Genomic DNA, 72,089 nt, shown 5'->3' with positions numbered 1-72,089 from the left:
AGCCTGTGATTATGAGTGTCAATAACTGATCCTGCCAAAAAGGATGTGCAAACTCTGCTGAATGAATTTCCCTCTTTGTTTAATGGACTTGGAAAACTAAAGGACTTTCAAGTACATCTTATGTGGATGAAAACGTTCGCCCCGTGGCGCAATCCCACAGGCGCATTCCATTTCATCTGAGAAAAAAGTGGAAAAGGAACTCCAGTCTTTAGAAGACGATGATATTGTTGAAACTGTCACTGGTCCCACTCCATGGGTTTCTCCAATTGTTGTGGTTCCAAAACCCAAAAATCCTGACTAGGTGAGACTTTGTGTTGACATGCGGCTGCCAAATGCTGCTATCCAGAGGGAAAGACACCTCTCTCCCACAATGAATGACATTATTCATTTACTGAATGGAGCAACTTTTTTTTTTCCAAACTGGACCTTAATAAAGGTTACCATCAGCTAGAACTGGCTCCAGAATCCAGATACTTAACAACGTTTTCGACACATGTAGGCCTAAGACGATACAAACATTTGACATTTAGGGTATGTTCAGCCGCAGAAATTTTTCAAGATGCCAAAAGAAGTGTAATCCAACATATCCCCAATGCTTTCAAGCTGAACACAATTGTGCGTTACATGATGTCTTAGCATCTAGGGGAATCACTCTAAACAAAGAGAAGTGTCACAATACCCTTTCTATTTTCTAGAGACCAATGGCTGGGAACAGTGAGTCTAGCAATAGTAATATACAAATAGACTTACTGTCCGTTCTGTGGAAGGCAGGGAGGCTTGGCCGGAAGCAGTGGTCCTATACTCAGCAGGAGGGCTTGCTGGAGGCTGTAGTTCCACGGCTCCTTTGGACCGGGTGGGTAGCAAAGTCCTTGTAGCAGGAGGGCTTGCTGGGATCAGCAGTTCCACGGCTCCTTTAGACCAGGTGGATAGCAAAGTCTTAGTAGCAGGAGGACTTGCTGGGGTCAGTAGTTCCACGGCTCCTGTGGACCGGGTGGATAGCAAGTCTTAGGTAGCAGGAGGACTTGCTGGGGGTAGTGGTTCTAGGTAGCAACCAACTTGCAGGTAATTCACCAACTTGGAACAGTCAGTTTGAGCTTGAGGTCCTTGCAGAAGACAGGCTTCTGAAAACAATACTCAGACAACTGGGTAATCAGAACACACATGCTAAATAATGAAGAATCAGGAAATCAGGGTAAGTCACAGGCAGGAAACACAAAAACTCCATCTTGACTGATGGCAAAAAAGAGTTCAACAAAACAAGATCCTGACATTACTCCCACCTCAGGAGCGGCCTCCGGACGATCCCAGACCAGGCTTCTCAGGATATTTATCATGAAATTGTTTAATCAATCGAGAGGCATTGATGTTATCCAGAGGTTCCCAGGAATTCTCTTCTGGAGGATAGCCTTGCCATTTGATAAGATATTGTAACTTGCCCCTGAAAATCCTGGAATCCAGAATCTTCTCCACAACAAAATGTTCTTGATCATCTACCAAGACAGGACCAGGAGGAGGAGATGACCGTCCCGGAAAAGGATTGGAAATTGTAGGTTTCAGCAAAGAGACATGGAAAACAGGATGAATCTTCATGGTCTTTGGAAGATTCAATCGACAGGTTACTGAGTTTACCAGACCACTAATCTTAAAGGGACCAATGTACTTTTGTCCCAATTTACGTGACGGCACCCTTAATTTCAGGTTCTTGGTAGATAACCAAACTGCGTCTCCTACCTTGAATGTTGGTGCTGGTTTACGACACCTATCAGCTGTATTCTTAAATCTCTCTTGAGCTGTGCGCAATGTCTGTTTTAACAAATTCAGATCTTGTTGTAAAGAGGCAATTCTTTCTGTAACTGCTGGCACAGGAGCATCCACGGGAAATCTGGGAAAGATCTTTGGGTGATAGCCTTGGTTAGCATAGAATGGTGTTACTTTTGTAGAAGCACTTTGTGAATTGTTGTAGGAGAATTCTGCCATGGGAAGCAAATCAACCCAATCATCCTGTAGATGGCAGACATAGCATCGTAGATATTGTTCCAGAGTCTGGTTAGTACGTTCTGTCTGTCCATTTGATTGTGGATGGAAAGCGGAGGACAAACAGACATCTATGTCCAGTGCCGCACAGAACCCTCGCCAGAATCTTGCAGTAAATTGAACACCTCGGTCAGACACAACCTCATCTGGAACTCCATGTAGGCGAAAGATATTTTGAATAATTAAGTCAACAGTGTCTTTAGCTGAAGGTAGACCTGCACAGGGTATGAAGTGAGCAGCTTTCGTCAGACGATCAACCACCACTAAAATTGTATTTTTTCCCTTGGAGGTTGGCAGTTCTACAATGAAGTCCATGGAGATTGACCCCCAGGGGCGAGTTGGGATAGGAAGAGGCTGCAGTAGTCCTGTTGGTGCAGAACGTGGTGTCTTACATCTGGCACAGACATCACATGAGCGAACATAATTACTGACATCTTCTCGAAAACTTGGCCACCAGAAAAAACGAGAAAGAGAATCTTGGGTCTTCTGTATTCCCCTGTGACCTGCCATCTTGGAATCGTGCATCAGCTTCAAAATCTTTACTCTCACCGCTTCAGGAACATAAAGGCTTTGCCCTTGAACCCACACTCCGTTCCTTAGAGTTAAACGTACATCCCTTGTGGGTTGTGAAAGAAATGGATCTGAATTATAAGCCTCCTTAATGTCACTCAACAAATCTTGATTGTGAATTACCCCTACAAAATTGGAATTTGACAGTATTGTCTTGGGTAAAGAACCCGGAATAGGGTCAGCAACGTACATTCTGGATAAGGCATCAGCTTTACCGTTACGAGAACCTGGCCTAAAAGAAATCACAAAATTAAATTGATTGAGGAATAAACTCCAGCGAGCCTGTCGGGGAGACAAACATTTAGCAGATCTGATAAACTCCAAGTTACGATGATCAGTGAGGACAACAATCTGTTGTGATGCTCCCTGGAGATGATGCCTCCATTCCTTAAAGGCAGCGATGATGGCCAATAATTCTTTATTCCCTACATCATAATTTCTTTCTGCGGGTGACAAACGTTGAGAAAAGAAAGCACATGGATGTAATAAATTCTTCTCTCCTGTTCTCTGAGAGAGAATAGCTCCAATAGCACTGTCCGACGCGTCTACCTCAACAATGAAGGCCCATTCAGGATCAGGATGAATTAAGACTGGGGCTGTGGTAAATTTTTCCTTTAAACGGTCAAAGGCTTCCTGTGCTTCAGTGGTCCAAATAAACGTTGTTGACTTTCTTGTTAGTTGGGTAATAGGGGAGACGATCCCTGAAAAGTTCTTAATGAAGCGTCGATAGAAATTAGCAAAACCAATGAAACGTTGAACTTGCTTAACGTTCTTGGGAACAGGCCAATCAAGGATTGCTTGTATCTTACTTGAATCCATGCTCAATCCTTGAGGGGTGATTATGTACCCCAAAAACTGCACTTCAGTTCTATGGAACTCACATTTCTCAAGTTTGATGTAGAGATGATTTTCCCTCAGGCGTCCTAAGACGGTCTTTACATGCTGTTGATGTTCCTCGAGAGAATTTGAAAAAAATCAAGATGTCATCCAGATATATGACCACGAAGAGATCTAGAAGGTCCCTGAAAATGTCATTCACAAGGTGTTGGAAGGTGGCTGGAGCGTTACAAAGTCTGAACGGCATCACAAGATATTCAAAGTGCCCATACCGAGATCTGAAAGCGGTCTTCCATTCATCCCCGGTCCTGATGCGGACTAGATTATATGCACCACGAAGGTCTAATTTTGTAAATATCTTGGCCTGTTGTACTCTCTCCAATAATTCTGGAATTAATGGCAAAGGATAGCGATTCCTAACTGTAACTTTATTTAATTCCCGATAGTCTATGCAAGGTCGGAGAGAGCCATCTTTCTTCTTGACAAAGAATATGGGAGCTCCAGCTGGAGATGAAGAGGGACGAATAAAGCCTTTAGCCAAATTTTCATCAATGTACAACTTCAGAGCTTCCAGTTCTGGCCCTGCTAGTGGATAAATGCTCCCAAAAGGTATAGATGCACCGGGTCGGAGATCTATCGGGCAATCATATGGACGATGTTGCGGAAGTAGATCGGCTTTCTTCTTGTCACAAACATTGGAGAATATCTCATAACAAGATGGTAAACTCAGCATTTGAGCTGAATCTTGAATCTTCATGCTGGTAAGTGGTACATTTGGAGCTGGAGCCGGATCTTGGATATTCATGCTGTTAAAGGGTACATTTGGGGCTGGAACTGGATTCCGTATATGCATGCTAGCGGGGAGATCCTTTTCCGGAAAACGTATCTCACTAGTTTCCCAGTTGATATCAGGGTTCTGGGTCTGCAACCATGGAAAACCCAAAATAACAGGAAAGTGTGGTGAGGAAATCAGCATGAAGGTAAGGGTCTCTTGGTGATCAGGTTTCAGCTGGATCTTCAAGGGTACTGTCTCATGATCTACTGGCCCTGAGACTAGTGGAGATCCATCCACTGTCTCCAGTACCACCGGTGAAGCCCTTTTCCGGAACTTGATTCCATGCTCCTTGGCAAACAATAGATCTATGAAATTTCCACTAGCTCCTGAGTCAATCATGGCCGTACTAGTAACCCACTGAGAGTTGATCAATATCTGAATTGGAAGGAGGCAGTGTGATCCTCTTTCCTTTTCTTTAGGGTGCAGAGTCACAGGAGCTATGACAGCATTCAAAAGCAAAGCTGACTCAGAATCAGAAAAGTCAGATTCTGCAATTGCTGCAGCCGTTCTAAGTGGACGATTAGGACAATTCATAAGGAAGTGACCCGAACCACCACAGTACAGGCATAAGCCCTCCCAAAGCCTATGTTCTTTACGGTCCTGACTTTGACGTCTCTGTAGAGAATCTATTTGCATAGGTTCAACCCCTGCATCCCGGGGAGGTTTACTCAGTGGATCCTTCACGGATGAAGAGGGGAAAAAATTACTACTCCGATTCAGGGCGAGCCATCTCTCTTTCTCCTGCCTCCGTTCAGTAATACGCGTGTCAATACGGATACAATGATTAATGAAATCATCCAAGCTGGAAGGAGCCTCTGCTCGGGATAATTCATCCTTAATAATACTGGATAGGCCCTTACGAAAAAGAGGAAGCTGTGCCTGACTGTTCCAGGTTGTATCCACAGCCCATCTTCGGAATTCCATCGCGTAGTCAGTAACGGAGCGCCTGCCCTGACGTAAAGTTAGAATGGCAGCTTCAGCTGTAGCACATCGATTGGGGTCATCAAACATTAGATTCATAGCGGTAAGGAAATCGTCCAATTTGTCCAAGATGGGATCTTCAGTCTCAATGAAAGGGTTGGCCCAAGCTATGGCTTTATGAGTCAGGAGCATGATAATACACAGCACTTTGGAACGATCGGTTGGAAACTGGCTAGCATTGGCATCAAAATATAAACGGCACTGGTTTATGAAGCCACGGTACTTGTCACGTTCACCGCCGAATCTAAAAGGTGGTAACTTAGGAATGGGAGTGGGAATGGGAACTGGTGCCTGTGCCTCCAATTGTGCAGTGCGGTTACGTAGTTCCTGAATTGCTTGCCCAAACACCTGGGTATTATGGTTAGATTGTCCCTCCATTGCATCAATCTTTGCTTTTAGAGCCTGCATCTCAACATGCATAGAGGTAGTCAAATTGTATAGTTTCTTAAAACGTACCTCCAAACTCTCTGAACCAGCGGTCTCCGTCATCATGGCCTGAGTATTCTGTCACAATACCCTTTCTATTTTCTAGAGACCAATGGCTGGGAACAGTGAGTCTAGCAATAGTAATATACAAATAGACTTACAGTCCGTTCTGTGGAAGGCAGGGAGGCTTGGCCGGAAGCAGTGGTCCTATACTCAGCAGGAGGGCTTGCTGGAGGCTGTAGTTCCACGGCTCCTTTGGACCGGGTGGGTAGCAAAGTCTTTGTAGCAGGAGGGCTTGCTGGGATCAGCAGTTCCACGGCTCCTTTAGACCAGGTGGATAGCAAAGTCTTAGTAGCAGGAGGACTTGCTGGGGTCAGTAGTTCCACGGCTCCTGTGGACCGGGTGGATAGCAAGTCTTAGGTAGCAGGAGGACTTGCTGGGGGTAGTGGTTCTAGGTAGCAATCAACTTGCAGGTAATTCACCAACTTGGAACAGTCAGTTTGAGCTTGAGGTCCTTGCAGAAGACAGGCTTCTGAAAACAATACTCAGGCAACTGGGTAATCAGAACACACATGCTAAATAATGAAGAATCAGGAAATCAGGGTAAGTCACAGGCAGGAAACACAAAAAACTCCATTTTGACTGATGGCAAAAAAGAGTTCAACAAAACAAGATCCTGACAAGAAGTGTGAATTCAACAAAACTTCGTTGGAATTTTATGGTCACATTTTTTCAGCCGCGGGAGTACATCCTGATCCAAAAAAGGTACATGCAATAAAAATGGCCTCTGTTCCTCAGAATGTCAGTGAAGTTCACTCTTTTCTTGGAATGTCCAGTTACTGTGCAAGATATATCCAGAATTTTTCCACTATTAGCTCACCACTGAGGGACCTCACCAAACAAGGCTGTCAATTCAGATGGACTCCAGAGTGTCAAAGCTCGTTTGATGCCATTAAAAATGAACTCTGTTCAACAACAACCATGGCTTACTTTGATCCTACTCTACATACTGAATTGATTGTGGATGCAAGTCCGGTGGGGCTGGGAGCCATTCTGACGCAATACCTACCCAACAATCCGGACCCCTCTATCCTTGCTTATGCCAGCAGGGCATTAACAAATACAGAAAAAAAAAACTTTCAACCTGAAAAAGAGAGCCTGGCAGTTGTCTGGGGTTGTGAGTACTTTCATCTTTTTCTCTATAGAGCTCCTTTAACTATAGTCACTGATCATCAAGCGCTCCTCTGCATATTTGGAAACCCAAGAGCCAAGATGCCAGCAAGAATTGAACGGTGGGGTCTGCACCTTCAAGATTACAATTACAAAATTGTTCATCAGCCTGGAAAATACAGTAATCCAGCTGACTACATTTCTAGACATCCCTCAGAAGAAGACCAAGGTATGCACCACGCAACTGAACAGTACATCAACTTTGTGGCAAGTCATGCGGTACAGCTGATCAATTTTTGACAGCAACAGCAAATGACAAGACACTCGGTGCTTTAATGCACATTATCTGGAATGGAAAATGGCATGAAATTCAGAGAACCAAATTTCCAGATCTTGAAATCGACCTTAAGGAGCTAAAGTCATTCTCCAGTGTCAGAAATGAACTATTAGTCGCTGAGGAGCACCTCATTCTCAGAGGTACCAAATTGGTGGTTCCAAAGGTATTACGTAACAAAGTCATACAGATTGCTCATGAAGGTCATCTGGGAATTGTAGTTACTAAAAAAACTTCTTCGAGAAAATATGTGGTTCCCAAATATGGATCATTTGGTGGAACACATGATAAAACATTGCAATACATGCCAGGTAATCACTCCTGCATCACATCCTGAGCCCTTACAAATGTCTCCTCTACCAACGGCCATCTGGGAGGAAGTAGCAATGGATATCTATGGTCCACTACCTAATGGGCAATACATCCTGGTGACTATTGATGAATATTCAAGATATCCTGCAATTGCACCCCCTCCAATGGACCCCCTTCAATTTGCCTATCGCCCAGGCATTGGGGTGGATGATGGCATCATCCACCTTCTTCACAGAACTCTTTTTCACCTGGAGAAACCAGGGAACACTGTGAGAATAATGTTCTTTGATTTCTCCAGTGCTTTTGACACCATTCAGCCAGGGCTACTGAGAGACAAGCTGGATCTTTCTGGAGTTGACCATCACCTGTCCAACTGGATCCTAGACTATCTCACAAACCGACCTCAGTATGTGAGAGCCCGGGGCTGTGTGTCAGATACTGTGATCAGGGACATCACAAGGTACAGTTTTGGTCCCTTTCCTCTTCACACTGTACACTGTTGACTTTATGTGCAACTCATCTAGCTGTTACTGGCGAAAGTACTCTGATGACTCCACAATAGTAGGCCTCATTACAGACAGAGAATACAGAGACTTAAACCGGGACTTTGTAGAATGGTTCCAGTGTAACCATCTCAAGAGTAATGCTTGGAAGACCAAGGAGATGGTGGTGGACTTTAGTAAGCAGAGAAGTGCCCTGACTCCAGTGGACATCCAGGGGATGGGCATTGAGATACTCAAGACCTATAAGTACCTGGGTGTGCTCCTCAACAATATGCTGGTTTGGGATGATCACCTGGATGCTCTGCACAGAAATGGTCACAGCAGGCTGTACCTGCTCAGAAGACTGAGCGCCTTTGGATTCCAGGGGGCACTTCTTAGGGCCTTTTTCAAATCTCTGGTAGCATCAGCCATATTCTTTGGAGTGGACTGCTGGGAGAGTAGCATACCAGCCAGGGATAGAAATAGACATGACAAGCTGTTTAGAAGGGCCAGTTCTATCCTGGGGAACCTCCTGGACCCAGTACAGGTGGTGGGTGACAGAAGGACACTGTCCGTGGTGAGCTCCATACTGGAGAACAACTCCCTTCCCATGCATGAGACTGTGATAGCACTGGGCAGTACTGTCAGTGACCAACTTCTTTACAACAAGAATGAGAAGGAGCGCTATAGGAGGTCCTTCCTCCCAACCATGGTCAGGCTACATAATCTACAACAGGCTAAGCGAAGATCACTCCGCGCAGAGAACTACCTGATCCTGAGTCCTTCTTTTTCTTCTTAGTTGCTATGACTTCTAGTATCTTTTCTATCTGCTATTCTGAGCTTGTATGTGCTTGTATGTGTCCCATGGTGGGACTATTAAAGGATTATCTTCAGTTACTTTCACGATCATGTCACCTACATCTCAAAAACATCTCCAGAATCCACCCCATTTCTCACTGTGGAAACATCATAAACCCTCATTGTTGCTCGGATTCACTCTTCTTCTTCTCTCGGATTCACTCTACTAATTGGTCTTCCACTTACTAAGCTCTCCTCTCTACAATCTGTCCAGAATGCAGCAGCCAAACTCATCTTTCTGTAAAGCTGGTACACATCTACCTTGTTCCAGTCACTAACTGAATACCAATCTATTATAGGATTCAATTTAAAGTTATCACACTCACCCACAATTCCCTCTATAGTGCTGCACCTCCCTACATCTCCTCCCTCATTTCTGTCTACCACCCTAACCGTCTGCTTCATTCTGCCAATGACCTTAAACTTGCATTTGCTGTTATCTGAACATCTCACTCCCGTTTCCCAGACTTTTCTTGACCTGCATTAGTGCACTGGAATGGGCTACCCTGGACAATTAGATTAATACCTAATTACAGCAGCTTCAAATATGACCTAAATCACATTTTGTAGGCAGACTTAACACACAACCTGCTGATACTGTTCTACATTTCCTCACACAAGTCTAACAATTGTTATCCTAAGCTTTCTGTTCTACTTTGTTCCTCAGAATCTGACCCCTCTCTTTGGAAGTTACTCTGCACTTCATGCACTTGGTATCAGTATGTAATGTCCCGGTACTGCTAGTCCAATTCGCTCTACTGCAGACCGAGATAGCATGGACATTTTCATATAAGGTAAATATTTTCCTCCCCCTTCATTCCTTCTATATATTTCTATTCTTCCAGACCCAGCACACAGGGGGTCTATTAATGCGCCATCTTGTGGATGTTTTTGTGAACTGCACCTGCCTATATTTTGCCATTGTAATTTGAGTTGTTACTGTAAAGGGAGTGTCCATTATGATTAGCTGACCTCCAGGACCAATCAGGCTCCCTTGACTGGCCTGGAGGGAGAGTTGAGTGACCACCCCTCTAGAGGGGGTTGGGGACGTTTTTGGCGGATTTCTTTTGTGTGGGGCTACAAGTCTAAGACATGAGACAGCTAGCAGACTGAGCACATGGAGCACGGATGATGGCTGCCCACTATCAGGGTACACCAAGCAGAGATGCCTTCTCCTCTGTCCTCAAGGCCCTTCCCAGAGAGTGTTTTCCTCTGAAGCTCTAATCTTACAAGCGCTGAAGTTGATGGACTTGTCTTATCCGTACATCTGGGACCTCACACGTATATCTCTATCCAAGTAAGTCCTTGGGACAAATCTATATTTAAAGGAGCCCATAGCTAGTTCGACGGAAATTGAGGGTCCCCCACCGTCGATAACTTGTATCTCCTCTTCTATATACGTGTACCCAGTTTGTTGAGGCCTAACCCCCTGGATACAGGCCATCTTTACAAGTATATACAAGTTAACTGCCAAGCAACTACTATCCAAAGCATTCTGCCCCATCCTCTGCTAATTGGACACTACCTACAAAGATCGCTGTATTGTATGTGAAGAAGTCCTCCATATGTACATTTGTATTACTTTGTCCTGCTAGTAAAAAGAAAAGCAACGATTACCCCCGAAGCCTGGTTGTCTGTTGTCATTGTCAGATATCACGCAGGGGAGGGTAGTCGGGGACATCAAAAGGGAGATTGGGTGCACATTCGGGACCCAGGGACTCCCTGCAAGCCGGCCACATCGGATATATTACCGTGATACCAGCCCTGGCCCCTCCTGAGTGTTGCAAGTATATTCACAGACACCAGCTTGTGCTCATACAGCTTCAGTTATATGACCTTATTTATTAAAAGATGGCTGGACCCTGGTACCAAACAAGCCCTCTTACCCCTTGTGCCACCCCTATTTCCTAGATTGTAAGCTCTTGCAGGCAGGATGCTCACTCCTACTGTTTGATATGTTACTGTCATGTTAGTGTCTATGCCCAAACCACAGAAGACGGAATGCAGCATGCACCTCTAAGGAAATAGGGGTAAGAAACTGGCACTACGGCGGCTGACTAGGCCCTGCCTGAGGGTGTTGGTCGACTGTTCCCAAGCTAGTCCTGGCCCTGACAACTTCTGGCTCTCTAAACAAGAAGACCTAATGGATAGGTAGGGAGAGAGCTGCAAGATGCTAGGGACTGGGATACTAAAGGTGGGCACCTCTAACGAAACAAAGGTGCAGCTGCATACTGAAACAAACAGGATGGGACGTGCTGGGAAACAAACACGCAGCACAAGATAAACACACAACAGGATAATGAGGAGAGGAATAGTGAGGAAAGGGTTACACAGGACAGGGGCAAAATAAACTGAAACCCAAAACAAAACCTCACTAATACAAAGACAGTGTCAGCGAACCAGAAAGTGTAGGACAGGGGTTGAGTAGCAAAGTAGAGGGAAAACAGACTATCACAAGATGAACTCACACCACTTCCAAATAACTCCTCCTAGCTGAACCAAGGATTCTGGTTAGAAACAACCAATACCGGCGAAGACAGAAGCCAGCTCTCTGCCTTATACAGGCCCCGGAATAATCCGATAGGCTAATGAGAATGTCAAACAACTGAGGCTCAAGTCAAGAGACCTCAAGTGAACACCAAAGACAGATACCCAGCTCCCAAGTGAATAGCACAGTAGCAAGAAACCGCAAAAGACCGCAGAACACCAGCTCGAATCCCCAAGAAAACACACAAACTTTTACAAACGACTAAGGTCCTGACAGTTACACAGTAATGTCGGATAATGTATTTTCATGTTTCCTCTGATTTGTAAAGTGCTACAGAACGTGTTGGCGCTCTATAAATACAATTATTATTATAGAGATTTGCTAGTGATTATGATGTAGGAAACTCGCTGGTATGAGGGGGAAAGGTGCAGGCTGGAAATTAAGTTGCAAAGAAAGTTAAAAAACAAAACAAAAAAAAAACGCTCAAGGCTTCAAGTAGTGGGTGGCTGCAATAAAGTGCTGCGGGAAAATCTGTGGCGTAAATGCATTGTGGTTTTGCCTGCTGCACTTTTCACAGAAAGTCCACAGACTTTCTGCTTCAATTATAGCTATAAGGAAACTTCCATCATTTCTGTAGGTATAATTGACATGCTGTGATTTCCAAAACACAGCATGTCAATTATACCTAATGGAATCCCTTCCATTATGCTGGGACTGTAAAATGCTGCAATTTTTGGTGTGGAGTTTCTGCCGTGGTCAAGCTGCCACGTTTGAGCCACGCGGGGCCCCGGCCCAAAGAAGGATTTGGTGCACATAATACAATAAAAAAAATATGCACCAAAGCAAAATGTATGTTTAAATTGAAACTAAACAATATCAAATCAAAGACATAAAAATCTGACTTTGGAAAATCATGTGATGAATTTGCCCCTATGTGATCATATTTTGTATTCAGAAATAATAGGTTTACCTTAGCTGTCTTGTATAGTAATGTCCAACTTCTAGCGTGTCCTGACAGTCAGGATAGTCTTTAGTATAAAATAGCCTATTACAGCTCTAAGTATATTACCCAGAACATAACACCTTGCAAACTAATAGACACATACAACTAACAGAGACTCCAAGCCAGGGGTGGAGTCTGACAAACAGTATATGCCAAGAGTGCAGTCTACTTCATTCTTATACACACGTACAGTAGGACTGATGTCACATCTTCCAGCATCAACTATGTGGACTATTTTGGGAGTATTTGGATACTGAGCTAAGGTGCAGCGCTGTCTGGTGAGTCTTGAACTTGCACTGGGCACATTTACTTGTAATGATGAATATAGGGCACCTGTTGGCATCTCCCTGTTTCCTGAGAGAGTGTTTTGTGATACAAACAGGCAAGTGGTGGCGTTTTCTTGTAAAGTCTCTTGATATAAATGACACAGTAAAGCTATTTTACCAGCTAGCCACACTAAATCATAATGCAGGAAATATGCAGCTCTGGAGGAAAGGTGAGGTGTGGAGTTACCTCCATATGGAGGTAAAACCATCTGGGGGAAAAAAAAGTTCCCATCCTAATTCCCTTTTTGTGGCTTTCACAATATTCAAATGAGCAGTCTTGAGCACCAAAGGCGGTTCTAGTGTTTCAAAGTGCCCTGCTCTAATGCGACCTCCTTCTACTAACCCTTCTTTAATTGACAGGGTCAGGATGCTAAGCTGAAATTTTGCCTGTTCCTGTCTTCTCATGCTTGGACTGGCATATAAGTGGATTGTGGGTCCTAGAAGTTTGGAGCAATGGGACTACCCTTAGTACTCCAGACTGTATATGTGCATATTGTGAAATAAATGAATATCGACAATGGAGCCATGAATTTTCATGGGGAAAAGGCAACGCCTTAAGGCGAGTTTGACCAATCTGTCTTGCTCGATTATTAACCTTCACCTTGGTGACAGGTTTCTTTTAAACCAATTTTCTGGCAATCAACCATCAGAAAGGTATTATTAACTAGTATAAAGGCGAAGGCTACAAGTTGCATTAATTGTTAAAATGACACATTGGCACTGTTCCAGAATCCTATGGTGGCAGTGTGCTTTACACCACTCCATATGATGCTTGTCACTGTAACTGTTACTTGCAGCTGCTCAGCCATGGAATCTCATGCCATGAAGCTCCTGGCTGATCTTATTGTCAGAGGGGGTTTGGAACACTGCAGTTATTATATAAAGTCGACAAGCCTGTTCTGTAACTTTACATGGTCGGCCACTTCATGACTTGAAGTGTTGTTCCTTATTACTTCATATAATAGTACCATATGGGAATTTAGTTAGCTCTAGAAAAAAACAAAACAAAACAAAAAAAAAAAAAAACATTTCACAAAGGATTGTAAAAGACAGACTGCATGACTTGGTGCTGTGTTTTTTTTATATACCTGTGGCAATGGGACTGAATGAAACACCTTAATTCAGCGATTAAGAGTTATTTCCCAATACTTTTATCTGCATAGTGCGCATTGATACCTGCATATATACCTGTGGAGAGCATGTATCATATATATATATATATATATATATATATATATATATATATATATATATATATATACATTTTGTTAAATTCTATTTATGCAAATGTATTCATTTTTCTTCCACAGCTTATTCTACGGACTACACAGCTATGTTGAAACAACTTAAGCATTTCCGTTTCATACTCTGTTTTTTAGTTTTGGCAGTGCCAGTCTTTTTCATTAGAACTGTCTTAAAGAATAACAAGACCCAAAGATTGAAGTCCTTCTATTCTAATTATATTTTGCTAATCACAGAAAAAAATAATCACCAAATTTTAAGATCAGAAAATGTACCTTCCAACCATATAAGTCCAAATGATGTTCTTCAGAAAGGAAATGCTATTATATTTTTGGAAGTCACAGATAGGATGGATGAACCATCTTTGGTTTTGTGCTCAATTGAATCAGCAGCTCGAGTATATCCGGACAGGCCAGTGGTCTTCTTCATGAATGGATTAGATGACATTGTCAATGAGGATGATGAGAAGAAAGCCCGGGAACACTTTCCAACCCTCTCATCTTATAAAAACATCTACTTTTTACCTTTGCGATTGAAGACAGTATTTGCTGACACCCCATTTCTGTCTTGGTATGAGAAGGTAAGGATTAAAAGATGCATGAAGATTTGTATTTAAAGGGAGTCTGTCAGTAGAACAGTAACTATTGAACAATAAGCACACGTATAACTTGTGACAAGTTGCAATAGCAGTATTGCAGTCTATGATAAACTCAATCTGAGGTTTACAGGTTCAAGGCTCCTGGTGAAGGGCTAACAAAAAAAATAAAAATGCTAAATAAAATTATGATAAATTTCAAATGAGCAAAAAAGTAGGCATCCCTACAACTGATAATGGCTAAACTGCAAACATATAAAAATATTTTGTCCATAAGTGAACCCCCCAAAATACCTCCCAAAAATTATGAATAAAAATTGACCAGAACATCAAACATTTCCCAAAATGGGTTAAATAAAAAGAACATTAAGCTCCTCAGAAAAAGATTTACGTCTTATGTTTTTATTTTTCTTAAGTTGTTAAAACATGTCAAAAACTATATAAATTTGATATCACTGTAAATGTAATGACCTGCAAAATATAGGTAACATGTCATTTAGGATGCACAGTGAATGCTTTAAAAATAAAATGTATAATAAAATTATGCAAATGAAGTTTTTTTGCAGCTTCATAGCACATTGTACAGGATGCTAATTGGTACCTCTAAAAAGTACAAGCTGTCTCACAAAAAGTAAGCCCTCATGCAGCTCTGTGAATGGAAAAATCAAAAAGTAATGTATTTTTGAAAGCAGAGATTTTTTTAAAAAATGGGAACAAAAACAAAACAGAAATGGCTTCAGCGGTTAGGGGCTAAATTCGGGCAGTGACTGGAACAATTTTTTCAGGGTCACAATATGAGCAATATTCAAAAAAAATGAGTAGCCAAAACAAAAAAAAAAAAAATGAAAAAAAGGGAGTTTAAAAAAAAAATAAAAAATCACCCCCTTTCTCTAGATCGTAATTAAAAAAATAAAAATAAAATGGAATAGAATCAATAAAAACTAGAGAACAATAAACAAAAATAGTCAGCACTGTCAAACAATATGAATGGAGATGGGCAACCTCTCAAGGTTTGTTTCATTTTCAGTTTGGGTAGCTCGGGTCCTAGATTTCCTTTGGGTCGAACCGGTTTGGAACTACAATTAATTTGACTAAAACATGGTATATAACACTGTTAGGGCCCCTTCACACTACAGATACGCTGCCTGATTCTGAACGTTAAAACACGTTCATAATCAGCATGTATAAAGCAGATCCAATTCATTTCAATGGGAGCCGCCATACGAGCGCTCCCCATTGAAATGAATGGGCTGCTTTTTACTCTATGAGCGCTCCCATTGAAGTGAATGGGAAGCGCTCGCGTGTACGGCTCGCCGTGTGAAGGGGCCCGGCACTCGGCTCAGTCCGAGCCGTACACGCGAGCGCTTCCCATTCACTTCAATGGGAGCACTCGTAGAGTAAAAAGCAGCCCATTCACTTCAATGGGGAGCGCTCGTATGCCGGCTCCCATTGAAATGAATGAGATCTGCTTTATACGCGCTGATTCTGAACGTGTTTTAATGTTCAGAATCAGGCAGAGTATCCGTAGTGTGAAGGGGCCCTTAACCCCTTAGCGACCCTTGACGTAACTGTACGTCATGGGTCGCATGGGGATGTATAGAGCGAGCTCACACGCTGAGCTCGCTCCATACACGGCAGATGCCGGCTGTATAATACAGCCAGGACCTGCCAATAACAGCAGCGGTCGGTGCCCGAGCCGATCGCTGCTGTTAACCCTTTACACACTGCGGTCAAACGCGACCGCAGCGTGTAAACAGCGCAGGCGGCACGGGCGCCGCCATGTTTCCCCGATCGCCGCCCTCCTGAACGTCACATGAGGGCGGTGATCGGTTGCTATGACAGCCGGAAGCCTATTGAAGGCTTCCAGGCTTGTCTCTGCCCGAGATCTATTAGACGATGCCAGAGGCATCGTCTAATAGAAGTGCTGGGATTCTGCTATTCACTGCAGTACTGTAATATTGCAGTGAATAGTATGAGCGATCAGACCCCCTAGGTTTCAAGGTACCTAAGGGGTCTGATCATAAATGTAACAGAAGAAAAAAAAAAGTTTTTAAAAGTATTAAAAAAATAAAAAAAATATAAAAGTTCAAATCACCCCCCTTTCCCTAGATTAGCTATAAAAGTAATTAAAGAACATTAAACATAAACATATTAGGTATCCCCGCGCTCCAAAATGCCCGAACTATTAGAATATTAAAACATTTATCCCGTACTGCGAACGGCGTAGCGGCAAAAAAAATAAAAACAGCCAAAAAGCGTTTTTTTCAACACTTTGCCTCCTATAAAAAATTGAATAAAAAGTGATCAAACCATCAGATCTTTCCCCAAATGGTATCAATAGAAACGCCATCTTGTCCCGCATAAAAAGACACCACAACCAGCTCCATACATGGAAATATGAAAAAGTTACAGGTGTTAGAACATGATGACACAAAAAATTTTTTCTATTTTGCAAAGTTTATCATTTTTTTAAAAGTATCAAAACATTTCAAATACTATATAAATTTGGTATCACCGCGTTCGTACTGACACGTAGAACACAGGTAACATGTCATTTGTACCAAACAGTGAACGCTGTAAAAATTAAACCCATAAGAAAATGGCGCAAATGCATTTTTTCTCCAATTGCACCTCATTCTGAATTTTTTTCCAGCTTCCCAGTACATTGCACAGCATATTGAATGATGCCATTACAAAGTACAATTTGTCCCGCAAACAATAAGCCATCATGTGACTCTGTGAACTGAAAAATGAAAAAGTTATGGCTCTTGAAATGTGAGGAGGGAAAAACGAAAATGCGAAACCAAAAAATGGCCTGGTCCTTAAGGGGTTAAAGAGGACCTTTCATCAGATTGGGCACAGGCAGTTTTATATACTGCTGGAAAGCTGACAGTGTGCTGAATTTGTGCTCTAAGACTGGGGAGGAACGCCCCCTCCCCTCCTGATAATACTCGTCTATGGACGAGCTGTGTGAGCAGAGGGAGGGGGTGTTCCTCCCCGCTCCACAGTACAGCACTATAGGCGCTGCTGGGCAGAAGGGCGTCCCTGGCTAAGTGTCAGAAACGCCCTTCTGACTGTAAAGCCCTATGGTACCGGGACTGATAGTGCTTTACACCGGGCACAGATCGGGAAAGCCGATAGTGCGCTGAATTCAGCGCACTGTCAGCTTTCCAGCAGTATATAAAACTGCCTGTGCCCGATCTGATGAAAGGTCCTCTTTAATGCTACTAAGAACCTGTCTATCTAGTTTCTAGTTCTCAAAGGCAAACACAACCAAAGTTATGTCGAAGTGAAAGTGACATGTATGTCTATGGTAAGTAGTGGATACAAACTCTGAGTTTAACCATACAATGTGCTGACACTCGCTTTCACACATTTTTAACATTTAAAACATTCCAAAAAATAACCTTTTTTCGGCAAAAAAGGTGCTCGCCCATGTTTTTTTAGACATACATGAAGCTTATATTGTAAAAAGCAATGGTTTTGTAGAAAAATTAGCACATTTTGATGAGTTGTAAGTTATACAAGTTTGTTGTTATTTGTGAGACAAATTTGTTGGTTGTGAGCCTAGATGAAAATTCCAAAAAAGCCACTAAAATGATCTCTTTGGGTACAAATGTGAACTCAAAATGGTTTTGTTACCTGTATCAAAATGAGTGGCATGCGGCAAGGAGTAATATGATGGACGAGATTGCAGGACACGTCTGGCTGAGTGGTAGTAGCTGTGACAATATCAGTGGCAGGGCACATTATGATAGACAAGGCCACAGGACATCTCTGGCTGAGTGGTGGTAGCTGTGTAGGGATAGCAGGCAGCATCAGTAGTACAGCAAATGGAACATGATGATACAGCAAGATGGCAAAACCAATATTTGGAGGCATCAGCAAGAGGGATGTGAAATTCTTCATAGATCTATGCCTGTTTGATACAATGCCACTGAAAGCACTAACCACCCTCTCGGCCATTACATTTGAGGCTGGTATTAATATATTGTGAGGACCAGCAACTATTTGTCAGTGCCTTTACCGATACTATGTTTGGTTTAGGTGATTTATAAGGTTGCACTAAAAGCTGATCTGTGACTATATCTGGTGCAGGGTTAGCTTTTGTATAGGCTTTTAGACACACTCAATGTGGCAGGGGGTTAAAATCGACCACAGTGTTGTTCTAAAATAATTTTTGCTGAGTAGACACACCCCCCCCCCCCCTTTCAACTTTGGCTTTCACCAGGGACTCCTAGGGCATTATAGCTATATCAAATTATTGATTTTAATGCCTGCAAGCCACTAGGAGATCTACTAGGAGTGAGGGGTTAATGACATATTGACCACACCTAATCTTGTCTCAAGCTCACTGCTAATGAATTTAGGCAGGACCTGCTTACCATCTGTCAGTAAGCTGCAGCATTTTTTGTTTAGGTGTGAACAGTGCCTTAAATCACCTCTGCACAATTTTAAAGCGGGGCATGATTTTTTGTAATATTTTAAACTAAATATTAATAAAGTTTATTCCTTTAATCTATATCTTGCAGATGGTGGGTTTGGGCTATCCCTCTGTTTTTTTTTTTTGTTTTGTTTTGTTTTGTTTTTTGGAATATGGGATGGAAATCCATGCAAACACAGCGAGAACATACAAACTCCTTGCAGATGGTTTTTTGCCCTTGGCAGGATTTGAACACCAGGACTGCAGCGCTGCAAGGCTGCAGTGCTAACCACTGAGCCACTGTGTGGCCCCATATGTTTTTTTTTTTTTTTTTTTTTTTTTTTTTTAAATAATACGCTTGTAAGAAGCCGTGTCTACAGCCTTCTATGCTTGCCAGTATATGTATGGATGCAGGGACCTACCATGGTTGATGACATCCATAAGAAGCGTTCCGGAAGACCACGTACCTCGACAAGCCCCATAAAAGAAGAAAGATGGGGCACCTCCACACTACCATGTGTTATTCTCAGGTCCCCAGTAGGTGCAATTGTGTCTGTTAATCGAACCATTTAATTTGAATGTGGCCTCATCACTCCACACAATCTTTGTGGGAAAGTGTGCATCTTCGTTACATCGTTCCAAGTACCACTCGCAATACTGTACTCTTCGGTCTGGATCATTGTCATTAAGAGCATGGACTAATCTTGGAATGTAACTTCTCCACTGGAAATGTTTCAACGAAGTCCAAGAAAGTCTTTGCGGCAAGCTAGTCATGAGGTAGGGATTTCAAAATCATCAGTCCATCACATCATGAAACGTTGTCAGTGGAGAAGTTACATTCCAAGATTAGTCTATGCTCTTAACGACGATGATCCAGACCGAAGAGTACAGTATTGCGAGTGGTACTTGGAACGATGTAACGAAGATGCACACTTTCCCACAAAGATTTTGTGGAGTGATGAGGCCACATTCAAATTAAATGGTTCCATTAACAGACACAATTGCACCTACTGGGGACCTGAGAATAACACATGGTAGTGTGGAGGTGCCCCATCTTTCTTCTTTTATGGGCCTTGTCGAGGTATGTGGTCTTCCGGAACGCTTCTTATGGACGTCCTGAACATTTCCATCAGCTTCAAACTTATCTCTAATTCGAGTGATGGTAACTCGTGTAGGTGGTTCTTTGTTAAACTCCCTCCTAAATTGTCTTTGCACTTCTACTGTGTTTTCATACTTCCAGTAGCATTTTAGAATAAATTTCCTTTCTTCAAAGTCAAGTCTGTACACCATCACTCGGTTTAATGGTCTGTAAAGAAAGAATAAATAATTGAGTTATCAGCTGCTAAAATGTGTATACATTTTTTTGGGACACTCTGTATATACAACCATTGCTTTTTCCAATACAAATGCCATGTGTGTATGAAAAAAACATGGGCAACTACCTTGCCCCAAAGGAGGCTAATTCTTGGAGCATTTAAAATGCTAAAAAGTAGATGTGGCACGTAGTGTATGGTTAAATGGGTAGTTGGTATTGTCTACTTACCAACCATTTTTCTATAGACATACATGTCACAGTCACTTTGACATAACTTGGCCTGTACTTGCCTTACAGAGCTAAAAATGGGGTAGCTAGAGTTCTAGACACCCTGACACTATGTTGTTATCTAATTTAAACTCTGATTATTGACACACTTATTCAGGTGTGAACTTAACCTCTCTTCTGTTTGCTAGCCTCTCTGCTGCCTGAGGCAAACTATAGAAAGACGCCCCTCCCTAGAATAAAAAGGATGCCCAACCCAGCCATCTTTGGTTGTGTGATGAGGCCCTCCCTTAATCAGGACATGTCCCCCATTACCTTGTTTGGCCCACAACGTGTAACACCCCTTTTAACTCCCCACATGGTATATAGCCCCCTTTTTCTGGCCCACCACACAGAATAGGACCCCCTCCTCCCCCACAGTATTTGACCACACTTTTTATGGCCCCCACAATATATGATTCCTTGCTTAGGGCTCCCCACAATATATGACCCCCATTTTTTTGCTCCCACACAGTATATGACACCTTTTTGTGACCCACACACAGTATGTAACCCTTTCTTATGGATCCTGCACAGTATTTGACCCTCTTTTATTACCCCCACACAGTATATGACCCCTTTTTATGTCCCACATGCAGTATAAGAACCTCTTTTTTTAACCCCCTCCCCCCACACACAGTATATGACCCTCTTCCCCACTATAGATTAGGCTGCTACCTATTGTGTTATTAGAATAGATAGAAGCTGATAATTTTTACTCACCTGTCCACACTCCTGTTCAGGCTGCCCTCCACTACCTCCTCCAGAGTGTGTGCGCTGTAGCCGATGATGAAGAACACCAGGGTACTGCACATAGAGATCTGATGTTCTTCGGTGTTGTGATGTAAGTGTAGCGCTGCCTAGAGGCATCAGTGGAGGTGCAGCCTGTACAGTTACGTGGACAGGTGAGTAAAAATTATCGCCTGCTATCTATTGCAATAACACAATAAGTTGTGTCAGTTTATTCCATGAGGCACCACCTGATGCCATTGCCTCAGGATGTCTTATGGAAGATGCCCGCCTGCATTTATTTGACTCAAAATAAATCTTTGAACCAAACCATATGAACACGAAAGAAAATGCATCTTCAAAGATTCGCCCATCTCAAGTAGGCTCCCTTTAAGTTCCAGTGGGAGACTACCATGTAATCATCTTCTTACTGATATGTTATTTGAATAAGTGAATGGGGGTAACGATTATAAAAAAAACCTCTTAGATTAGTTACTTGTTGGACACTGCAGGGAAGGATGGACATTTTTAAAAACACAGTAAACTGAGAATCTCTATTGAGGGTATGGGCAGAGGTTTTACTTTACTTACTTTGTTGTATTTATGGAACTCGCTATTTACTTGATATTTTCCTTCCCTTATTGAATCCTAGATAGACCAAACACGAGAAATCTACTGGACTCATAATAAAGCAGATGCTTGCAGATTAGCCTTGATCTGGAAGTATGGAGGCATTTACATGGATACTGATATTATTTCAATTCGACCCATTCCTGAAGACAATTTTCTAGCTGCTCAGGATGACATACGCACCAACAATGCTGCTTTTGGTCTCTCTCCACATCATCATTTAACTTGGGAGTTTATGGAAAATTTTGTACAGAATTATACTGATTATGAATGGGGACATCAAGGACCAGGACTTTTTACACGTGTTTTAAACAAGTATTGTGGAGTTCTCAATTTTACCTCCATGGATCATCTCAAGTGTGCCAATGTCTCCTACTTTCATCCTGAAAGATTCTATCCCATACAATATAGATCCTGGGAAAAGTACTTTGAGGTTTGGAAAGATTTACCAACTTTTAATAATTCTTATGCTCATCACCTCTGGAACAACATGAATAGAGAAGGAAAGCTCATGATGGTCGGCAGTAACACACTAGTGGAACATCTTTATCAAAAATACTGCCCCTCCACCTATAGCAGTATATTAAAGACCGTAACCAGTCAGCATTTTAATTTATCACTCCTAATCAATCCGATAATATAATTGCCTTAAAAACACACCAGGGGATGGAAGGCTGGCAACCAATTCTATTCAAGAAAAAAGAAAGGAATCTGTACCTGCATGAAAAAGTATGAACTAAACCCATAAAGACACAAAGGCAACCCTAAAGTTAACAATGTCAATTTCCAAGGGACTATATGCGTATCTTATGTATATGTTACTGTTATGTATATGTTACTATCACATTGAAAGCAATAGGTTAAAATGCCTCCTATTGATTTCAATGGGGAGCGTGCGTATGCCGGCACCCATTCAAGTCAATGGGATCTGACTTTTACGTTCAGAATGAGCGGAGCGTAAACTCCGTGTGCAGGCTCCCTAACCTAGACTTTTAGCAGCTACATTTTCCTGACAGACATTTTCCCCTGCAGTTACATCTTTTGATACTTTGACCACCTATGAAGATTTCCTGGCACACACAAAGAGACACAGTTACATTTGGAACTTCCTCTTGTGAAATGAAATTCTCCTTACTAATGGCAATCTGGTTCCAATTGTCCTTTCTTAGTGCCAATCTCATACATCTTGCCATCAGCATCCACCTGCAGAATGACCCCAAGAATGTTTCTGGAGTGACTTCTACCCCTGTCGACATCAGGAACAGACAGGGTCAAACCTGCATAAGTGTGACATTTATCATGCTTTATTACATTAACCAAATGTATTGGTTATTTTGTATAATCCCTGGTTATTATGCATACTAACCACATTTATCAAAGTAACAGTCACATATACAAGGTTTGTTTATGTAAAAGACAAAGGGGTCAGGCATGTTTAATTTCAGTGTACAAACCTTTTGTTCTGAAAAGATAAACCAGCATAAGGCTGGGGCCACACAGTGCTAGCGAATCCCATCCACACATTGCAGAAAAATACACGCAGCGTATACTCTGCAATTTCCAAAACCATTTTGGCGGAGGTTTCCCTGTAGGTATAGTGAAAGCAGAACGTCCACAGAGGAAAGCTGTGAAAAGCACTGCTGGGAAAACCATAATACCATCACAGTGTTTCCCTTAGTGATTTTTTTGCTGCGGCCAGCTACTTGTGGCCTTAGTCTAAAAGATATCTCAGTTTGATGGCGGGAAGCAGGTTTCAGAGAATGGGCTCTGTGGGGTCCTACTATATGCCTTTATTTTCATATGAGATCATGAAAAAGTTTGTTTTTTTCTGTCAGATTCCACATGAATTTGGCATAAAGTTGCATATTGTCAGTAGCGCAACTACCATCGTAGCAGCTATAGTGGCTGTTATAGGGTCCAGTACCTTAGGGGATCCATTTGGCTCCTGCTGCTTTTTTATTTTTCTAATAGGCCGTTACCTGCTGGAGTAACCCCATCAGGTATTTAATTATCGATCCCCATTGCTACTCATGGCTGCCTCCAACTCCCCTTCTACCCTCCTGGGGGCATTGTGCATCCCATATTACATCACTGATGCTGATGTGACTTAATATTGCTGACAGTGAGTTAATATGGCGAGCACAGGGCCACCAGGAGGGGAGAAGAAAAAGTGGTGGAAGCTGTGTGCAGAAACTTGGATTGATAAGTAAGGCTGCAAGCTTACGGCAAGAGTATTATTGGGCGAATCTCCAAGATTTGTCTCGCAAGGTTCGCCTGGCAGCTCCCGAATACGTTTATTTTGAAACGACTTTTATTATACTCTGGGATCTCTTCAGACTCCATAGTGTAGTGCTCAGAGGCACAGGGAACGGAAGGAAACATTAAAAACAGTGTTACTTACCTCTCCTAGGGTGACACAGTGTGACTGCCTTCTTCAGGCCTCTTTATTGCCGACGCAAACATCATGTGGTCATGATGCATAATGAAACCAGTGTGACTCATGTTTATAATGTTATTGAAGAGGGCCTAAGAGAGGAAGGAGTCGTGCCGGAGCCTAGGAAAGGTGATTACTACTGGTTTTTGTCCCTACTATGTGAAGGGCCATTATGGGACATTATACTGTGTGGTGGGGCTGTTGTGTGACATTATGCTATGTGGAAGGGCCACTATGGGACATTATACTGTGCAGAGGGGCCACTATGGGACATTATATTATGTGGAGAGCCCCTATGGGACATTAAATTGTGTGCAGGGGATGCTATGAAACATTATATTTTGAGGAGGGGATGCTATGGGATATTTGTTAGGAATGGTTTCTTTTACATTAGATCAATATAAGTAGTTGTAGTGATTGATATTGAGGATTAGAATGAGACAGTAATTAATCAGTCTGACAGAGAATGGAAGACTCTCCTCATGTCTGTAGACTTAGGGTGGGTTCAAATCTGAGCCCGGTCTCCGGTTTAGCCAATCCGGATGGTTTCTGTCTCCTGCCCCCTCGAAATTGGACAGGAGACGGAAATCCGGCGGTCAGCTTTCAAACCCATTCACTTGAATGGGTATGTAAAGATGACGGCCCGTGTGCATCTTCTGCCTTTCCGCAGGGAAGCTGATTTTTATAGCCGGACACAAAGTCGGACATGCAGGACTTTGTGTCCAGTTAAAAAAAAAAAACGGTTTCCCCGCGGACAGGCAGAAGACACACACGGGTGGTCACCTTTACATACCCATTCAAGTGAATGGGTTTGAAAACTGACCGCCGTGTTTCTGTCTCCTCTTCAGTTTCGCGCGACAGAAGACAGAAAAAGGGCGGATTGGCTAAGCCGGAGACCAGGCGCAGATGTGAATCCGCCCTAAGTTTCATGATTTATATATACTGAACACATAGGTATTGTTTATTAAAGATAAGATAACTAATGAATAATTTACTCTATTCATCTTTAAGGTTTTGCCTGCCTCCTTCTTTGTTATATGTTATATGATGTCAGCATAATTTTCCGTATAGTGTAAAAAACTAGCCCATAGAATCATGTGACCAGTAAGATATAAAAATCTGTGGCTATTGGAAGTCTGTGGGCAGAACACTAGAGCTTGTGTACTATGTGTGTGTGTTCCTATTTGTTAACAAATAAATCTAATCTTATTTTATTTTTGATCAGTGATGTCATGATTTGATAAGGATTTAGAATTTTCCCATCTTTATTACATTGTCTGGAGGACACTTTGGGACATTATTCTGTGAGTAAAATGGGGTGTTATACCATGTGGGGTCAGGAAAAGGGGGCATTATGCCATGTCATGGTAGGGGCAAGTCAAAAGTGTGCTATGGGGCCCAGTCATTGCCAGTTACACCCCTGCAGAATGTCAACACTGAGCATATAATACAGGAATCATTATCAATACTATGCTCTATTTGCAATTCTATATTTTGGGTGCCTGTGATGTCTCTACTTTTCACCGTAAAAACCTCATACTGCTTATTTTCAGATGGTGTGCTGTCCATGTTTGATTCGGTTTTCTGTACTTTTCTATGTTTCTGCAGCAGCAGATACACAGTGAAGAAAAATGGATGTCTGGATGAAAGCATTGAAAGTAATAGATATGTATGCTGTCTGCAAAAAGTGTAATGATATACGTATGTGAAATATGAATGTGTGAATATAGTTTTAGGTAGTAGAGAATGCCCTCTATATAATACAACTGCTGCATCAGACCACTTCTCAATGGGACAGATGTTAGAACAGATGGTCATTTTCCCTGCAAATGTGACCATAGAATATGGCAGGCCCAGATATATGGAAAACTGTAAAATAATACAACTAACGCTAGGTTCACACTAGCGTTCACCTGTCCGTTCTGAGCTTTCCGTCTTCTTCATGCCAGAAGTCGGAAAGCTCAGACCGGGTCCGGCCGTGAGCGGCGGTGAGCGTTTTATGCTCTCCGCCGCGAAACCGGATTTTTTTATCCGGACACAGAGTACTGCATGTCCGACTCTGTGTCCGGATTATAAAACCCGGTTTCGCGGCGGAGAGCATAAAACGCTCACCGCCGCTCACGGCCGGACATCTCTCTCACCCATTCAAATGAATGGGTGAGAGAGACTCCTGCAGGTTTCCGTCTCCTGCCTCTGTTTTATGCAGGAAACGGAAACCTGCAGAACGGAGTTCACAACGCTGATGTGAACGAGCCCTAAGAAGTTAGAACATTACATTTTACAAACTTACATTAATTTAAATGGAAATTAATATTCAATCTGTATTTCTGTTAAGCCAGCACAAACCAGTGCATTTTTTCTGGGGCTGCGACACTGCTGGAGATTGCAATCCCTGCAACCTTAAAGTAGTGAACGGAGCGCTGGTAATATAAGCACAATGGTGCTTCTTTCACAAGGGGAAGGTATGGGGGACTTTAGGTCCTCCATTTTCCTGAATGCTGGTGGACCTGTCAGTTGGACCCCTCAATGGTCAGGAGTACAGGGGATCACAACCCAGTGCACCTTCAGCTCTAGTTAGTGGAGGTTAGGGTGGCCTAATATGTGACTTTAACATTGCCATTAATACCCCTTTGTCCCCATCTGCCTCCCCCCTTCTATCACTAATCACCTCTATTGGTCTCTCTCAACTTACTTCTTCTACACTTAAATTCTCGGCCTCTCACTGTATGTTACTGGGATTATTTTTTATATCATATGTATTATACAGCTGTATATAAATATCCTTATCCTGACTGTGTTTTCAACCAGTGATATCTCTGGCAATATTTTAGATAGCACGTTAGTGTAACATGAAAGAAGAGAATCTCCTCTATTATACCGTATTTTTCGGACTATAAGACGCACTTTTTTTCCTCCCAATATGGGAGGAAAATGTGTGTGCGTCTTATAGTCCGAATGCAGCGTGTGCAGTGTCTGTGTCCTGTCTATGAGAATCAAAAGGAGAGCGGTGCTGTGCCTGCCTGCTCTGCCCCTCCTTCCCTGTCTGTGTCGCGTGTTTGCAGGAGCGAGATATGAGAGGCAGGGAAGTAAGGGCGAGCCAGACAGGTGAAGGAAGCGTGGTTTCAAGCTTGCCGAGAAAACCACGCCTCCTTCTCCCGTCTGGCCCGCCCCTCCTTCACTGCCTCTCAGATCTGGCTCCTGCAATGATGCCACACAGACAGGGAAGGAGGGGCGGGCCAAACGGGAGGAGGAGGCGTGGTTTTCTCGGCAAGCTTGAAACCACGCCTCCTTCACCCGTCTGGCCCGCCCCTACTTCCCTGCCTGTGTGGCATCATTGCAGGAGCCAGATCTGAGAGGCAGTGAAGGAGGGACGAGCCGGACGGGTGAAAGAGGCGTGGTTTCAAGTTTGCTTAGAAAAACACACCTCCTTCACACCACTGCAGGGTGTCTCTTTCCATCCATGGATGAGATTAGATAGATAGATAGATAGATAGATAGATAGATAGATAGATAGAATAGATGGTACTATTCCGTTATCGGGCCAGCAGCAGCGCATTTCAGCACCAGCTTTCGGGACAGCAGTTCAGTTCAGCAGCGGGAATTACAATGACATCCGAGGACTGCTGGCCCGATGCTTGTGCCCAGTAGCCAGTACATCAATGACCCCCCCTCCATCTCCTCCTCCTTCCAGTGCTGCCCCCCAGCTCTCCTTACATCTACCCCGTACCCTCTCCCCGCCACATGACTAAGCCGATGCTGGCCCGATGATAGAGGCTGTGCTTGTGTGTAGTAGGCAGTACATCGATCGATGCCCTCATCCTCCTCTTCCTTCCAGTGCTGCCCCCCAGCTCTTCTTACATCTGCCCCGTACCCTCTCCCTGTAATAGGCCTCACCGTAAATCTTGAGCAATGAATGCTACTAGATAGCCGCCGGACGCTGCAGAAAGTTTGTCCCTCCGGCTCGCTGTAGCTCACCGTTCCTATAGTCGGAGTGTTTCTTGTCAGGGCCTGGATTGAGCCCCGGTGTCTTTCCTTTCGGTCTCGGTACTAGCGCTGAGGTGAGGCCTAGTCGTGTGGCGGGGAGAGGGTACGGGGAAGATGTAAGGAGAGCTGGGGGGCAGCACTGGCAGGAGGAGAAGGATGGGGGAGGGGGGTCATCGATGTTCTGGTTACTGGGCACAAGCATCGGGCCAGCAGTCCTCGGATGTCATTGTAATTCCCGCTGCTGAACTGCTGTCCCGAAAGCTGCTGCTGAACTGCGCTGCTGCTGGCCCGATAACGGAATAGTACCGAATAGATAGATTGAATAGATAGATAAATTGAATAGATAGATAGATAGACAGACAGACAGAGATAGATAGATAGATTAGATAGATATGTTCAAATCACCCCCATATCCCTAGAATACATGTAAAACAAAAACATTACTGTGAAACACATACACATTTGGTATCCCTGTGTCCGAAAGCCCCCGGTTCTATTTACATTGGTGAAATATTATATTATTAGGTTATTAAATATTTCACCAATTTTTTTTTCCTTAAAAATTTTTTTCCCCTATTTTCCTCCTCTAAAACCTTAGTGCGTCTTATGGTCCGGTGCGTCTTATAGTCCGAAAAATACGGTATATCACAAAAAGCGAGTTTGTACGTTTTATAACATTCGAGATATAAGTGCTTGAATTGACCCTCCTCTACCCTCATGTTCTCTATTACATAGTCCCTTACTCCATACACAGTCACATTCAGTGGGAAGCAGAAACAGCTCTAGATACAGAAGACAGGCGAAAGAGTGAAAAAATGCAGGATTTCACAGAAAGGAGACAACATTTGTTAATAAACGAAATTATAAAATGTATTAATGATACAAATACTGCCAGAAAATCAAAAGTTATCCGAAAGTTTAGTTGTGCTTTACGCTGAACTTTTAAAGATTGATAGTAAAAGTTATGTTTTAAAGTCCTCTTCTTTGCTGCTATGTTTCAATCCAACTAGAATTTTTTTCTGTAGTTTTTTTATATTGTCTGGTTTTTCAGGAAACATTTCTTGCCAAATCCATATTAAATTAATTTGACTCGTACAAAGGCAAACAGAACAATTGGCAGAGCACTTTGTTGGCGCCACTCTGTTATTCATAAAGTGCATATAAATATAGGAGATTCTTGGTGCACATTTTGATCAAATAGTCAGTGATAAGTCACCTTTTTAGATGGGACTATACTACAAAGACTTCCCTCTCTCAGGTCCTTCTCCTCTGAAGGAAGTGTAATCCAGCCATATTATGCGTACCATACGCTACACATACTCTACTCACTCTTCTCTCTCTGGGCTCATGCTGCTAAATTGATTTGGTGAAGGTATAGTTGACAATGAAAATGACAAACAGTGAAAAACATTTATGTTTTTTTTTTTTTTTTCTTCTCACACAAAGGACTCAAAGCACCAGGAGAATTGTGGTGTAAAGAGTCAATGGCTGCTATATAGAAGCTGATCCCCAACATCCATTAGGATCAGTCTTTCATGGGAAGACAAATTACTAGGGTTGAGCTGATCTCGAGATTTCAGGATTGATTTTAAAGTCTGATTTCTGATCATTTTCCATTCGAACCCGATCCTAATGTAGAATAAACAAATAATATGTCAGCTCACCTTCGTGTCCAGATACTTTGATGTAAAGGAGAATGTACACTGTTCTTGTTAATTTCAGGTGAAACTTTGCATGAAGGCATAAATGGTATGCACGGAGGTTGTATGCCTTTCAGCCCTTATACTAGCTCCATAGCCAGGCTATGAGTAAGGAGCTAGTATAAGGGCTCCGAAACGCGTCAGCCGGACGCTGCGTTTTTCCTTCCTATGCTGGCCATGCTGAGCGCTTTTTAAACTTTGTAATGGATGTTTTCCTACTCTAAAATGGAGAAATAAATGCTGAGTTTTATTTAAACTTGAAAAATGTGTGCTGGATGGTGATTTCAAGAAAGTACATTACGATCCTAATGTAAGTCAATGGGATTTTTTTTAATGATCAAAGATCAGATTTTAAAAACGATCCTGTTCACTGCACAGCATGGAGTGCAAAAATTGAAGCCTCCACGCTGTGTAGTGATTAAAAAATCTGCCGGCTACTTAGTCCCCCCCACTTACCTGCACAGAACTGCTGCTGCCTCCTCTCCAAATGTGTACGCCGCTCCAGGGAGCTCCGAGCCATTGTTCTCTCCTCTCTCTCTTCGCACGCCGGCAGAGCGCTGTGCGCGCCACGTCCTCCCAGGCTAGTGTGACTGATGCTGGGAGAAGGCAGGGCTTGTTGTGGCTTAGGAGAGTATGGGTTGGTACAGGGCGGGGAGACGTGAGTGCATCACTCACGTCTCCCCTCCCTGTATCTGCCCACACTCTCCTAAGCCACAAAAAGGACCGCCTACTCCCAAAACTCTGGAAATGGTGCAATTAGAAGAAGGTCCAAGCAGCGTCTCTTCAACCATAGGGCCAACAGTGCACAGTCCTGCATTTCTAGGCCTTCCCAATTTCACCTCATTGGTGTCCTAAGGGTATGTTCACACAGCAGAATTTGCATTCCGCGCAGCTAGCCACAACGGGATTCCGTTGCAGTGCCCCGACATCTCATGGTGGCATTCCGATCCGGATTAGGCCCAAATGAATGGGTCTAATCGGGAGGGAGCCTCGCACTGCGGTAAGAAGGGTCATTTTGCTTCTTTTTTCCACTACTAGCTAGCAGAAAAAAGAAGCGAGCAGCTCCATTGAAGTCAATGGGAGCCAGTTTTGGTAGCGGATTTTCAAGTGGATTCCACGTCAAAATCCGCTGCCAAAAAAACTCAGTGTGAACAAGCCCTAAGGATGCCAATGTTGCTTACAATGATGAAGCAGGGAAATGTCTGCTCCATGCGCCACCATCCATGCCCTCTCCACCCCGGGAGCCCGCAGGTGCGATGTGATTGCGTTATTAATTTTGCGCCAGCGAATCCCTTAAGCCTTTGGAGCAGAACAGCAGGGGTGTGAAGAGTATTAATGTTTTTTATTATCTTTGTTTCATAGGCGAGGGACATAATATTATGGGGGGAAAAGAAAGGCGACTTTAAACTGTGGGGGAAATACTGGGGGACATTAAAGAGGGGGCAACTGCAGGGAGATTTTAAGCTGTGGAGCCAGCCGGAAGGGGAAATTAAACTGTTGGGGCAGCTGGAGGGGGACATTAACCCCTTCAAGACTTAGCCCAAAAGTGCCAGGACCACGCCTAATTTTTCAAAACTTACTTACGTTAATTTATATGGCAATAACTTTGAGACGCTATAACTTGCACAAGTGATTTTGAGATTGGTTTTTAATGACACATTGTACTTCATGTTAGTGGTAAACATTAAACAATATTTTTGTGTTTATAAAAAAAATAGGAAATTTGGGGAAAAAAATCACAATTTTCAAAATGTAAAATGCTCTGGCTTTCAAACCGTCATATTAACCAAATACATTGATAAATATTATCTCCCATATCTCTGCTTTTATTGGCATCATGTTTTAATTGTTCTTTAACCCCTTCCCGCCGATGGCATTTTTTGATTTTCGTTTTTCATTTTTGACTCCCCTCCTTCTGAACCCCATAACTTTTTTATTTCTCCGCTCCCAGAGCCATATGAGGTCTTAATTTTTGCGGGACAAATTTTTCTTCATGATGCTACCATTAATTATTCCATATAATATACTGGGAAGCAGGAAAAAAATTCAGAATGGGGTGGACTTGAAGAAAAAATGCATTTCTGCGACTTTCTTACGGGCTTTGGTTTTACGGCGTTCACTGTGCAGCCAAAATGACATGTCCCCTATATTCTCTGTTTTGGTACGGTTCCAGGGATACCAAATTTATATGGTTTTATTTACATTTTGACCCCTAAAAAAAATTCCAAAACTGTGTTAAAAAAATTTTTTCTAAAAGTCGCCATATTCCGACGGCCGTAACTTTTTTTATACGTAAGTGTACGGGGATGCATAGGGCGGTTTTTTTTGCGGGGCCGGGTGTACTTTATAGTTCTACAATTTTCGGGAAATGTTATTGCTTTGATCACTTTATTCAAATTTTTATCAGAATCAAAACAGTGAAAAAACGGCGGTTTGGCACTTTCGACTATTTTTCCCGCTACGGCGTTTACCGAACAGGAAAAATATTTTTATAGATTTGTAGAGCGGGCGATTTCGGACGCGGGGATATCTAACATGTATATGTAAAGAAAGGACCGAGTTGTCTCAAGACAAGGAGGACCCGCGCTGATAGGTTAAGGTGAAAGAAAACGACTTTATTGGAACAACACACAACGCGTTTCGGGCATGCACTCTGCCCTTCTTCAGGTGTAATGGTTCTAAACAAATAACAATAAATAAAAACATATAACAAAACTTGTCCTAAGATTCTTTGTGATCACATAAAAAACGACAAAATGTCTTTAACCATTATAAAACATCATAAGAAAAAAGGAAAATTCGTTCCCTACATAGTAGGCAGAAATATTCTGTGACTAAAAGTACAGATATAAATACTCTTTAGTAAAATGCTATTAAAAAGAATGTCCTAATTTGAAAACCAGGGTCTGTTATATTAAACACAATCCTATGTACAGCAGTAATCACTGGCAGAAGCTAAACATCTCAACTCTAAATGAGCAAACTCCAAGTTTTTTTCAAAGATTATCACAGTGATCAGATAGTTCTGATGGTAGCTTATCATATGTCCCAAAGGGCAATGTTGTGACTTGGGGTATCATCTCCCAAAGGTACATAAATCCATCACAAATCCGCCGGGGAGACCCATAATCTCTGGGCTCAATTCAATCAGTAGGAATTTGTCAGAGTACATCGACATCCAATTACAACCATACGTCACAAGTTTAAAATCTTATTTGAAAGACTCCCCATGTCTCATAAATGAAGTAATTGGAATTACATGGAGATCTAGCTATATCTGGGCAACACTAGATGTCCAAGCTTTATATACAAATATCCCCCACAAAAAGGGTGTCGAAAATGTGACACGGATACTATCGCAGGACCTAAATATGCCCCGTGAACAACAAAGGTTCATAATAAAAGGGATTGAGTATATACTCAACCACAATATATTCGAATTCGAGGGTGACATATTTAGGCAGACCACAGGGACTGCCATGGGTACTAGGTTTGCGCCTAGCTACGCAAACCTGTACATGGGGGGCTTTGAAGACACCTATATTTATAGGGACACAGAGTGGTCACCTCACCTCATTTTCTACAGACGTTATATTGACGACCTTATTATCATCTGGGGTGGCACGGAAACAAAGTTTATGAAATTTGTGGAATATCTAAACAGTAATGACTGGGGCCTAAGCTTTACTGCTACATCAAGTCCCACTAGTATAGATTATTTGGATCTTACTCTGTGTAGTAAGGATAACATCATTACCACTCGTACATTTTTTAAGAAAGTGGACTGTAACAGCCTCCTTAACTACCAAAGCTTACATCATAGGGGCTGGAAAAACAATGTACCCTATGGCCAATTTCGTAGGTTAAGAAGGAACTGTACCAATGACACTGACTATAGAACCCAAAGTGAAATCATGAAGAAGAGGTTCTTTGACAAAGGCTATCCGAAACAACTAATACAAAGTGCACAATCAAAAGTGGCCACCTTATCACAAAACGATCTAAAAAGAAAAAAGAAAACACCAATTTTAAACTGAATTTTCTCACCACATTCAATAATAAACATACAACAATACGCAAAATAATACAAAAACACTGGCCAATATTACAAAATGACCAATATTTGAAAAAAGTCCTTCCCCCAAATCCAGGTCTAACTTTTAGACGTGCACGCACTCTCAAAACCATTTTGGCTCCAAGTAGACTCAAGAAAGTACGGAGCAGTACCCCTTTCCCCCAATCTATAGGTACATTGGGAAGCTGGAAATGTAACAGTAAAAAATGTAAATGTTGTAAAACAATCACAAATGGTAGAAAAAGTATTAAAAGTACGGATACAGGGGAAGTTTTTAATATAGATTATCATTTATCATGTGATTCTAGTTATATCATATACGTCTTGGAGTGCCCATGTGGCCTCCAATACGTGGGTCGCACCATACGCACATTACGAGAGCGACTCAATAAACATAGGTCAAATGTTCTGAATAAATTCTTAAAACATAGCGTCTCCAAACACGCTGCTTACCATCATGAGGGCAATTTTAGTGGATTTACGGTAACCCCAATAGACCATGTGTTGGAAACATGCCATAACCGCTTCCAACTAATAAAGCGCAAAGAAATGTATTGGATATACCGCCTAAATACTTTAGCCCCCACAGGTTTAAACGAAGCCCTAGAGGACATAACCACCTAACAGCTATATTGGTATGGATCAAACTAATCTTCTGAATTAACATATAATATCACATGTAAAACCTCCCCTGTGGTATAAATATATCCAAATTTAACCTAAAACAGTATAGCTTTATTGGTCATTTTGGTTTAAAACATGTTCACTCCCATATAATTTCCTTCTGTCAGTTTTATATTGTATCTAATTCAGTTTCATAATATTAATATTTATTCAATAATGTAAAAAACATCTATATGAGTTTTGTAACAACTAACATAATAATGTATTTGTCTAATTCTTAAAATTCTAGCCAGTCATGCACTGTGCCAAAGGTAGTCCTTTATTGTTCTTTTAAATTCATGTTGTAAAGAATATGTGTTTTTTTAATTGTTCTCTGTAAACACAGAAAAAACTAGTTTTTTCCTCCGATTAGCGTAAAAGACATTTCCATGGGTTCTTAATAACTAATATGCATTTTAGATAGTCTATACGGATGCTTGACGGCATGTATGAGCCTGCACGAGTGTGTCGCTATGTCTAGGCATACACACGCGCGGCTCGTTATGTAAGACTAATCCTCTATAGTAGAAAAAGTGAGCGCCGGACTGACGAGCCGAGTACGTGCGCATAGGATTGATAAATGAGAGCCCCTTATGCGCATGCGTCTTCCCGTAACCCGGGCTTTTTAGACGCACGCGCACTAGTTTATACAAGACGCTGAATGTCTTTGTGCCTTCGGCACACGTGCGCCACAGTACGCACGCGTGGGAACTTTTGTGCGGGAAATAACATGACGTCTCCCTAATACACACTATTTATAGCCAGCCCTCCACAGTGGAAGCAAGCTTCTCTCGGCTGGACGGCCAAAGGTAAGCAATTATGCTCCTATATTCCAAACCCCAAGTCACAACATTGCCCTTTGGGACATATGATAAGCTACCATCAGAACTATCTGATCACTGTGATAATCTTTGAAAAAAACTTGGAGTTTGCTCATTTAGAGTTGAGATGTTTAGCTTCTGCCAGTGATTACTGCTGTACATAGGATTGTGTTTAATATAACAGACCCTGGTTTTCAAATTAGGACATTCTTTTTAATAGCATTTTACTAAAGAGTATTTATATCTGTCACCAAACAAGTTGCAAATCCAGCTCACCCTTGTTCAATATATGCAATGTCCAACCAACGAGCACGGAAACCTCTGTAGGATACCAGGTCCGGAAATAGAGACAGTAGTATGTAAAATCCAGCTCCAGTTGTAGTCGGACAAATCACGTGATGTGGTAGAGTAAAATTTAACTTTTATTATATCAAAATAATAAAACCGTCACACATAGTGACATAGGAGTCAATGTTACAGAACGAGCTACGCGTTTCAGGATTGCTCCCTTCTTCACGGCTGTGTGACGGTTTTATTATTTTGATATAATAAAAGTTAAATTTTACTCTACCACATCACGTGATTTGTCCGACTACAACTGGAGCTGGATTTTACATACTACTGTCTCTATTTATATCTGTACTTTTAGTCACAGAATATTTCTGCCTACTATGTAGGGAACGAATTTTCCTTTTTTCTTATGATGTTTTATAATGGTTAAAGACATTTTGTCGTTTTTTATGTGATCACAAAGAATCTTAGGACAAGTTTTGTTATATGAATTTATTTATTGTTATTTGTTTAGAACCATTACACCTGAAGAAGGGCAGAGTGCATGCCCGAAACGCGTTGTGTGTTGTTCCAATAAAGTCGTTTTCTTTCACCTTAACCTATCAGCGCGGGTCCTCCTTGTCTTGAGACAACTCGGTCCTTTCTTTGCATTTACTTACACCCCCGTGGTGTGAGGTACCCTGCAGCTGTATCTATCTACAGGATCCCAGCCTGGATCTTGTTGTTTTGTGAAGTGTTGTGTACATACACAACTCTAAAAGGTGAGCCTCACTGTCATTTCACCAAAACTTTAAAATCACAGATCTACACTACGGTTTGCTCGGTGTCTTTTTCTTCTTTCTTTGAGATAACATGTATATGTTTCACAGTTTTTAACTACTTTTATATGTGTTCTAGGGAAAGGGGGGTGATTTGAACTTTTAATACTTTTTATATTTTTTAATATTTTTTTTTTTACTTTTTTTTTTTTTTTTTGCATTTATTAGACCCCCTAGGGGTGCTGAACCCCAGGGGGTCTGATCACTAATGCAATGCATTACAATGCTAATGCATTGTAATGCATTGCAAAAAATCATCCTTTCTTTTGCACGCTGCATAGACCAGCCTGCAAAAGAGAGGATTTGCAGACAAGCCTGGGAGCCTTGTTCAGGCTCTCGGCTGTCATGACAACGGGGGGTCGGCCCTGGAGCATGCTCCAGGAGCCGGCGATCCCGGGCAAAATGGCGGAGCCCATGCGCCGCCGGGAAAATGGCGCCTCCGGCGCCTTTGACCGCGGTGCCGGAGGGGTTAATGCCTCCGATCGGTCCGGGGACCGATCGGAGGCATTAGAGCCGGTTGTCTACTGCTTAAAGCAGTAGACACCCGGCGGCTATGGCGGCCGCCCGGCTCCGGGGCGGTCCCCATAGTTACAGACCTGACATGCGCCGTACTATTACGGCGCATGTCGGGAAGGGGTTAACTTATTTTGGATGTCACAAGGCTTACAAGTGTAACAGCGATGTTACAGATTTACAAGAAAATTCCTCAAACTAATTTTTTAGGGACCTCTTCAGTTCTGACAGAGATTATAAAGGCCTATATATTAGAACCCCCCCCCCCCCCATAAATCCCCCCATTTTCAAAACTGCAGCCTTCAATAATTCAAACCAGCATTTGGGATGTTTATTAACAATTTAAGCATTTTATAAGAATAAAATCATATGGAGGTGAAATTTAGACATTTCATTTTTTTTCACTAATACATTCATTTAGCCCTAAAATTAACACATTCACAAAGGGTTAAAGGAGAAAATGCATCTCACAGTTTGTTATACAATTTCTCCCGAGCACAGAAATACCCCACATGTGGGTGTAAACTGATTTTTGGGCAGACAGCTGCCAGAGCCGCACCTCTAATGAGGCGAGGTGAGGTGACAGCCTCAGGCGGCGCTGCGGAGGGGGTAGCAGCACAGGTATGAAAAGCAGATTGCGCTGGCATAGTTTTCAGGCACCATGTCTCATTTGTAGAGCCCCTAGAGTATTAAAACAATGGAAACCCCCCCAAAAGTGACCCCATTTTGGAAATTACATCCCTCACAGAATTCATCAAAGGGTGCAGTGAGCATTTTGACCCCATAGCTATTTTACTAACCTTGGAATGTGTAGGCTAAAAATTACTAAAATGTAGCTTTATCCCTAAAGTTTTCATTTTCACAAGGGGTTAAAAGAAAAAAAGCCCCCCACATTTTGTCAAACAGTTGCTGATGAACATGTCAGTATTAGAGATGAGCGAGTAGTATTCGAATGGAAAAATTTGATGCAGAACCAGCGTTGATTGGCCGAATGCTATACAGTCGGCCAATCAACGTTGGTTCTCCTCCTACCTTTGGACGTCTTCTCCGCGCAACATTCCCGCGGCGTCTTCTGGCTCTGAATTCACTCTGCCAGGCATCGGACCGGGGCAGAACAGACTGTGCATGCCCGGGCTACAAGAAAATGGCCGCTTTGACTGTAAGCGGCCATTTTCTTGTAGCGCGGGCATGCACAGTTGGCTCTGCCCAGGCCCAATGCCTGGCAGAGTGAATTCCGAGCCGGAAGACACCGCGGGGACGCTGCATGGAGAAGACTTCTTGGAGAATCCAGCCTGACCCTCACACGTGGACTTAGTAAGTTCAATTTGATCAAATGTTGCCTACCCCTGAAATGGGAAGGGGGGGGGGGGGTAATGACTATAATAGGGTTCGATATTCGATCCAAGTAGTCGAATATTGAGGGGCTACTCGAAACGAATATTGAATCTCGAACATTTTACTGTTCGCTCATCTCTAGTCCTGAGACATGTGGAGGACATTCAACTTCCATCGGGGGTGGTCCTTGCCAGTTTGGATGTGGAGGTGCTCTACAGCTCCATACCTCCTGACTTGGGGTTTGGGGTTGTAGAGCATTTCCTAGGAACTCGTGGAACCCAATATGCAGCTCATAGTGAATTGATTTTGGCTTTGCTGAGATTTATGTTGACAATTCCTTTCTTTTTATTGACCGCTTTTTCCACCAGCGGTGGGGCACCGCAATGGGGAACTTTTTAGTTCTACCATTTTGGAGAATTGCTATTGCTTTGATCACTTTTTATTAAAAATTTTTTCAGAGGAATCACAGTGGATTTTTAAATTTAACAGCATGAGACCTGCTGGTCTGAATGAGGCTTTATAAGTTTTTACCATCTGTATGAGCGTTTCAGACGTCCTGTACACGTTTCTTCTCTGATTCACCCTCATGGGTTAATAGGGGTCGATGTGATGTTAGTTTCTTTCAAGTTAGGTTCATCTGCACGGTTTAAGCCCGTTTGATGTATCTATGTCATACATTAGGCTAATAGTCGCCAGACGACACATCTAGAGTAATGATCTACCTCTTTTCACTTGGATACACCTATGCATGCACCACCACCTTATCTTGGACATGTTCATATGGTGCGTTTTTCTGTGGTCATCATACGGTTGCTAGATACACTTTAAAATTATGATTAACGCATCCATGATAGGTTTGAGGTGGTGGTGGCCGGACATCTGTGAGTCCTGCAGTTTAGAGACCCCGTGAGTGTAGACAGCGCTCCATCTATTCACATTGATATGCTGGCGGTCCATCTTCCGTTGTATCAATGCACCTTCTTTTATATGGCATAGAGTGGGTTAAACTTGCAGCGTTGTCGACACTGGTATCTGATTCTGTCATACATCACACATTGGTGGTGGCTTGTGGACAACTTGTCATTTATGTGTCATCATTTTTAACACACTTACCTGCTCTGGAGACACACATCCTCTTCTTGCTTCAGTGACGATCGTGTTGTGTACCGGGCCACAACCACGGCCAAGGCTCCGATGACGTGTTCGGCCGAAAGTATCGCTGATTGGCCGAGAGAGATGGGGGCGCGGCATGGGGGGCGGGCCCTACCCCGGATATGGAGCTATAAATAGCCGGCGAACGCAGCACTCAGCGTCGGACCTATGCAAGTACTGGGACCTACCATCCAGGTCCCAGGAAATGCAGTTATCACTGCAATTTAGTTTCTTTTGGCATCGCCTATTTATTTTCAACTCTCCTGAAGAACTAGTGAGTAGCGAAACGCGTTGAGAGATTACCAGCATAGTGGTGTCCTTCTCATATATGGTCACACCCAGCGCCGCACCTCTCATGAGGCGACCTGAAGCGACCGCTTCAGGCGGCGCTATGCCAGGGCCCCAGGAGGGGCGGCATTTTTGCTGACCTAAGCTAGTCCAGGACAAGCTTAGCATCACCGTCTCGGCAGCCCGGCATGGGAAGCGAGTGGTGGATTGGGGAGGCCCTGTGGATGCAGCGCTGATCCAGCAGCCTCCCCTCATGCTTAGCAGAGAGCAGGTCCTCTCCCTGCCTGCTCTCTGCCCACTAACGCCGCCCCGTCCACCCCGTCCCCTCCTCCGGGGGGGGGGGGGGGGGGGGCTTTCTGTCGTCTGCCTCAGGCGGCAAAAAAGCTAGATTCACCCCTGGTCACACCTGGGTTTTGGCTGCTATACATACTATCTTAGCGCTGTATGTGTTGGTATTTTACATTGGCCAATCTCCCAACCGGCCGAATACCTATGCACGGAGTGTGTGCTAAGAGTACACTGATATTGGGCAGGAATAGCTCATAAGCAGCACCCCTGAGTGGACCAAGCAGATTATTTTGGTCGACACCAGCTATACCATCAGTAATATGGAGATCTAAAGTTTGTTAGGGGGAGCGGGCTTTATGGTCAGTAGGATTTATTAAAAAATAAATAAATAAACAAAAACCCTACGGAGCCCACTAGACTCTGACTGCTAAACACTCTGATGTGAACACAGTCTGGCAGTTAGTGTCACTGCCAGCTAAACAGAACTAACCAGGTGTACTCTGTTAGAATCACAGAGACCTGTGCAGCTTCAGAGCAGCCGCAACAATAAACTTACTGTCTAGCCAGAACTCCTGGACTAGACAGAGACCGGCAGCTACTGCCAAAGCAACTAGCAGTGTAAAGGTTATAATTATATAATGTATGAAAAAACATTGTTATCCTTTAAAGCTGAATGCTAGATGTGGTTGCTTATGCTTGAAACTGGTATAATGTTATATCATATGATGGCACCTGTATCCAGGATGGGTGCAAGAAAAACAAATGCTTGGCTTGCTACCACAAGACAGCACCCCAAGGTCACCATGCAGAAGTGGGACCAGCTGGCTATATATGGCACTGCATAAACTTTTTCTATTTGATTGAGATGTAACATACCAATCAATAATGAATATGAAAAATTACGTTGTTGTTATATCACTTCCTTTCTCTGCTACTATTTAACTCTGTGTTCTCAATAAAAAGTGCGTCAGTATATGTTTTAAGCTGAGGAAAGAATGAATACCAACACAGAGTGGTGTGATTTCTTGACCGCCGGCCCTCAGCCTTATTAATTAGGACGACGACAGTTACCCGAGATTATTGGTCAATTAGTCATAAACGCGACTATGACCTTATCAGCAGTGTGAACACTGACTTAGACGTTAAGCCAGCTACAGGCCTACAGAGATTTTCCCCACTCAATCACACAAGGCAGCATGCTGCCCAACTAACAGTGTCATTGCTATCACTGGGTAATATTGGTAGCTAGGCCAACTAATATTTGTTGAGGCTGGAATGCGCACGCACTTTTGTAAACTGATCTTAGAGCCCTGGGCGACCAGACCAGCCCCCTTATATAGGCAAGGGGTGGTCACAAGTAAAGAGCCCAGCTGCCCACGCCCAAGCCTCCATTGGTTGACACCTATGTCAGTCAAACAGGCGACCACGTCTGACTGTTGCAAGGCAGGTTAACCCTTGCAACACTAGACTGTACAGGCAACACTAGACTGTAGAGGAACAGGCAGCGACGCCCATGTAATGGCCGCACCTGCTGCACAATCCTAGCAGCGGGATAGAGAGGGGTGTGACATCAGGGGGACATTGGCATATCAGCTACAACCTACAGGGGGGTGTTTCCTTCTAATGCTATATCTCACCCTCCGCCCTCCATATCAGCCGTTCAAAATTACAAGGTCCGTGTTTATATGTATTGAGAGGCCTCTCTTTTTTTTATTAGGGACACTTGAGAATCTTTTTATTTATACCAATAAAAGCTACGTTTTAGCCTACTCTTTTTCCCTAAGGAGTACCCTTTTTCTGTCAGATATAACACCGCATGTGCCCAAATCCATGAAAGGTCCTCTTTAAAGCCACTATACACATTTATAAAGTGAAACACTACTAAATTTAACACATTTTATGAAACGTTTCTGGCAGTGCCATCACTTACATTCAAGTTTATTTAACCCCTTCCCGACATGCGCCGTTATAGCACGGCGCATGTCGGGTCTGTAACAATGGCGACCGCCCGGCAGCCGGGCGGCCGCCATAGCCGCCGGGTGTCTACTGCTTTAAGCAGTAGACAACCGGCTCTAATGCCTCCGATCGGTCCGAGGCATTAATCCCTCCGGCGCCGCGGTCAAAGGCGCCGGAGGTGCCATTTTCCCGGTGCCCATGCGCCGCCATTTTGGCCGGGATCGCCAGCTCCTGGAGCATGCTCCAGGGCTGACGTCCCGTTGCCATGACAGCCGGGAGCCTTGTACAGGCTCCCAGGTTTGTCTGCAAATCCTCTCTTTTGCAGGCTGGTCTATGCAGCCTGCAAAAGAAAGGATGCTTTTTTGCAATGCATTGCAATGCATTAGCATTGTAATGCATTGCATTAGTGATCAGACCCCCTGGGGTTCAACACCCCTAGGGGGTCTAATAAATGCAAAAAATAAAAATAAAAGAAAAGTTAAAAAAAAATATAAAAAAATATAAAAAGAATTAAAAGTTCAAATCACCCCCCTTTCCCTAGAACACATATAAAAGTAGTTAAAAACTGTAAAACATATACATGTTAGGTATCCCCACGTCTGAAATCGCCCGCTCTACAAATCTATAAAAATATTTTTCCTGTTCGGTAAACGCTGTAGCGGGAAAAATAGTCGAAAGTGCCAAACCGCCGTTTTTTCACTGTTTTGATTCTGATAAAAATTTGAATAAAAAGTGATCAAAGCAATAACATTTCCTGAAAATGGTAGAACTAAAAAGTACACCCGGCCCCGCAAAAAAAGACGCCCTATGCATCCCCGTACACTTACGTGTAAAAAAAGTTACGGCCGTCGGAATATGGCGACTTTTAGAAAAAAATATTTTTAACATAGTTTTGGAATTTTTTTTAGGGGTCAAAATGTAAATAAAACCATATAAATTTGGTATCCCTGGAACCGTACCGAAACACAGAATACAGGGGACATGTCATTTTGGCTGCACAGTGAACGCCGTAAAACCAAAGCCCGTAAGAAAGTCGCAGAAATGCATTTTTTCTTCAAATCCACCCCATTCTGAATTTTTTTCCTGCTTCCCAGTACATTATATAGAATAATTAATGGTAGCATCATGAAGAAAAATTTGTCCCGCATAAATTAAGACCTCATATGGCTCTGGGAGCGGAGAAATAAAAAAGTTATGGGGTTTAGAAGGAGGGGAGTCAAAAATGAAAAACGAAAATCAAAAAATGCCATCGGCGGGAAGGGGTTAAAGGGGTTGTCCGTCATAAATCGAAAATCAATGAGAAAGTTAAACCCCCTCCCCCCGCCTATGTTCTAATTGACTTCATGAAAACAAATTATATTTACTTGTATACCTGGTGCGGTCATGGTGAATGTCCCAGGCACATTTTCTGATCATCCGGTGACATTCCGATTTCGGATTTCTGGTAACAAAGCATCACCAATACCACGAGGGATCCTGACATTAACTATATTCACTGCCCCAAACCTAGAGATATACATTGGATAGATAGGTTCCTGGGAGCCCTGAGAGTGTTCAGATCTAATGTATAATGAGTGTATAATGAGAGTATAATGTGGCGGCTATTCTAGTTACCACAGATGAACCACCATTTGTTTGGTTTTGTAAAATAAAAAATAAAAAATTGTAATATTCAGGTGGAACCCAACTCATTAGTCTATTTGACCCTCTCTAGATATTATACTGTGTTTGGGACATGGGGGGATTTTACTGCTTTGGGGGTCACTGGAGTTATATTGTGTGGGGTATACTACTTTTATGGACCTTACTTCAAAATGCAAAAAAAATGCTTAGAGGTGTAAGCATACTGTAAAGAAAAATCTCAGATTTCTCTTTGTTGAAGCTAAAGGTCTGGACCCAAACCTTTTAAAGAGTAGTAATAGCTTATAATGAAGAATGTAGTATATAGTCATGTATTGCAATTTCATTGGTGACCAGTAGAGGTCACTCTTTACCACAAAATATGGAGAATGAGTTCTGTCTGCAGTCAAAGACAAAGTAATCTCTTAATACAGTAAAATTAGATTTAAAAAAAAAAAAAAAGTATAAATTGTAGATTTCAGTGCAATAAGCTAAAGGTGAGTCTGCGTTGAACTATTTAGCCAATACTTTGCGTATGTCCTTGTAGGGCCTAGACGAGTCATAGAAGAGGATCCCGTGTTCAAAATCCACAATACGTTAGCGCAAAGAATACCCCCCACTTTAGCCGGCTGTATGTGACAATGTCGGAAGAGTCTCCCATTTATCTGTATCGGTGCCATGTAGCACATCTACATATTTTGCACACACTCGTATATCAACATGTAATCGACTGCAGTAGTAAATACTGTACAACAAAACAACAACATAGCACAACTGATGGATTGTATCTTAATAACCACTAATAGTAAATAAATCAGCCTGCACCCCTACCAAATTCGTATTGCTATATCCACAGGCCGGCACCCACATTCAGACACGCCAATTAATACCACCTCTCATGGCTAAGCAATTATTTCACTTTGTAATGTTAGTTCAAGTAGGGACAACCATGCATACCTCACTTTGGGCATATACTGTTCCTAAATAAGACACCACATGTGTGTGTTGGCCGTTGTGCCATATGCATGGATCCCTAAATGAATAGTCTATTCATATCTGAACTCACATTAGCACCAAATGTGGCCAGCATTCGCTGTAGATTTGATAGATCCACTTTTGTTGCATATGTTATCTATACATCTGATATTCTAAGTACATTTTTTCTCTTTTGAACCATTAAAGGGGTTGTCCCACGTCGCATACTCGCTAGTCTTCGCTGCAGTAAATTCTTCTGTCTTCCGGCTTTGTTGCGTCATTGGTGGGCGGGGTTACACATGCAAAGCCAGCGGCGAGAAGTCGTCGCTTCTATGCCGCTGGCCCTGCATGTGCGCTGCCGATGCACTAGGCATCGGACGTACAGCCTTCACAATGTAATACAGACCCAGCATCCGCTGTAATAGAGAGGCGGATGCCGGGGAGTGTAGACGCCAGCACAGGTGAAGCCAGCAGCGGCAGGACCGATGCTGCTATTCCACTCCTCCTCCGCCCCCCCCCCGCCTCCCTCCCCTCTGGAATAGCAGCATCGGTCCTGCCGCTGCTGGCTTCACCTGTGCTGGCGTCTACACTCCCCGGCATCCGCCTCTCTATTACAGCGGATGCCGGGTCTGTATTGGTGGCCCCTTCCCTCCCCCCAAAGTGTAAACTACCCCCCTCCAGGCTCGCTCCCGTGCACTTATACCCTCCTCTCTCCCCCCTCAGAGCAGCAGATACATCACTTGACTTATGACCAGATAAGTCAAGGGATGTGTCAAAAAAAAAAATGAATAAAGTAAGATAGTGGACAAACAAAGCAGTTTTGCTGAAGCAGTGTATTTAGAAAAAGTCTTACATTCACATTAACAAGCAGTATAGATAGGATCCTTGTGATGGGACAACCCCTTTAAGAGAGTGTTTGTTTTTGAGTGATGGTGTTATGCTGCCCCCATGTGGTAGATATAGATTCATACCAGAATTTTTGGAATGAATTACTATTTGGCATGTCTTATTATTATACATATTTATGTGATTGATATTTCAACAGTGTATTGTTATTTGTGCTATATATATATTGGGAATTTTTTTTCCTGTATTTTTGTATATTCAATTTTAAAGTTTTTTTCAATAAAAATTGTTTCCCAGATGAGAATATGTAGAAATGGAATAGATCCGCAGCCCGGAGGACTGCAGATCTATTCCATTTCTACATATTCTCATCTGGAAAACGTCTCCTTGGTCCGGAGAGACTTTAGATCGTGCACCCTTTAGGACTCGAAAACATATGGTGAGTTCCAGTTATATTCTCTTTTTATACTAGTTATCAAAAATAGTTTCTATTTTTTGCATATTATGCTGAGTATTGTGTTCCGCTTTTCTTTTTTGTCTCTTTCGTAGTAAATACTGTTCAGATTGCAGTATGCTAAGGAATACCTGCCACATGTATGCCTTCTGGTAAGTGTTTAGATATGAATGTTTATGGACACGTTAGATGTATAACCAGGAGATTTTCTTGGTATATACGCTGAAAGCTCTCCACAAAATGGTATAAAACTTCCCAAGCTTGTGTACTGATTTTTTGGAAGAACTGGCCGTCAATCTAATATCTATGGGGAATGGGAAACCAGATGGTTTCTTTTCTTGAGTTAAAGGGGCTCTATCACTGGATTTTTGCTATTTTAGATAAACATATGCCTGAATAGCCTTTAAAAAGGCTATTCAAGTCCTGCTAATAGTTTATTTAAAAAAAAACTGTTTTCATGAATTACCTTTTAAATATATATGTAAATGAGCCCTTCCGTGCACCGTGGGCGTTCCCGTGCACCCCTCACATCATACTCTGTTCACGCCCTCCTCTGTGGTTCTTCTATGTAAGTCTCTGCTCCTGCTTTCGATTCACGGCCTCTAACTGTCTCTTCCCCGCTTCTGGAAAAGGACCTGTGATGACGTCACTACAAGGTCCTTTGTCGTCTTCTAAGTAGTGATCTATACAGAGCAGGGGCAGCAGCTCCCTGTGTCTATCATAGCATAGATATACTGTGCACACGGATAAAGGGAAAATCATGTGATGAATTTGCCCCTATGTGCTCATATTTTGTATTCAGAAATATTAGGTTTACCTTTGCTATCTTTGTATAGTAATGTCCAACTTCTAGTGTGTCCTAACAGTCAGGATAGTCTTTAGTATAAAATAGCCTATTACAGCTCTAAGTATATCACCCAGAACATAGCACTTTGCAAACTAATAGACACATACAACTAACAAAGACTCCAAGCCAGGGGTGGAGTCTGACAAACAGTATATGCCAAGAGTGCAGTCTACTTCATTCTTATACACATGTACTGTAGGACTGATGTAACATCTTCCAGCATCAACTATGTGGACTATTTTGGGAGTATTTGGATACTGAGCTAAGGTGCAGCGCTGTCTGGTGAGTGTTGAACTTGCACTGGTCCCACATTTACTTGTAATGATGAACATAGGGCACCTGTTGGCATCTCCCTGTTTCCTGAGAGAGTGTTATGTGATACAAACAGGCAAGTGGTGGCGTTTTCTTGTAAAGTCACTTGATATAAATGACACAGTAAAGCTATTTTACCAGCTAGCCACACTAAATCATAATGCAGGAAATAAGCAGCTCTGGAGGAAAGGTGAGGTGTGGAGTTACCTCCATATGGAGGTAAAACCATCTGGGGAAAAAAGGTGCCCATCCTAATTCCCTTTTGTGGCTTTCACAATATTCAAATGAGCAGTCTTGAGCACCAAAGGTGTTTCTCTTGTTTCAAAGTGCCCTGCTCTAATGCGACCTCCTTCTACTATCCCTTCTTTGATTGACAGGGTCAGGATGCTAAGCTGAAATTTTGCCTGGTCCTGTCTTCTCATGCTTGGACTGGCATATAAGTGGATTGTGGGTCCTAACAGTTTGGAGCAATGGGACTACCCTTAGTACTCCAGACTGTATATGTGCATATTGTGAAATAAATGAATCTTACGAATGGCACCATGAATTTTCATGGGGAAAAAGGCAATGCCTTAAAGGGGTTGTCCCATCACAAGGATCCTATCTATAATGCTTGTAAATGTGAATGTAAGACTTTTCCTAAATACAATGCTTCAGCAAAACTGCTTTGTTTGGCCACTATCTCACTTTATTCATTTTTTTGTGGCCACAGCCCTGACCTAGCTGCTCCTGAGTCACGTGATGTATCAGCCTGCTCTCAGGGGGAGGGAGGAGGGGCTAAGTACACGGGAGCGAGCCTGGAGGGGAGGGAGTTTACCCTTTGGGGGACAGGTGAAGCCAGCAACATCGCTATGCTTCTGCCCTGCATGAAGCAAGCAGCTGCAGAAGCGATGCTGCTATTCCGGGGCGGGGGGCGGAGGAGCGGAATAACAGCATCGCTTCTGCCGCTGCTGTCTTCATGCAGGGCAGAAGCATAGCGATGTTGCTGGCTTCACCTGTGCCGGCATCTAACTCCCCGGCATCCGCTGTAATAGTCGGATGCTGGGGACTGTTAGACGCCGGCACAGGCACATCGCTATGCTTCTGCCCTGCATGAAGACAGCAGCGGCAGAAGCGATGCTGTTCCGCTCCGGGGTCACATATGCAAAGCCAAGCGGCGAGATGCCGCCGGCCCTGCGTGCAAGCTCATACACCAGTCTAGCCTTCACAATGCGAATACAGACCCGCAGGGTGTCGGGTCTGTATTCGCATTGTGAAGGGTAGACTGGTCTATGAGCACGCACGCAGGGCCGGCGGCATCTCGCCGCTTGGCTTTGCATATGTGACCCCGCCCACCAATGACGAGACAAAGCCGGAAGACAGAAGATTTTAGAGGAACGAAGACGGGTAAGTATGCGACGTGGGACAACCCCTTTAAGGTGACTCTCACCTATCTGTATTTCTGAGTTATTAACCTTCACCCTGGTGGCAGGCTCCCTTTAAACCAATTTACTGGCAACTTGTAGCGAAGGCTACAAGATAGAAATGCATTAATTGTTAACACAACACATTGGCACTGTTCCAGAATCCTATGGTGGCAGTGTGCTTTACACCACTCCATACAATGCTTGTCACTGTAACTGTTACTTGCAGCTGCTCAGTCATGGAATCTCATGCCATGAAGCTCCTGGCACCCAGTTATTGGGCTGATCTTATTACCAGAGGGGTTTGGAACACTGCAGTTATTATACACAGTCGACAAGGCTGTTCTGTAACTTTACATGGTCGGCCACTTCATGACTTGAAGTGTTGTTCCTTATTACTTCATATAATAGTACCACATGGGAATTTAGTTAGCTCATCAAAAAAAAAAAAAAAAAAAAAATTTTCACAAAGGATTGTAAAAGACAGACTGCACGACTAGGTGCTGTGTTTTTTTATATACCTGTGCCAATGGGATTCAATGAAACACCTAAATTCAGCGATTAAGAGTTATCTCCCAATACTTTTATCTGCATAGTGCGCATTGATACCTGTGTATATACCTGTGGAGAGCAAGTATCAGCTATATATATATATATATATATATATATATATATATATATATACAGTATATAAATTTTGTTAAATTCTATTTATGCAAATGTATTCATTTTTCTTCCACAGCTTATTCTACGGACTACACAGCTATGTGGAGTCAACTTAAGCGTTTCCGTTTCATGCTCTGTTTTTTAGTTTTGGCAGTGCCAGTCTTTTTCATTAGAACTGTCTTAAAGAATAACAAGACCCAAAGATTGAAGTCCTTCTATTCTAATGATATTTTGCCAATCACAGAAAAAAATAATCACCAAATTTTAAGATCAGAAAATGTACCTTCCAACCATATAAGTCCAAATGATGTTCTTCAGAAAGGAAATGCTATTATATTTTTGGAAGTCACAGATAGGATGGATGAACCATCTTTGGTTTTGTGCTCAATTGAATCAGCAGCTCGAGTATATCCGGACAGACCAGTGGTCTTCTTCATGAATGGATTAGATGACATTGTCAATGAGGATGATGAGAAGAAAGCCCGGGAACGCTTTCCAACCCTCTCATCTTATAAAAACATCTACTTTTTACCTTTGAGATTGAAGACAGTATTTGCTGACACCCCATTTCTATCTTGGTATGAGAAGGTAAGGATTAAAAGATGCATGAAGATTTGTATTTAAAGGGAGTCTGTCAGTAGAACAGTAACTATTGAACAATAAGCACACGTATAACTTGTGACAAGTTGCAATAGCAGTATTGCAGTCTATGATAAACTCAATCTGAGGTTTACAGGTTCAAGGCTCCTGGTGAAGGGCTAACAAAAAAGTACTTACAAGTCTCCAAAAGGAACACATTTTTATATAAAACCTTTGCTTTTTCCAATACAACTGCCATGTGTGTATGAAAAAACATGAGCAACTACCTTGCCACAAAGTTGGATAAATTTTTGAACATTTCAAATGGTAAAACGTAGATGTGGCACGCAATGTATGGTTAAATGGGTAGGTGGTATCATCTACTTACCAACCATTTTTCCATAGACATGCATGTCACAGTCACTTTGACATAATTTGGCCTGTACTTGCCTTACAGAGCTAAAAATGGGCTAGCTAGAGTTCTAGAAACCCTGACACTATGTTGTTATCTAATTTAAACTCTGATTCTTGACACACATATTCAGGGGTGAACTTAACCTCTCTTCTGGTTGCTAGCCTCTCTGCTGCCTGAGGCAAACTATAGAAAGACGCCCCTCCCTAGAATAAAAAGGATACCCAACCCAGCCATCTTTGGTTATATGATAAGTCCCTCCTCTAATCAGGACCTGCCCCCGCATTATCCTGTTTGGCCCACACATAGTCTAACACGCCCTTTTTCTATCCCCCCCCCACATGGTATATAGCTGTATTTCTGGTCCACCACACAGATTAGGACCCACTCCTCCCACACAGTATTTGAAGGAAAACAGAAACAGAGACACCGAGCGCTCTAAGTGTAGTAACTCTAATAAAAATTATTAAATCTTATGGAATAGTGACCAGTAGGCCACTCACCTGATGGAGTTGTGAAGTGGTCACAACGCCAGATCCAGCTTTACCCTTAAGTAGACCAGGTGAGAGTGGCAGCAGTACCGTCTAGAACACCGGAGGATCCGGGTAAAGCACACAGAAATATCAGGGGTCAGGAAACCGCGCTCCAAAGGTCATGAGAAGAACCATTAGCCAAAGCCTCACTTAGTTAAAGGATGAATTTTATTTTTGATGCATCCCGCCCGACGTGTATCAGTGAATTGTGCACTTGAAAAAGGATTTTGGACAATCCGAAACGCGTTGTGCCTATTGTGTTTTACTTCCATTAAAATTCATCCTTTAACTAAGTGAGGCTTTGGCTAATGGTTCTTCTCATGACCTTTGGAGCGCGGTTTTCTGACCCCTGATATTTCTGTACACAGTATTTGAACACACTTTTATGGCCCCCACAGTATATGACCCCTTGCTTAGGGCTCCCTACTGTATATGACCCCCATTTTTTTGCTCACACACAGTACATGACCCCTGTTTGTGTCCCCCACACAGTATGTAACCCTTTCTTATGGATCCTGCACAGTATTTGACCCTCTTTTATTTCCCCCACAAAATATACGACCCCTTTTTATGTCCCACATGCAGTATAAAAAACACTTTTTTTACCCCCCCCTCCCCACACACACAGTATATGACCCTCTTCCCATAGATCTCTATACATAGAGATCTGATGTTCTTCAGTGTTGTGATGCAAGTGTAGCGCTGCCTAGAGGTAGCAGTGGAGGTGCAGTCTGGACAGTAGCATAGACAGGAGAGTAAAAATTATCGCCTGCTATCTATCGCAATAACACAAGAAGTTGTGTCAGTTTATTCCATGAGGCACCACCTGATGCCATTGCCTCAGGACGTCTTATGGAAGATGCCCGCCTGCATTTATTTGACTTAAAATAAATCTTTGAACCTAAACCTTATGAACACGAAAGAAAATGCATCTTCAAAGATTCGTCCATCTCAAATAGGCTCTCTTTAAGTTCCAGTAGGAGGCTACCATTTAATCGTCTTCTTACTGATATAATATGTTATATGAATAAGTGTATGGGGGTAAAGATTAGAAAAAAAAACAAAAACACTCTTAGATTAGTTACTTCCTGGACACTGCAGAGAAGGATGGAAATTTTTAATAGCACAATAAATTGAGAATCTCAATTAATTTTAGCAAATCAAGTTGGAAAAACCAGACAGGGATTGAGGGTATGGGCAGATGTTTTCATTGTGTCACCCTTTTAATTTTACTTACTTTGTTGTATTTATGGAATTCGCTATTTACTTAATATTTTTCTTCCCTTATTGAATCCTAGATAGACCAAACACGAGAAATCTACTGGACTCATAATAAAGCAGATGCTTGCAGATTAGCCTTGATCTGGAAGTATGGAGGCATTTACATGGATACTGATGTCATTTCAATTCGACCCATTCCTGAAGACAATTTTCTAGCTGCCGAGGATGCCAAATATACCAACAATGTTGCTTTTGGTCTCTCTCCGTATCATACTTTATCTTGGGAGTTTATGGAAAACTTTGTACAGAATTATAGCGGAAGTGTATGGGGACATCAAGGACCAAGGCTTTTCACACGTGTTGTGAACAAGTATTGTGGAGTTCCCAAGTTTACCTCCATGGATCATCTCAAGTGTGCCAATGTCTCCTACTTTCATCCTCAACGATTCTATCCCATTTTATCTTCATCCTGGGGAAAGTACTTTCAGGTTTGGAAAGATTTACCCACTTTTAATAATTCTTATGGTCTTCACCTCTGGAACTACAAGAATAAAGAAAGAAAGTTCATGATGGTTGGCAGTAACACACTAGTGGAACATCTCTATCAACAATACTGCCCCTCCACCTATAGCAGTATATTAAAGACTGTAACCAGTCACCATTAGACTTTTTTAATCCTAGTCAATCCAATAATGTAATTGCCTTAAAAACACAACAGGGGATGGAAGGCTGGCAACCAATTCTATTCATGAAAAAAGGAAGGAAACTGTACCTAAGTGAAAAAGTATGAACTAAACCCATAAAGACACAAAGTCAACCCTAATTCTGTAAAATCTAACATATTTCTTACCACATTTATTGTTTATTTTGTATAATCCCTGGTTATTATGCATACTACCCACATTTATCAAAGTAACAGTAACATATACAAGGTTTGCTTATGTCAAAGACAAAGGGGTCAAGCATGTTTAATTTCAGTGTTTTTTGGAATTTTTCAACAAACACCATAGGAGTCACTATGGAACATAATACAGTGTGGAAAGGCTACAGTAGGACATTATACTGTGTGAAGTGACTGCTATGGGACATTACACTGTGTGCAAGGGCAACTGTGGGACATAATACTGTGTGAAGAGGCCATTATAGAAGACTATACTGTGTGGAGGGGCTAATATGGAACATTATACTGTATGGAAGAGCCACATGAGACATAACACTATGTGGAGGGCCACTATAGGACAATATACTGTGTGGTGGGGCTGTTAGGTGACATTATGCTATGTGGAAGGACCACCTATGAGACATTATACTGTGTGGAGGGGCCCCTATGGGACATTACATTGTGTGCAGGGGACACGATGTAACATTTTACTTTGTGGAGGGGACGCTATGGGGCATTATACTGTGTGCAGGGACTGCTATGGGATATTTGTTCGGAATAATTTGTTTTACATTATATCAATATACTTATACTTACTTATACTTATTTGTAGTGATTGATATTAAGGATTAGAATAAGACAGTAATTAATCAGTCTGACAGAGGATGGAAAACTCCCCTCATGTCTGTAGACTTAGTTGCATGATTTATATATACTGAACACATAGTTATTGTTTATAAAAGATAAGGCTGAGTGCACACAGGGTTTTTTGGTCCGGAAACTGAGGTAGAGGCGCCGGACAAAAAAAGACCAGTTTCCAGACCAAAAAACGGGTAGCTGCGACTTGATGCTGCTGCAGTGCCCTGGCATCCAGTCATGTACTCTGCTCTAGATTAGGCCCAATGAATGGGCCTAGTTGGGAGGAGAGAGTGTCTTCAGGTGGATTTGCAAGGTGAATCCACCTGAAGAATGAGCATGTTGATTTCAATGGGAGCAGTCTTTTTGGTCAGGATTTTGAGGCGAATTCTGCCTCAAAATCCTGACCAACAAACGTGTGAACTCAGCCTAAGATAACTAATGAATAAGTTACTCTATTGTTGTTTAAGGTTTTGCCTGCCTCCTTCTTTGTTATATATTATATATTATCAGCATATTTTTCCGTATAGAGTATAACAACTAACTCATAGAATCGTGTGACCAGTAAGGTATAATAATCTGTGTCTATTGTGGGCAGAACACTAGAGCTTGTGTACTATGTGTGTGTGTTCCTATTTGTTAACAAATTAAACTAATCTTATTTTGCTTCATAATGTCATGATTTGATAAGGATTTAGAATTTTCCCCACATTATTACACTGTCTCGAGGCCACTTTGAGACATTATTCTGTGTGTCAATTGGGGTGTTATACCATATGGGGTCAGGAAAGGGGGCATTATGCCATGTCATGGTAGGGGCAAGTCAAAAGTGTGCTATGGGGCCCAGTCATTGCCAGTTACACCCCTGCAGAATGTGGTATTAAAATAAAATACTTTATTCCTTCCACAAGTAAAGCTTTCCCGGTAGAAGCAGCCATGCCTTTCTAATCTAATGGAAGCCCTTAAACCTGAGCCAGTGCCTTTTTGTTGTTAAGAATTCAGAGAACACTGAGCATATAATACAGGAAAACACTGGAAAACAAGCCGTGGATATCTTAAATGTCATCAACTGTTTCTTAAGCAGCTTTTTATGCTGATTTAAAATCTGAAAACCGTTTTGCTCTATCAGGTCAAATTGTTAAGATATTGTCTTAAATACAGTATACAAAACTATATATATATATATATATATATATATATATATATATATATATATATATACATAGCATTATATTTATTTATTTAATACAGGGGCTCTATCATTGGCAAAAGTCATTTTTAACTAATCACATCCTTGCCTAGCGAATAGGACAGTAGAGATAGGAAGCAACACTACATCTAGAAGAATTGGCCAATCAGAGACAGAATGCAGCGAGTAAATAAAAACATTCTTCATCCACCATTGGTTGATCGTAACAAGATTCTCATGCCACCGCTTCATATAAAGTTGGGACTTATTAAAAATTTTGTCAAGAAATTAGACAGCGACACTGATACATTTCGGTACCTGCGCAACAAGTTCCCAGGGTTGAGATATGCAAAGGTAAAAGAAGGTGTATTCATAGGTCTGTAATGGGGAGCAGGTGATGATATACGCAGTAACTGCACAGAGCCACGGAATAACAATATATAACAGTTTAATAAAGAAAGGAGGGGAAGGGAATGGGAATGGGAGAGAAGGTAAGAAATAAGTATACAGTAGCTAAGCAAAACATATAACTTCAATATGACAGTGCGCACAACAAATAGTGGTAGTTACCCCTCTAGTGTCTTTAGTTAGAACCTGTATGCATTGGCTAGGAGAGGCCTCTCTTAAAGTAAGTCAGTAACAAGGTGCACCTTATTAATCTTCCAGGCAGGGGCCTGCTTTATCTTCCAGGCAGGGCCTGCTTTGTCTTCCAGCACACAAAGCTGCTTTAATGCTTGACCGAGCTGTATGGCCCCTCACTCTACTCACACTCCAACATACCTCTGTTTACAAGCTGACACAAGGCAGGAATAGTGAAGTCTCTCAGGGTCCTTGTTCAGCAAAGGAAAGTCCTTAATGGGCAAAGCAGCCTGCAGCAGGTCCTCCTAGCATGACATGTGTCCCCCTTCTGCCTGCAGCTTCCTGTATGCACACGCTTTTCCTCTCTGGAACATACCATCTTTCTCTGAGCTGTAGGGGGGGTTCTTTTGTGAATAGATTTGCCCTGCAATTTAGTCTTTCAGCAGTAGATGGCAGCAGAAGATCAGACAAATGACACAGTTATTCCATAAGCCCCTTACATGCCCCCCCTCTTTGACATCGGCCGTCCCGGTCGATACTTTCCTTGGACGCCTTACATAGGGTCATGCGAAAGCACCTTCTGCTCGGCCTCCCAACCTGGTGTTTGGGGGTCAATACTTTATAATCAACCCTATTAACAGTATACACAAACTCATCTGCCAAATACCTTTCAGGGGGAATACCAGCATTGGCCCTCTCAGTTCTACGTGGAGCCATGGCCACTTCTCTCGTGGTCTGAGCCATATCAGGGGTCACAGCATTCTCATTGCTGGCTCTGGCAAAGGTCAGATCATCTTCTGCAGGGGTGGCACCTGCATCTGGATTAGATGGAGGAAGGAGGCTGTCTTCAAGGTTTACATCTTCTGGATCTCTGTCAGGTGATGCTTCCCAGTCGACTGGGTTGGTTGGAGGCTGCCACCATTCTTCATCTTCATCTTCAAAGCCCCCCTCAGTGGGGACACATACAGATGCAGGCGTGCTCTCAGCTTCGCTTTCAGTCGGTCTTGCCTCAGAATAACAGGGCCTTAGCATATTTCGGTGGAGAATGCGAGTACGGTCCCCTCGCTCATTTTTCACTTCATAAACTGGTCCATGGGGGAAGGTTCTTCTGACTACAATGTAGGGCTCTACTTCCCAGCGCTCACTCAATTTATGTTGTGGACGCTTCTCAGCGACTAGAACCTTGTCACCCGGTTGGAACGGAACCTCTTGTGCAGGTTTTTGTGGCGGGTGTTTCTTTTCCTGTAGTCGCTTGGTGACAATGCGATGTACAGTCTCCAGTCGTCTGCGATGGCAGTCTATCCAGGAGCCCACACTCTGACTTTCACTATCCCCAGGGGGAGTCAGGTTCAATTCCTCGATGCCCCTCCCAGTTCTTCCAAACAACAAAACATATGGGGCATAGCCGGTGGTAGAGTGAACACGATTATTGTAAGTCCACACCAATTCTGCTACATAATTGGGCCAGTGGCTCTTGCGATCATCTTCTAATGTGCGTAGCATCTGTAATAGAGTCCGATTGAACCTCTCACAGGCTCCGTTTCCTTGTGGATGGTACGGAGTGGTTTTTGACCTTTGCATGCCATAGATTCTCAGCAGCTCCCTCATGACACTGCCCTGAAAGCAGGCCCCTTGATCAGAGTGTATTCGTTTGGGACAGCCATACACTTGGATAAAGTTTTCACTGATGGCTTGCGCAGCTGATGCAGCCGTTTGATCTTTGGTGGGCGTCACCACTGCAAACTTGGTGAAATGATCCGTCATCACAAGACAGTACTGATAGCCCCGATGTGAATGTCCAATCTTCAGATAGTCAATCATAAGCACTTCCAATGGCTCCTTGGTAACAATGGTTTGCGTTGGCGCTCTCTGTGTCAGGGACTTGCTTAGCTCACAGGCACGGCACAACTTGCAGGCTTTTTCTACTGTCCGGAGAAGTTGGGGACAGTATACTATCCTTTGCAGCCATTGGTACGTCTTATCCGGTCCAAAGTGGGCCCCCTTCTCATGAGCTTCCTGAGCCAGGGGTAATGCCATTTTCTGCGGTATCACCACCTGCCATCGCTCCTCTAGCTCAGCCGCCAAGTACACTCTGCGATACAGCAGCCCCTCTTGCATAGACAACTTCTCCCACTGGCTCAAAATCTGGAGGGTCTCGTGTGATAATTCTTCCCGTACCTTCTTGCTTGGTTTCCTCTGTTGAGTCACCCATTCCCTCACCCTGACTAACTCTGGGTCAGAAGACTGCACTTTGATCCATTCTTCCCTGGATTGGCCCAGTAGCCGTGAAGATGTTCCTGTTGTTATTTCCAAAATCCGAGCCTCTACAACCTTTGAGGTGAACTTGCGGAAATCTGGGATTTCATCTTCTTCCAATTGTTCATCTATTTCTCCCACAGGAACTTCTGAGGTGACTCGAGAGAGCGCATCAGCATTTTGGTTCTCATGCTTTGAGCGGTACTGTACATGGTAGTCATACTTGGATAAACGTGCTATCCACCTTTGCTCCATGGCTCCCAACTTGGCAGTGGTGATGTGTGCCAGAGGGTTGTTGTCCGTGTATACTTCAATCCGGGCTCCAGCGAGGTACTCGGCAAACCTTTCAGTGATTGCCCACACTAACGCCAGCAGTTCCAAGCGAAAAGAGCTGTAATTCACAGGATTACGTTCTGTTTCTCGTAACGTACGGCTGCCGTAAGCAATTACACGTTCAACGCCCTCTTGTACTTGTGACAGTACTGCGCCTAGTCCGTAAAGGCTTGCGTCGGTATATAACCGGAAGGGAAGATTGTAGTCTGCATATGCGAGGATAGGGGCGCTGGTCAAGGCTTCTTTTATTTTGTCCATAGCTTCCGCTTGTCGAGGTCCCCAGTTGATCCTTTGTGTTTTCGGCCCTCTCGCAGTCCCTCTGAGTAATTCGTGCAAGGGTTCTGCCAACTTCGCAAAGTGCTTGATAAAGCGGCGGTAATGACCCGCTAGCCCAAGGAATGCACGAACTTCCCTCAATGTGGTCGGTGTGGGCCACTGTTGCACTGCTCTCACTTTGTCATCTGAAGGTTGTATTCCAGCTTCGGACACTTTGTGCCCCAGATATTCGATTTCTCTCTGAAAGATTCGACACTTCTTAGGCTTGAGTTTAAGCCCATGTCCCCGCAGGCGTCGGAACACTTGGCCTAACTGGTCTAGATGTTGTGTAAAGCTTGCAGAATATACCACGATATCATCCAGGTATATCAGGGTAGCTTCAAAGTTCATGTCTCCTAGACAGCTTTCCATAAGGCGCTGAAAGGTTCCCGGGGCATTACTCAGTCCAAACGGCATTCGGTTGAATTCAAAGAGCCCCATGGGCACAATGAATGCAGTCTTGGCTTTGTCTTTCTCTGCCACAGGGACCTGCCAATACCCACTGGCCAAGTCCAGAGAGGAGAAGTAACGGGCTTTTCCCAAGGCGGTCAATGACTCCTCTATACGGGGCAGCAGGTAAGAATCTCGGATTGTACAACTGTTCAGTTTGCGGTAATCAACACAAAACCGAGTGGACCCATCCTTTTTCTTAACCAGCACAATCGGGGCAGCCCAAGGGCTCTGACTTTCTCGTATCACCCCACTCTTCAGCATCTGCGCAAGCAATTCCTTTACTTCTTGATAGTACTTTGGGGGTATCTGTCGATATCTCTCTCTGCTGGGGGAAGCCTCTCCAGTGGGTATCTCATGTTGAATTTTGTCGGTACAACCGAAGTCCTCCTCGTGTCGAGAGAACGTGGCCTGATTTTCCCAGATAAAATTTTCTATAGTTTTGGCCTCTACAGGAGTAAAGGGTGTGAGGTCTGCTCCCATCTGTCCTAGGATAATGCGGCTGTTCCACTGTTCAGTGGGATCCTCTCTTTCTTCAAAGGATACGGACAAGGCCCAGGCTTCTCCCTCTATTGGCTTCAGCTCAATTGTCTCAGTACTTGCTACTTCTTCAGGCGCCAAATAAACATGTCCCAAGACGACACCCGGTGTGAGCGTGAGGGCTTGATCACTTGTATTCACACACCGCAAAGGGACTCTTCCATCTCTCACCGTGGCTAAAGTTCGTGCCACCAATGGATCAACTCTATCCTCTTCGAGGAATATGGGCTCCACCAAAACTTCTATACCATCTAGCTTCCGGTGTGCCCCAACAGGTAACGTGAGGACAGTCTCTCGATTTGGTGGTAAAGTTATCTTGGTCCGCCTTGGTACGCGGATCTTTCCTACTGGATATCGATTCCCGCCATTCCTCCTCAAACCGCTGGTGCGGATAAGGTGCTGGAAAACTTTCTGCGTGGGTCTGTCATTAGCGGTCTGCTTCCAGTAATCAGGTCCTTCTTTGTTGAAAAGCAGTTGATCCAGCTCCTTCAAAATATTCATGCCCATGATGGCTGGCACCACCCTGTTGTACTGTCCTTCCGTTAATATAATCCCCTTCTGGCCTAAGTCTTGGCCACAAGCACGCACCGCCATCCACACGACTCCCACTACTGGAATAGGTAGATTGTTAGCGGCCATCAGCTTGATATGGGCTCTCTTGTCAATGGACATGGTCCGTCCAAAGTGTTGATAGAAGAATTGTTCTGGCATCGTGGTCACCTGAGACCCCGTATCTAGCAGGCATCTCACTTTCTTCCCTTCAAATTCAGCCGTAATCGTTGGAGTGTTTGCAACTATATCTTCAGGGCATTTATCTCCCATACTGTCCGTTTGTCCTCCCGCCATACGCCCAACTATGGAGTGAGGTTCTAGTTTAACGTCGGAGTCCCCTGGGGTCCCCTCTTCTCAGGGCAGCGACTTGCCATGTGGCCCCACCTTCTACAGTCCCAACACTGATATTCTCTAGCGGGTCTCTGTCGCCTTTGATCAAACCGGTCTCTCTTTTCTTGCTCTGATGCTATGCGAGTGTTTGGCTGCGCGGCCGCTGGTCTTGTTGCTACCACTTCAGTCATTGGCGTTCTGGCTTGTAATTGCATAAGCTTCATCTGCTCTTGAAGGGCTAATACAGTCTCTTGCAGAAGATCTACTTGTTTTTCCAGCCGACTTGGCTCTCTGGGCCCCTCACTCGGGACTACCCTATGCGTCCAGACCTCACTCCATCTATTCGGTGGGTCATGGTCTTCAGCCTGCGTGCGTGAGACTGCCTCTTCTAATATCTCTTGGTAAAGTCAGTTTTTTCTCTACTCTGATTCGTTCCCGGAGGGCACTTTTAATCAGTGGATTGTATAGTCCTCTAAGAAATTGATCTCGCAGGGTGCGATCGGCATATCCGGGAGTTTGTGCTAGCTCTGGCTCTGCGGTAAGAATTCGCCTCATAATTCTCTGAAGTGCATTGGCATACTGTGGCAACCCTTCCTCCTCACATTGTAATCTATGAAACAATTGTGCCTGCAAATCACCTGTTTCAGGGCTCCCACCATACACTCTCTCAAGAATCTTCACCACCTGCTCCAGTGTCCTCCTTTCACTCTCAGGACGCAGCAATACAGTATCTTGAGCATGCCCCTCTAGGGCCATCAGCAATATTTCACCTTGATTTTCTGTAGTTACTCCTGCCACCCTTAACATGCCTTTCATACGCTGTGCCCAGTCATGCAGCGGTATATTATCTCCTTTAAATTTTGGTATATGGGTCAACATTGCACCCAGGGATAAAGGTCTCACTGGTATTCCCCCATCTGGTTGCCTTGGTGCATCCCCTTCTGGTTGCACTAGTGCATTCCCATCTACAGCATTCCCCTGTCCTTCCATGCCTCAATACAGACTGCGTATCCTGCCGACTACGCCAGAAATGTAATGGGGAGCAGGTGATGATATACGCAGTAACTGCACAGAGCCACGGAATAACAATATATAACAGTTTAATAAAGAAAGGAGGGGAAGGGAATGGGAACGGGAGAGAAGGTAAGAAATAAGTATACAGTAGCTAAGCAAAACATATAACTTCAATATGACAGTGCGCACAACAAATAGTGGTAGTTACCCCTCTAGTGTCTTTAGTTAGAACCTGTATGCATTGGCTAGGAGAGGCCTCTCTTAAAGTAAGTCAGTAACAAGGTGCACCTTATTAATCTTCCAGGCAGGGGCCTGCTTTATCTTCCAGGCAGGGCCTGCTTTGTCTTCCAGCACACAAAGCTGCTTTAATGCTTGACCGAGCTGTATGGCCCCTCACTCTACTCACACTCCAACATACCTCTGTTTACAAGCTGACACAAGGCAGGAATAGTGAAGTCTCTCAGGGTCCTTGTTCAGCAAAGGAAAGTCCTTAATGGGCAAAGCAGCCTGCAGCAGGTCCTCCTAGCATGACATGTGTCCCCCTTCTGCCTGCAGCTTCCTGTATGCACACGCTTTTCCTCTCTGGAACATACCATCTTTCTCTGAGCTGTAGGGGGGGTTCTTTTGTGAATAGATTTGCCCTGCAATTTAGTCTTTCAGCAGTAGATGGCAGCAGAAGATCAGACAAATGACACAGTTATTCCATAAGCCCCTTACAGGTCCACAAACAAAAGAAATCATGGCTGATGAACACTTTCAAGACATTCTAAGTACTGCTGAAAAAGATGAGTGGGTGGCATTCAAGTCAGTCGTAATCAATTTCCTTGGAAATAAGAAAAGTGCTGACTACGTGAATGTTGTACAAAAATGGATTAGTGCGTACAAACATCTTGGCTGCAATATATCTCTGAAAATTCATTTACTCGACTCGCATCTGGACTTCTTCCCAGAAAACCTAGGCGCAGTCAGCGCTGAACATTTCGGTGATGGAGTCACGCTATCAGAGTCGGTGGAGTGCAGCGATGTTAGCAGACTACTGTTGGACGCTTCAGTGTGATATGTCAACTCATCAGTATAAGTGGAAGTCCACAGCCAAGAAATTTAAACCATGAACACGTTTAACAAATTTTTGCACATATTTTACAGATATTAGACTTCAAACTGAATTTTTGTTTATCATATAATCATGTATGTAAGGGTGCGTTCACATCACGTTTTGTAGGTCCGCCTGACTGACACGTTTTTACAGTTGTTTACCTTATAAAAATGTGTCAGTCAGCGGACCCATTGACTCCAATGAAAAAAAAAAATACTCTGTTGTGACTTGAAAATGTCCCTCTCCATTATTTCTAACGGACAGAAAAGCGTGTACTACTACGGGCTCATTCACATCTGTACCCGTTCTCCATTCTGCAGATTTCCGTTTCCTGAACAAAACAGGGGCAGGAGACAGAAACCTGCTGGCATCTTTCAATCCCATTCATTTGAATGGGCTTGAAAAGTCTCCAGCCATGTGCGCCGGTGAGCGTTTTATGCGCTCCGCGGCGAAACCGTTTTTTTTAGACCGGACACAGAGACGAACATGCAGTACTCTGTGTACAGTTTTAAAAAAAACGGTTTCGCCGTGGAGAGCATAAAACGCTCACTGGCGCTCACGGCCGGCCTCGGCATGACAGGTTTCCGTCTTCTGCATGCAACCTGCTGCAACCTGTAAATGGAGTTCAGGCACTGGTGTGAACCCAACTTTTCTGTCCTTTACCCACAACAGATCCGTGACAAATCGTTCTCCTTTTCCTTCACTTCTCTATGTGAGCGGATGCCAGACATGATGCATCCTGTTATACAGTCCGGTTACAGTCCCCCAAGCACAAGTCACAACACTTTTTTTTTTTTTTTTTTTTTTTTTGTTATTTGTGCTGCAACTTGTGCTTGGGGGACAGCTCCTTTTTCTATCTACAAACTTTAATTATTGTTTCACAAGGTAAACATAAAAAACTGATCCTTTTTTTTCAGCAAAAAACTGGTGCAAACTGATGCAAATAGGTGCAATTCAGTCTTTTTGATGCCTGAATTGACATCAGTTTGCATCAGTTTTTTAATTAAAATAACGGATCCGTTTAACTGATCAGTTAAACTGATGTGAAAAACGTGATGTGAAAGCACCCTTATATATCATTTCAGTAGCTAGAGCCACGTTCATGTTTATGTTAAAAATTCATGTAGCAATAACTTTCAAAATACAAGTTTTTGAGCAAAAATTACATTTCTTATGTTTTGAAGTAATTAATTGAAATATAAAATTTAAGATCGTGGATACTTCAAGAATGGAGGGTGATAGAGAAAAATGGTTTGCATGTTCGAAATCAGCATGTTCAAATTGATTGAGATCGATTATTGTATACTAAGATATCTGCGGAAAGTTTTTTTTTTGTTGTGTAGAGTTATCAATACTATGCTCTATTCACAATTCTACATTTTGGGTGCTTGTGATGTCTTTACTTTTCATACTGCTTATTTTCAGATGGTGTGCTTTTCTGGCTCTCTAAACAAGAAGACCTAATGGATAGGAAGGGAGAGAGCTGCAAGGGGCTAGGGACTGGGATGCTAAAGGTGGTCACCCCTAACGAAAAACAGGTGCAGCTGCAAACTGAAACAGGATGGGACGTGCTGGGAAACAAACACGCAGCACAACATAAACACACAACAGGAGTATGAGGAGAGAAACAGTGGAATAGTAAGGAAAGGGTCACACAGGACAGGGGCAAAGTAAACCTGAAACTCTAAACAAAACCTCACTATCGCCTCCGAGAAAGTGTCAAGCAACCAGAAAGTGTAGGACAGGGGTTGAGTAACAAGGTAGAGGGAAAGCAGACTCTCACAAGATAAACTCACACCACTTCCAAATAACTCCTCCTAGCTGGGCCAAGGATTCTGGTTAGAAACAACAACAAAAACCGGCAAAGACAGATGCCAGCTCTCTGCCTTATACAGGACCTAGAAATATCTGATAGGCTGATTAAAATGTTGACCATCTGAGGCTCACGTCAAGAGACCTCAAGTGAACACCAAAGGCAGATAACCAGCACCCAAGTAAATAGCACAGTAAGGGTGCATTCACACGATGTCTTTTGGCTCGTAATCTGGCATGTAGACGCCACGGGAGCTTTTGCGGGCCGTATACGCTCCCATTGATTTCATTGGAACGTATACGTGGCACTATTTGGCAGCAGTGAATTTGCGTCTACGTGCCAGATTACGAGCCAAAAGACATTGTGTGAATGCACCCTAACAAGAAACCGACCGCAGGACACCGGCTCGAATCCCCAACCAAGTACCACAATAAAACACACAACTACCACAGACGACCAAGGTCCTGACAAAAATAATAAAACTAAAAAGTTAGAACATTACATTCTACAAATTTACATTAATTTAAAGGGAAACTAATATTCAATCTGTATTTCTGTTAAGCATGTTAGTGTATCATGAAACAAGAGAATCTCCTCTTTCATATGATACAAAAAGCAAGTTTGTACGTTTTATAACATCCGAGATATAACTGTTTGAATTGACCCTCCTCTACCCTCATGTTCTCTATTACATAGTCCCCTACTCCATACACAGTCACCTTCAGTGGGAAGCAGGAACAGCTCTAGATACAGAAGACAGGCGAAAGAGTGAAAAAATGCAGGATTTCACAGAAAGGAGACAACATTTGTTACGAGAGTAAATTACAAAATGTATTACTGACACAAATACTGTCTGAAAATCAAAAGTTGTCCGAAAGTTTAGTTGTGCTTTACACTGAACTTTTAAAGATTGATATGTTTTAAGTTATTTTTCATAGTTCTCTTCTTCTATATTTCAATCCAGAATCTAGAATTTTTTTTTTTCCGTAGTTATATTATATTGTCTGGATTTGCAGGAAACATTTCTTTCCAAATCCATATTAAATTAAGTTGACATAGGCAAACAGAACATGTACAAAGGCAAACAGAAAATTTGGCAGAGCACTTTGCAGGTGCCACTATGTTATACCTAACTTGGATTGTGGAGAATCCGCCACCTCATGGAATCTGGAATGATCCACAAAATCAAAACCCTGGTGGGCACACACTCCCTCAATAGCAACAACCGGACCCGGAGTTGTGAAAAACTTTTATTGGAAGACTGATAACGCGTTTCGGGGTTTAGGTGACAAACACGAACACCACCCCTTAGTCAGATCTGTTTGTAACAACAGTTGCAATCCAAAGTCAATAAAACATATACAAAAAATAAAGAAACAATAAAATCTAGCACATGAAGTGTCAAAACACGGTAAATCACAGTGTGTATATGCAAGAAGACATATATATAGGGCGACTGTCTGCGTGTACCCAAATCTTATATATCCAGCATATGTATGTATATATATATATATATATATATATATATATATATATATATATCCTATTAATATTATAAATGTGAAAGTTTGTGAGTTTGGATGTTTGTGGGTTTGTGTGTTCGGATGTTTGTTAGTCAATCACGCAAAACCCGCTCGACCGATTTGGCTGAAATTTTCCACAAACATAGTTAATACACCCCATTGCGCAATAGGCTACTTTTCGTCACAATAGCCCACATATGTTTTTCCCAGGACCCCCACAAACCCCAAACTCACATCACCATCTCTGCAATCTCACACACTTTGGACCATAGCAAGCCACAAAATTCATATTGCCCTCTACAGCCTTGCCCCTAACCCCACACAATCACATATACATATACTTTACCACTTTGCCCCTCACCTTAACGATACTCCAGGAGGCTCTCTTTAACGCTCCGGAGCAGCCATGTTTGCCACCCCCCACCGCTCTGACAATCCGTGACACCGCCCACCCATGTCAATACCCCTAGGCGGTTTAATAAATGCAAAAAAAAAAAGTTTAAAAAAAGTAAAAAAAATATTTAAAAAAAAAAAAGGATTAAAAATTCAAATCACCCCCCTTTCCCTAGAGCACATATAAAAGTAGTTAAAAACTGTGAAACACCTACATGTTAGGTATCCCCGCGTCCAAAATCGCCCGTTCTACAAAGCTATACAAATATTTTTCCTGTTCGGTAAACGCCGTAGCGAGAAAAATGGTCAAAAGTGCCAAACCGCCGTTTTTTCACTGTTTTGATTAAGATAAAAATTTGAATAAAAAGTGATCAAAGCAATAACATTTCCTGAAGATGGTATAACTACAAAGTACACCCAGTCCCACAAAAAAAGACGCCATATACATCCCCATACATGCACGTATAAAAAAGTTACGGCTGTCGGAATATGGAAACTTTTCCCAAAAATTTTTTTTAACAGTTTTGGATTTGTTTTTAAGGGGTCAAAATGTAACTAAAACCATATAAATTTGGTATCCCCGGAATTGTAACGAAACACAGAATACAGGGGACATGTCATTTTGGTTGCACAGTGAACGCCGTAAAACCAAAGCCCGTAAGAAAGTCACAGAAATGCATTTTTTCTTGAAATCCGCCCCATTTTGATTTTTTTCCCTGCTTCCCAGTACATTATATAGAATAATTAATGGTGGCATCATGAAGAAAAATTTGTCCCGCAAAAATTAAGACCTCATATGGCTCTGGGAGCGGAGAAATAAAAAAGTTATGGGGTTTAGAAGGAGGGGAGTCAAAAACGAAAATCAAAAAATGCCATCGGCGGGAAAGGGTTAACTTCAAATACCTCTATCCCAAAGTCACTATGTAAAGTTTCTCACAACACCGTATATATAGCGGCTCTAATACAAATTAACTTCAACACAAAAGTCTCACGTATTCTCTGAATGACAGCAAAAACAAGATACAAAGTTACATTTCATATCCCATACCTTATACACACTACGAAAACCTTACCCACGCCTGTATATACCCACTTCTACAATCACCGCAGACGAAGTCGCGGGTACCAGCTAGTATATATATATATATATATATATATATATATATATATATATATATATATATATATGATAATCCTTTAATAGTCCCACAGTGGAGAAGTTTCAGTGTGTTACAGCAGCATAGTAATACAGATGCAGGATAATACACAGTAATATATTACAGATGTAGACACACATATGCTGAGGAGAGAATATATACTAGGAGTCCATAGCAGCTAAGGAACAGAAGAAGAAAGAAGGAAGACTTCATAATCATAATCATTAGTTTTCTGTGCGGAGTGATCATCGTTTGGTCTGATGTAGATTATACAGCCTGGTCGCGGTTGGAAGGAAGGACCTGTGATAGCGCTCCTTCTCACACTTGGGGTGAAGCAGACGGTCACTTACAGTGCTGCCAAGTCCCATCAGGGTCCCATACATGGGGTGGGATTTGTTCTCCCGCATGGAGGTCACCACAGACAGTATCCTTCTGTCACCTACCACCTGTACTGGGTCCAGGGGGCTCCCCAGGACAGAGATGGCCCTAATGATCAGCCTGTCAAGTCTGTTTCTGTCCCTGGTTGATATACTGCTCCCCCAGCAGGCCTCCTGAGCAGGTAGAGTCCCGTGATGCAGCTAGCTAAAAAAAAGAAAAGAAAAGAAACAAAGATGGGGGACAGCATGGTGTCTCAGTGGCTAGCACTGCAGCCTTTCAGCACTGGAGTCCTAGGTTCAAATCCTGCTAGAGACAACATCTGCAAGGAGTTTGTATGTTCTCCCCGTGCTTGTGTGGATTTCCTCCCATACTCCAAAGACATACTGATAGGAAAAAATGTATATTGTGAGCTCTATATGGGGCACACAATCTACATTAAAAAAAAAAAAAAAAAAAAAAGGCAAATACAATGTGTGACGTCGAATAACTAATGTTTCTTCATGTGATCATTACGAAGTGTTGATTTATGACCTACACTGACCGTTTGAAAATGAAGGTGTGGTTGGGAGGAAGGACCTCCGATAGCTCCTTCTCACACTTGGGGTAAAGCAGTCAGTCACTTACAGTGCTGCCAAGTGCCATCAAGGTCTCATACATACTCGACTACTTCATAAACCGACCACAGTACATGTGAGTCAGGGACTGTGTGTCTGACACTGTAATCTGTAGTACGGGGGCACCACAAGGTACAGTTCTTTCCCCATTACTCTTTACACTGTATGCTGCTGACTTCAGGCACAACTCATCCAACTGTTACCTACAGAAGTACTCCGATGACTCTGCTATAGTAAGCCTCATCACTGACGGTGACAATATTAAGTACAGAAACTTAAACCGGGATTTTGTAGAATGATGTGGTGCACTTTAGCAAGCAGAGAAGTGGCTCGATTCTGGTGGAGATTCAAGGGTCAGGCATTGAGATAGTCAGGACTTATAAGTATCTGGGTGTGCTCCTCAATAATAAATTAGACTGGGCTGATAACCTGGAGGTGCTGCACAGAAAGGGCCACAGCAGACTCTACCTGCTCAGGAGGCTGAGGGCCTTCGGAGTCCAGGGGCCACTTCTTAGGGCCTTTTTCAACTCTGTGGTTGCTTCAGCCATCTTTTTCAATGTGGCCTGCTGTGGGAGCAGTATATCAACAAGGGATATAAGTAGACTTGACAGGCTTATCATAAGGGCCAGCTCTGTCCTTGGGAGCCCCCTGGACCCAGTACAGGTGGTGGGTGACAGAAGGATACTGTCCGTGGTGACCTCCATGAGGGAGAACAAATCCCACCCCATGTATGAGACCTTGATGGCACTTGGCAGCACTGTAAGTGACTGTCTGCTTCACCCCAAATGTGAGAAGGAGCGCTATCGCACGTCCTTCCTTCCAACCGCGATCAGGCTGTATAATCTACATCAGACCAAACGAAGATCACCCGGCACAGATAACTAAATGATTATGATTATGAAGTCTTCCTTCTTTCTTCCAGATACAACAAGATACAAATGTGCTTTATTAGCATTACCAAAGAATAAAACATTTGGTGTTGTCAAAGCAAAACGGGGGTTGGGTATGGGATTCGTGGGTGGGGGGTTTGATAGTCCATGCGTCTCATCTTCCTCTTAGTTGGTGACAGCTGGACACGTATTGGGCAGCGACCTCCACAGTGGCCTCGTCTTCTCTCAGTAGGATGTAGTTTCCTCTTTTCATCTGCAGATGTGAAGTCTGGGATGTGGGCAGAGAGTCTTTGGTAGTAGACGGCCCTCACAGCTGAGTATTTGGTGCAGTATAGCAGGAAGTGGGTCTCGTTTTCTAGGTCCCCTTGGTCGCAGTGCTGGCACAGTCTGTTCTCCCGTGGCTTGTACGTTTGCCTGTGTCAGCCTGTTTCGATCACTAGGTTGTCGGCGCTCAGTCTGTACTGGCTCAGGGCTTATCTGTATTTGGGGTGGGGTATTCTCTCTAGGTAGGTGGCCCTTTGTAGGCAATGCTATATGGTGAGTTTCTTGGAGTTAGTTATTTATTTTGTTTCTCCATTCTTCGATGTACTGCTGTCTGTTTGCCTCTATGGTCGCCTTTATTTCAGCCTTGGTCATCATCTGTTGGTGTTTTTGGTTTGGTGGTTGGCTGTTGTTTGGTTGGAAGGTGTCTGGTTTGCTCAGGTCTCTGTGGCTCAGCCAGGCTTGGTGGTGGTAGGAGTCAGGGTTGCTGCCCTGAATGTGCGCCTGGAAAGCTAGCGCCCTCTTCTGTATGGTGAGCCATAGGGGCAGTCTGCCTAGCTCTGCCCGGCATCCCATGTTGGGGGTGTTACGGTGGACATAGAGCAGGTATTTGCAGAACTGGTGGAAGGTCTCTGTTGGGCTAGAGTCCCATTTTGGCTGGTCTGGGTAGGTGGCTGGGCCCCAAATCTCACTGCTATAGAGATGGATCGGGGAGATGACTGCGTCAAATATCTTCAGCCAGACCCTCACCGGTGGTTTGAGGTGGTACAGTTGTCTTCTGATGGCGTAGAAGGTTCTGCAGGCTTTTGCTTTCAGGGTTTCTATTGCTGCTTTGAAGCTTCCTGATTGGCTGAGCTCCAGCCTAAGTTAGGTGTAGCTGTTGGTTTTCTCTAGTGTGGAGCCGTTTAGTGTGAATTGTGGGGTGGGGGCTTTGTTGTGGCCCTTCTTCTGAAATACCATGACTTTGGTCTTCTTATGGTTGATGGGTAGAGCCCATGTGGTGCTGAATTTTTCCAGCACTGACAGGCTTTCTTGGAGGTCTTTCTCGGTGGGGGACAGGAGTAGGAGGTCGTCGACGTATAGAAGGAACTTCACCTTACGGTCATTCAGGGTGAGACCTGGGGTTGGTGATGCCTCCAGGACTGTAGCCAGTTCATCGGTGTAGATGTTGAAGAGCGTTGGGCTCAGGCTACAGCCTGTTGGAAGTATGCTGTCGTTTTCCCGTTCACCTTCACACTGCACTGATTTTCGGTGTAGGAGCTCTTGATGACGTCATACGTTCTTCCTCCTATTCCACTCTCTAGGAGTTTTAGGAGCAGCCCCGGGTGCCATACTGAGTCAAATGCCTTCTTGAAGTCCATGAAGCAGGAGAATATCTTGCTTCTTCTGGTGTTGTGGACGTGGGTCTTGATCAGGTTGTGCAGGTGGTAGATATGGTCTGTGGTGTGGTGGTTTGGCATGAACCCTGCTTGGCTCTTGCTGAGGACCTCGTGTTCTGTGAGGAAGGTATGGATTCTGTTATTGATGATGCTGTTGAACAGATTCCCTAGCGTGCTGCTGACGCAGATCCCTCTGTAGTTGTTGGGGTCATATTGGTCTCCATTCTTGTAGATGGGGGTTATGATGCCTTTGTTCCAGTCTTGGGGGAAGTGTCCTGCATTGAGGATGAGGGTGAAAAGCTTTTCCAGTGCCGCGTGTATTGCTGGAGGGCTGTATTTGATCATCTCTGGTAGGATGCCGTCATGGCCACTGGCCTTTTTGCCTTTCAGCCGGGCAATTCTTTCTTGTATATCTTTTATGGCGATTGGTGAGTCCAGAAGGTTCTGGAAGTCCCTAATGACTTTCTCCATATCCCTCAGTTTGGTGATTATCTGTTGCTGTTCTGGGGTTAGGTCTTCTTCTGGGATGTTTTTGTAGAGACCTCTGAAGTAGTTGAGCCAGATGTTGCCGTTTTGCATTTGGAGGGAGTTTTTCTTGGGCTTTGTGCCCATGTGGTGCCAGGTCTCCCATAATGAGCTGTCCTGGAGGGAGTCCTCGAGTTGCTCTGTTTTGTGGGAGAAGTACCTCTGTTTCTTCTCTCTGAGGGTGCTTTTGTATCGCTTGCGCAGATTGTCGTAGGCTTCCCTCGCCTCCTTGTTGTTGGGGGTCTCTGTGTTTTTGGTTGGAGGCTGTTCTTAGGATACGGCGTAATGCTCTGCAGTCACTGTTGAACCATTTGTGGGATTATTTGATGGTTTGTTTTATGGGTTTGGTTTGTTTCAGGCCTGCTAGTTCTGCTGGGGTCAGTAGGATGCACTTGAGATCCTTCACAGCTCTGGTGACTCCCTGTTGGTCTGGCTGATAGGTGTTTGTATGGAAGATTGTGAGTAGTGTCTTGATTTCGGGTCAGTTGGTTGCGTTGGTATATTCCATGGCCTGGTGATTGACCCATTTGAAATGTCTTGGTAGGTTGTAGAGGCCGGTCTGTTAGGGCTCCTGTGGGGGTGTTTTGTTTGTGTGTCTCATGTAGAGCAGGATCTGGTTGTGGTCTGATAGGTGAGAGTCAGGGGCTATTGAAATTTCCCCAAGGTGGGACTATTAAAGGATTATTTTATCTTTTTTTTTTTTTTTTTTTATTGTGAAGTCTTCAATGTCTGAAGGGTCTGCGTCTGTAATGGCATAGTCCACCACGCTGTTGCCTACTTGGGAGTTTAGTGTGAAGCGTCCTATGGAGTCGCCTCGAACATTTTACTGTTCGCTCATCTCTATTTAAGATCATGGTTCTCCTGGATCGGTCCCTCGTTGGGGTGCACCCTAAGTATTGCACAATACTATTTGTAATCCACAGGAAAATGCTGTCTTAACTTAAAA

The 72,089-nt window shown here is 43.1% G+C and overlaps 2 protein-coding genes across 2 annotated transcripts; both read left to right on the top strand.

Annotated features, from left to right (window-relative positions):
* The first annotated feature begins 14,247 nt into the window (after positions 1-14,247).
* Positions 14,248-22,497, top strand: LOC142196922 (alpha-1,4-N-acetylglucosaminyltransferase-like). The gene is made up of 2 exons (XM_075266900.1): positions 14,248-14,478; positions 21,877-22,497. The coding sequence occupies exons 1-2, from the start codon at positions 14,248-14,250 to the stop codon at positions 22,495-22,497; spliced, it is 852 nt and encodes a 283-aa protein (XP_075123001.1).
* A 27,075-nt stretch (positions 22,498-49,572) lies between these two features.
* On the top strand, positions 49,573-52,705 carry LOC142196806 (alpha-1,4-N-acetylglucosaminyltransferase-like). Its single transcript, XM_075266785.1, has 2 exons — positions 49,573-49,883; positions 52,118-52,705. Exons 1-2 carry the CDS (start codon positions 49,653-49,655, stop codon positions 52,703-52,705), a joined length of 819 nt encoding a protein of 272 aa, XP_075122886.1. The 5' UTR covers positions 49,573-49,652.
* Positions 52,706-72,089: the final 19,384 nt, after the last annotated feature.

The sequence above is a fragment of the Leptodactylus fuscus genome, chromosome 3 (assembly GCF_031893055.1).
Source record: "Leptodactylus fuscus isolate aLepFus1 chromosome 3, aLepFus1.hap2, whole genome shotgun sequence".
Taxonomy (NCBI): domain Eukaryota; kingdom Metazoa; phylum Chordata; class Amphibia; order Anura; family Leptodactylidae; genus Leptodactylus; species Leptodactylus fuscus.
Note: the sequence above shows the minus strand (reverse complement) of the source record. Positions and strands in the feature narration are given on the sequence as shown.

Excerpts from the sequence above, each read along its gene's own strand:
- LOC142196922 (XM_075266900.1), top strand. The coding sequence starts at position 14,248 with ATGGATGAACCATCTTTGGTTTTGTGCTCAATTGAATCAGCAGCTCGA. Across the intron at positions 14,479-21,876 it reads TTCTGTCTTGGTATGAGAAG|ATAGACCAAACACGAGAAAT; the intron begins GTAAGGATTAAA and ends ATTGAATCCTAG.
- LOC142196806 (XM_075266785.1), top strand. The coding sequence starts at position 49,653 with ATGGATGAACCATCTTTGGTTTTGTGCTCAATTGAATCAGCAGCTCGA. Across the intron at positions 49,884-52,117 it reads TTCTATCTTGGTATGAGAAG|ATAGACCAAACACGAGAAAT; the intron begins GTAAGGATTAAA and ends ATTGAATCCTAG.